This window comes from Vitis riparia, chromosome 9 (genome assembly GCF_004353265.1).
Source record: "Vitis riparia cultivar Riparia Gloire de Montpellier isolate 1030 chromosome 9, EGFV_Vit.rip_1.0, whole genome shotgun sequence".
NCBI lineage: Eukaryota > Viridiplantae > Streptophyta > Magnoliopsida > Vitales > Vitaceae > Vitis > Vitis riparia.
The window spans coordinates 18,033,453-18,105,541 of NC_048439.1; the positions used below are offsets into that span (position 1 = coordinate 18,033,453).

Here is a 72,089-nt window from a genome sequence, read left to right on the forward strand (position 1 = left end):
GTTAAGGGAAATACCCGATGACTAAGGTAAGTACCCTACAATTAAGGAAATTGGTTTCCCCATGCCCAAATTGCTAAGTATAATTCGTTGATACAAGAAAGGCTTCCTCTTTTACCAACAGGTTAACATAGGGCGCTAGTCCCTTCTATGCATTGAAAAATTGAAGAAGTTAAAATTCTTCAAGGAAAATATTGGAGATTTTATTCCTCAATTTTTTTTTTGGATACAGAGATGCATTTTCTACATCTCCTTTTAAAGTCCAAGAGAGAATCCCTTGAGGAGGAAGAAACTTCCCTTTTATAGCCATTTTTCCTTGTGAAAGAGCATGAATGAGTGGCTTTTGCAATAGGTCAATAGGCTTTTTGAGCAGGTTAATAGGTTTTGTTGGCTTTTAAGCACATAAGAACAAGGGTAGTTGGTTTTAGGCACGTGTCTGTTAGTCAGGTCATCCTATAGGTCTAGGAGGTTGTCTTCTTTGATGGTCCTAGTTTTGGGATGAGGTAATTTTGTGTGTTTTCAGGTACCTCATTTTGGAGGTAGTGCATTAAAGATATGATAATTTTTGGTACCTCCAAAAACAATTCAACTGAAGAAGGTTCTAACCCATGGCTTTGGTGTAAGTTTATAAGGTAGTTGGATGTATAGCATGCTAAGATCCTAGATACACTTAGCAATCTCTTGTAGTCTTTTTCTTGGTCATCACCTTGGAAAGTTATAAGTGGTCAAATGGCCACAAATTACAAATGCTTATCTCATAATATTTGTTTCTCGTTCCTTTATTTTATTTTTTTAGATGAATGTTCCTCACAAGCCATTTTCCTCTAGAAAATGTTGGTTTTAAGGGTATGGAAACAAATGACTAGCCCAAAAGACACAAACAAGAACAAAATTAATAAGAAAAAAAACTTATCAACTGAGGCGTGACAAACACTGTCCTCGAAATAGATCTATCCTCTTTGAAGACGAACTCGGTGCACTAGGGTACCAATGGTCTACCTTCAAGATTCAATAGTCAGATCTCGCCTTGGGTACACTCTGTAAGTGAGATGCATACAACTCGGGTTTTGAAAATATTCCTCCAGATATATGTATGAAAATACTCCCTAAAAAACTCTCTAAAAAAATTCTCTGAAAAATTGGTATTCATATATAGAGAATGAGGGGTGACCTACTTTTATAGGCCACTAACACAATCTCAATGGGAATCTACTTGTAATCAGAACATGACTCAAAGTGGAAGGGAAATCTACTTATTATTGGAATGGAACTCCACTAGCACAATCCTAACTACACTACAAACTATACAAAACAGGTTGACACAAAGAGGTCATGCACCTTGCCTGGATATTCATGAGAGCTCTAGAGAACCTGCCTAAGTTCTTAGAGGAAGCTGCCCCATATCCACTCTCATATAGGTGAATCCATCAAGTATGTTTTGCATTTAAACATACCATCCATAAAGAATATGGTATTCATTAAGAGTAAACACTCAACCTTAATCAATGAAGAATACGCTCTATCTACACCATAGGGATAGACTTTCATACAATTAAAGTTGATAGAGCACCTCAAGTTAACAAGTGATTTGTTATTACCCATATGAACCTACTTCATGGAATTTCCATTCTAATAGGTTGGGTTACCACCACTCTTGACTTCTGTAATAGGCGTAAGTCTCATCTCTCTCGATGTTTCTTCCACTAGTTTCTTATTTAGTGGTTTGGTTAAAGGATCGGCCAAATTCAACTCTAATCTCACAAATTCTAGGGATATAACCCTTGTTTCAAGCAGTTTCCGCACAATATTGTGCCTTAGGCGTATATGTTTGTTCTTCCCATTAAATATTTTACTCTTAGCCTTAACAATTGTAGCTTGGCTATCACAACGCATAAACACAGACAGGGTTGGTCTCGTCCATAAAGGGATATCTGCTAAGAAGTTTCTAAGCCACTCAGCCTCAGAACTTGCCTTTTCTAAGGCAATAAACTTAGCCTCCATAGTAGACCGAGTAATGCAAGTTTGCTTGGTAGACTTCCAAGAAACTGCACTTCCACCAAGGATGAAAACATATCCACTAGTGGATTTCATCTCATCTGAATCTGAAATCCAATTTGCATCACTAAATCCTTCAAGGACACTTGGAAATCCACTAAAGCACAAACCATAGTTAATGGTGCCTCTCAAATACTTAAGGACTCTACGAACAACAGTCCAATGGTCCTGATTAGGACTTTGGGTGTATCGACTCAATCTACCTACTGTATAAACAATGTCAGGTCTGGTACAGTTCATTAAGTACATTAGGCCCCCTATGATCTGAGCATACTCTATTTGGGCAACACTATGTTCTCTATTTTTCTTCAACTATGAGCTAGGATCATAAAGAGTTGACATTGGTTTACAATCAAAGTGTTCAAACTTCCTTAGGATCTTTTCAACATAGTGCTCTTGAGAAAGTTTAAGCCCATTAGGTGTTCTAGTTATTTTAATTCTTAAAATCACATATGTCTATCTTAGGTCTTTCATATCAAACTTAGAACCAAGGAATTTCTTGATCTCACACAAAACCTCTAGGCTAGTTCCAAAGATCAGCATGTCATCAACATAAAGGTAGATAACTACACATGTGTTATCCTCATACTTGTTGTAGATACACTTATCAACATCATTATTGGAATATCCATTAGTTACTAACACATGATCAAACTTGTTGTGCCACTATTTGGGAACTTGTTTTAACCCATATAGTGATTTAACCAATTTACACACATTTTTCTTCTTCCCTGGAACTACACAACCCTCAAGTTGTTCCATATAAATTTCCTCTTCCAGATCCCCATTCAAGAATGCAGTCTTGACATCTATTTGGTGTATCACCAAATTATGAATGGAAGCTAGAACAATCAATACTCTAATTGATGTTATTCTAGTCACAGGGGCAAAGGTGTCAAAATAGTCTACATCCTTCCTTTCTGTGAAACCAAGGTTTAGTTAATCTTGATTTTGATGATAACAAAACAAGGTTTAAAACTAATGATCATATTTCAAGTGTGATTAGGCAAGACGACTTCCAAAGTGGCAATCCAAAGACAAATTAAGCCAAGGAGAAATTATGAAGAAGAAGACCACCTCAAAGAGAAGAGTTTTTCAAGACCAAAGCTTCTTAAGATCTCTTTATAAAGTTGTTGGTGCACTAGGACTTTCATTCATTTCATTCTTTATTTATGTACCAAAATCATCCAAGAGTAATATTGTTTTAAATATCTTAAGAATTGGATGATTTCATGTTTTCAACTAAAACCTTGTGTTAAATGATTTTCAAATTTTTGTTAAAAGGTTTTAGGTTGAAAAAGGTTGAGTGTTGAGCCAAAAAAAATGGGTCAACCGGTCGACCGGTTGTACTTGTCCGGTCGAGGACTGGTTGAGGGAGGCCAAAAAGTTTCTCTCTCTCCCAGTGGCCTTCTCTTCCCAGTCAAGGTTGAACCTCAATCGGTTGAGGTCCGGTTGAGGCCCAACGGTCACTTTCCCTAATGGCTAGTTAACCGGTCGACCCCTAGCTCGACCGGTCGAACCCCCAACGGCTAGTATGACTTTTTTCTTCTATAAAAAGGCTCCAAACTTCATTGTTTCATAAGCTAAACCTTCCCAAATCTTTCTTGATTATATTTGAGCCTTGGAAGAGTATTTTTGAGTGCACCATTATTTCAAAACTTGCATATCTTTAGTGCACCATTCAATCCTAGTTTCTCTTGTATCATTTGAGGTTAAAGTTCTACTGCTAAGATTTTTGAGAGATCATTTTATTTGTAAATCTTTGAGAGGAATTTTCTCAAGTGAGGGGTATCACTTGAAAGGTTGTTCAAGAATGGGATAACTCTTAAGAAGTGTAAAGGGTGCTTGGATCCAAAAGTCTAAGAGGGTAAATTAGAACCATAATCCAATTGTAAAGAGATTGGAAGCTTGGTTGAAGCTTCAAGATAGTGGAACCCTCACTCGATTAGGAGGTTGAGGAGAGTGGACGTAGGCAAAGAAGTGTCGAACCACTATAAACTCTCATGTTTGCACTCTCTCTTCCCTAACTCTTTTAAATTATATGCAATTGTGTTTATTTTGTTTATTATATATTTGCATATAATTGTCTCTTATTTTTGCATAGTATAAATTTGTGAAAAACAGACCATCACCCTATTTACACCTCCCCCCTCTAGGGTGATTACCATAGTTTGGATTAGCCTCAAATTCCTAACAATTGGTATCAGAGCAAAGCTTCTTGTTAAGACTTAACCGTCTAAGAAGTAATGGCTATTCCATCAACCTCATCCCAAGTTGAAAGTTTTTCAACCACCCGACTTCCACTTTTCACGGGAATCGATTATCCCTATTGGAAAACCAAAATGACTTGGTTTATCCAATCTACTAATCTTGATTTATGGGATGTCATTGAAGATGGTCCCCACATTCCTTCAAAATTAGAAAATGGAGTGATGGTTCCAAAACTTAAGCATGAATGGGATGAACTTGATAGAAAGAAAGTTCAATTAAATGCCAAAGCTTTTTTTATCTTACATTATGCTATTGATAGAAATGAATTTAATCATATTTGGCATTATAAGTCAACTAGAGAAATTTGGAAACTATTAGAAGTCACTTATGAGGGAAACGACCAAGTTAAAGAGTCTAAAATCAATATCCTTATGCATGATTATGAATTATTTTCTATAAAGGATTTTGAATCTATTGTTGAGATGTTTTCTAGGTTTCTTGTGATTGTGAATGAACTTGAAGCCTTAGGAAAGACCTACACCGAAGTAGAGAAAGTCATGAAGATCTTAAGGTCTTTACCAAAGAAATGGGAAACAAAAGTGACGGCTATTCAAGAAGCGAAGGATCTCACCAAGCTCTCACTTGAAGAACTCATTGGGTCACTCATGACTTATAAGATAGAGTTGTACAATCATCAAAGAGTTGAAGAAAATGAGAAAAGTATAGCCTTTATGGCTATAACAAATGATGATGAAGAGGAAGAGGGTGAAAGTGAAAGTGATGAGGTAAACTCCAACTCTAACCATTTTGATTTTCAAGATGAGCTTCAAAAATTATATTTTAATCTTGAAAAACTTGGTTCCAAAAATATCCCTCTCAAGAAAAAGATTTCTTGTCTTCTAAATGAGCTCAATGAGGATAATGAAAATTTTGAAAATATTGAGAAGACAAAAATCCCTTTTGAAAAGGAAAATGAGGAGCTAAAAATTCTCAAATGGACAAAAGACTTTTGATATGATTTTGGCAAATCAAAAATTGCAATTTTTAATAAAAGGAGGCTAGCCTATAAGCTTTTAAAAAAAAATTCATTTTTTTTTAAAAGGAAGCCTCTAGTTTTTCACCTTCAACTATTTGCAATTTTTGTGAAAAATGAGGTCACATTAGTAATATTTGTCCCTTAAGAAAATCTCCTAAGGTTCTTCAAAACTCTAAATTATTTTGGATTCCAAAGGGAAGAAAGACTAACCCTCTAGGACCCAAAAGGATATGGGTACCAAAGGTTACTAAATTTGTTTTGTAGGAATCCATGCAAAAAGGAGGATATGCTTACCTTGGAAGAAATGCATTGATAATATTAGTAATGGTATCCCTTCTAAAGCTAAATTTTCAATTGGTATCCCTTTGCTAACACTTGGTATATATTTTGATAATATAATTTTTGGTATCACTTTGATAAAATTGGCATATTTGTTAAACCAAGGTTTTGGATTTAAAAAGAAGATTTTTTATATATACCTATATAAAATTGAATGATCATATGCTTGTATGCCCTAAATATGTTATTCAATGCATGTTATATATCTTTTTAAATGCATATGTTCTCCCATATATATTTTTCCAAATCATGCTTTAAATTGGGAATGCTCTAAAGATGAACAATCTTTTATTTGGAAACTATTCTCAAATGGAAAAGGGGGAGATTCATTTTTCATGAGAAATCATATCATGCTTATTGTTTATTGTTTTAAACTTTTGATAACATGTGATTCTCCTTGTATACTTTATTGAAACTTTTTGTTGATGACAAAAAAGGGGAGAAGTAATGGTAGGTTGCTAACTTGGGAAGATATTTCAAATATTGTTTTAGCAATCCTATTCATATTGATGCTATGTGCTTTTTTGGTTATATTTGTATGCATTATATTTAATAATAATGTCTTGCGAATTGCTAAATTGCTCTTTATGTTATTTATGTTTCATTATATCATTTTAAGCATCCTTAATATACTCCTTGAAAGTTTCTAAACTTGAATATTTTCTAAATTCAAAGGAGCATATATTGAGGGGGAGCTTTTTAGCAACCTTGGTTTTGTCATCATTAAAAAGGGGGAGATTGTGAAACCAAGGTTTAGTTAATCTTGATTTTGATAATAACAAAACAAGGTTTAGAACTAATGATCATATTTCAAGTGTGATTAGGCAAGACGACTTCCAAAGTGGCAATCCAAAGACAAATCAAGCCAAGGAGAAATCATGAAGAAGAAGACCACCTCAAAGAGAAGAGTTTTTTAAAACCAAAGCTTCTTAAGATCTCTTTGTAAGGTTGTTGGTGCACTAGGACTTTCATGCATTTCATTCTTTATTTATGCACTAAAATCATCCAAGAGTAATATTCTTTTAAATATCTTAAGAATTGGATGATTTCATGTTTTCAACTAAAACCTTGTGTTAAATGATTTTCAAACTTTTGTTAAAAGGTTTTAAGTTGAAAAAGGTTGAGTGTTGAGCCAAAAAAATGGCTCAATCGGTCGACCGGTTGTGCTCGTCCGGTCGAGGACCGGTTGAGGGAGGTAAAAAAGTTTCTCTCTCTCCTAGTGGCCTTCTCTTCCCGGTCAAGGTTGAACCTCAACCGGTTGAGGCCCAACGGTCACTTTCCCTAACGGCTAGTCAATCGATCGACCCCTAGCTCGACCGGTTGAACCCCCAACGGCTAGTATGACTTTTTTCTTCTATAAAAAGGCTCCAAACTTCATTGTTTCATAAGCTAAACCTTCCCAAATCTTTCTTGATTATATTTGAGCCTTGGAAGAGTATTTTTGAGTGCACCATTATTCCAAAACTTGCATATCTTTAGTGCACCATTCAATCCTAGTTTCTCTTGTATCATTTGAGCTTAAAGTTCTTGTGCTAGGATTTTTGAGAGATCATTTTATTTGTAAATCTTTGAGAAGAATTTTCTCAAGTGAGGGGTATCACTTGAGAGGTTGTTCAAGAGTGGGACAACTCTTGAGAAGTGTAAAGGGTGCTTGGAGCCAAAAGCCCAAGAGGGTGAATTGGAACCATAATCTAATTGTAAAGAGATTGGAAACTTGGTTGAAGCTTCAAGATAGTGGAACCCTCACTCGGTTAGGAGGTTGAGGAGAGTGGACGTAGGCAAAGAAGTGTCGAACCACTATAAACTCTCGTGTTTGCACTCTCTCTTCCCTAACTCTTTTAAATTATATGCAATTGTGTTTATTTTGCTTATTATATATTTGCATATAATTGTCTCTTATTTTTGCATAATTTAAATTTGTGAAAAAGAGACCATCACCCTATTTACCCCCCCTCTAAGGTGATTACCATAGTTTGGATTAGCCTCAAATTCCTAACACTTTCTTTAAAGCCTTTGGCAACTAAACGAGCTTTATACTTTTCTATGGACCCATCTTGTTTTAACTTTCTTTTAAAGATCCACTTACAACCAATAGTCTTTCCACCAGGAGGTAAATCTACTAACTCTCATGTATGATTATACATGATTGATTCGATTTCACTATTAATGGCCTTCTTCCAGAATGGTGCATCAAGAGAAGTTATAACTTCTTTATAGGATCTAGGGTCCTCATATATTAAGAAGATGTAGAAATCATCTCCAAGGTTTGTTTATTTCCTATCTCTTTTACTCTCTCTAGGTTCAAATTTAGAAGGTTCAATAGACTTGTCTCTACTTGTTTTTTGAACTTGTTGTTCACAATTTAGTTTCACAGGAAAGATTTTTTCAAAGAAATCCGCATTCTTTATTTCTATTATAGTATTGACATCTACATGACTGTTTTCTAGCTTAGTAATAAGAAACCTATATGTCGCACTATTCTCAGCATAGCCAATGAATATTGCATCAAAACTTTTAGGACCTAGTTTTCGTTTTTTAGGTTTAGGAAGAAGAATTTTAGCTAAACACCCCCACATTTTCAGGTATGCTATATTAGGTGCATAACCCTTCCACAACTCATAAGGAGTTTTACCAGTTTTCTTATAAGGTATTCTATTTTGAATATGACATGCAGATAGGATAGCTCTCCTCCACAAGTTCAAGGGTGCTCTTGAACTTACCAACATTGCATTCATCATTTCTTTTAAGGTCCTATTTTTTCTTTCTACTACTTAATTAGACTCAAGGGAATAAGGAGGAGTAGTTTCGTGAATGATCCCATGATCTTCACAAAAAGAATTAAAGGGGATAGACTCATACTATCCCCCCCTATCAATTCTAAGCCTTTTAATTTTCTTAGTGAGTTGATTTTCCACTTCATTTTTGTACTTGATGAAAGCATCTCTTGCTTCATCTTTGTTTCTCAAAAGATATACCCTTGTATACCTTGAGTAGTCATCTATGAAAGTTATGTAGAATTGTTTACCACCTCTAATCATTGTATTTTTTTAGGTCTCCTAAGTCACTGTGTATTAAACTTAGTAGATCTTATTCTCTTTCAACTGATTTGCAAGATTTCTTTGTGGTTTTAGATTCTACACAAAATTCACATTTTCTATGGTTTTCTAAGGATAGTTTAGGGATTAAACTCAATTCAACCATTTTATTCATATATGAAAAGTTCACATGTCCTAGTCTACCATGCCAAATATCACGAGAATCAACTATGTAAGCAGAAGAAAAAGATGCATTATTATTGATAATATTAAAAACATTCAACATAAATAAACCTTGATTACAATAGCCCTTTCCCACAAATGCATCATTCTTGGTTAAAACTATTTTATCAAAGTCAAACAATATCCTCACTCCTGCTTTCCCAAGTAGAGATAATAACACCAAGTTCCAGCGGATATTTGGCACATGAAAAACATCATTAAGAACAAGCACTTTTTCAGAGGTTAGCTTGAGGAGAACTTTCCTTTTGCCAATCACTGGAGTAGATCTAGAATCACCCATGAATATTTGTTCATCTCCTTCCTTTAGAGTGGTATAGGAAGTAAATGCACTTCTGTTTCCACAAATGTGCCTGGTAGCCCCAAAGTCTACCACTCAATCCTTCATATTGGTGACCATGCTCACCTCAAAGGAGATTACTGTTGTGATCACCTCAGCCTCTGCCAAATTTGCCTTTGAATTGGACTACTCAGTTCTCTTCTTGTGGCGACATTGAGCTGCATGGTGTCCAGACTTGCCACAGACAAAGCAATTTCCCCGTTTTTTAATAGTTGAGTTATGGACCTTGTTTGATGCATTGGGTTTCATCTGAGAGTTTTGTTTCTAGGACCTATTGTTTTTGGGTTTAGATTTTTCTTCTACTACATTAGCCTTAGAAGACAATTCCATAGCTTTCTCAATATTGTCCCTATTTAGGTTTTGTTCCTCAATCCTAACATGGATTATGACATCCTCTAGGAACATTTGTTTTCTTTTATGTTTCATGTTATTTTTGTAATCTTTCCAAGACTCTAGAAGAGTCTCTACTAAATAACCAGCCACAAAAGATTCGGGTAATTTAATGTCTTCAATAGCTAAGTCATTAATCAACAAGTGGTGGTCATGGATTTAAGATGATACATCTTTATCCTCGGTCATTTGGAAATTTCTAAAATTCCCTATAGGATATTTTTGAGTTCCTGCATCTTCCAAAATATATTTTTTTATTCATTGCATCCCAAATTTCTTTTGCAACTTTAAATTGACAGTAAATATCAAAAAGTTCATTAGAAAGGGTGCTCAAAATAGCATTCCTAATTTGTTTATTTCCAGTTTCCCAGGTTGGTAACAAATGAGAACCATCTTCTAGTTTTGGGTCAATCAAAATGGGTCCCAAGTTCACTACATCAATTGATGAGAAAACTCTTTCTTGCCATCTTTTAAAGAATATCCTATTGAAGGAATCAATTTTAGAGGTGTCAGGATGGGTGTGAACTAGGGAAGCTTCCATTTGGATATATTTCAAGATTGTTGGTTTTAAGGGTATGGAAACAAATGACTAGCTTAAAAGACACAAACAAGAACAAAATTAATAAGAAGAAAAACTTATCGGTTGAAGCATGACAAACACTGTCCTTGAAATAGATCCACCTTCATCGAAGACGAACTCAGTGCACTAGGATACTAGTGGTTTGCCTCCAAGATTCAACAGCCAGATCTTGCCTTGAGTGTACTTTGTAAGCGAGATGTGTATAGCTCGGGTTTTGAAAATATTCCTCTAGATAGATGTATGAAAATACTCCCTGAAAAACCCTCTAAAAAATTCTCTGAAAAAATTGGTATTCATATATAGAGAATGAGGGGTGATTTGCTTTTATAGGCCACTAACATAGTCCCAATGGGAATTTACTTGTAATCAAAACATGATTCAAAGTGGAAGGAGAATCTACTAGTGGAATGAGACTCCACTAGTACAATCCCAATAGGACTCTTTAAAAAAATAGAAGACTAATAGAATAAAATAAAATAAAATAAAATAGAAATAATTTTCAAAAGGATTATTCCAAAAAATATAAGACTAATAGAATAACATAAAATAAATTAAATTATTTACACTTTTCCCACAGAAAATCAGTTCAATATGCATCCAACGGAGAAATACTATGTAGTTTATGTTGTATGTATATGTTTTACGTAGTTTGGCATTTGTGTTGTAGTCTATGATATAGGTTCCATAATTTTTGTCTTTATTTGGACTTTAATCCGACAAACTCTCTCTAACCTTTTTTCCACTTGAGTAAAGCTTTGAGGGGCGTTGCTCCCGGTAGACGATTGGGCGGGAGCTACTTTTCTATGATATTGGGGATCGATATTAACTGAGAAAATAATTTCAAATTTTATTATCAGAAAAAAAAAGGTTTTTAACCTATGCTGTTTATAGAAATTTTTTTTAAGGGTTTTCTTTTATTCTTTTTTGTTTATAGAAAATGAAGATGACTTCATATTTTTCCAGTCTTATTTATAGAATAATAAAAATAAAATATTAATATCTATCTTTTATAATTTTTACTACATATTATCATCTTTTAACCAAAAAAAAAACATAACTTTTAATTTTACTATTTATGGTACTTGGGGTGAGTTATTCTCAAAATTGGGCTTGCAAATCAATAATGCCAAAAGGCTAATTTGTTTAGTTTAATTGTTTTTAAATTTATAATAATAAAATAATCATTTTCCTAAAAATTAAGAAATTAATTTTATTTTACTGTTTTTAAATTTATATTAAAAATAAAATTATTGATGTGGTAGGATTATATTATTTATGATGGAACATAATTAATAAAAAAATGGATCATAGCATCTAACTAGACTCAATGAAATCAAGCTTAAAATAAGTTTGAATGTGTCACCTTATACTTTAATAATCAAAATAATAATAACAATAACAATGATAATAATAATAAATAAATAATTTTATTAATTATAATTAATAATAAAAAATAAAAAATAATATTATTTTTAGCACCATGAATTTATATTAAAATATTAGTTGATATGATTGCATGAAGTCAAGCTACAATATAACACTAATAATAAAAATAATTATTGGGATAACTTTTATTTCTATAAAAAAAAAATTAAAAAATATATTATTTCAAAATATATTTTTCCTTTTTTTTTTGAAATTTTAATTTATTGCTTTTAAATTTATATTAAAAATAAAATTATTGATGTGAGAGGATTATATTATTTATGGCGCGACACAATTAATAAAAAAGTGGATCATGGCGTCTAACTAGATTCAATGAAATTAATCAAAATAACAATAACAATAACAATAATAATAATAAATAATCCTATTAACTATAATTAATAATAAAAATGATTTTTATTTTTTTTTATTTTTAACAAAATGAATTTATATTAAAATATTAGTTGACATGATAGAATCAAGTCAAGTTACAACATGACACAAATAATTAAAATAATTGTTGGGATAACTTTTATTTCTGTAAAAAAAATATATTATTTCAAAATATATTTTTCCTTTTTTTCTTTAAAAAAAAAATAGAAAATTAAATTAGACCCATTTGCTTCTAGGAGTTGTGAGAGCGTTTCTGAGTCCACATCGCCAAGCTCCACAGTATCACCAGGCCCTACAAAAATCCAAACCCAGGATGGCCTCCTCTCCGCTTCTCCGTAAGTCCTCACAATTCCTTACTTTTTTTTTTTTTTTTTGTCTTAATTCGCCATACCCACTTCCAATTTTCCCTTTTTCTCTGAGAATCTTTTGTGAAAGTTTCAATTTTATAATGCTTTTCATCTCACCCTTATTGCAGAATTAGGGTCTTTTAAGACTGTATTAAGTGTCCCATATTCGGAAACCTGAAATTTTCAATTGGGGTGGTTTTTTATGGGTCCAAATCGATAAGGAGTTTTGCCCAGAAATGTGTTTTAGCAGAAGAGAGTGGTAGTTACTTCAAATTTGTAACTTTTGGTTTGCGCTTTGTTTGTTTTGTTTTGCATCTTTTGGTTGGCGATTGTGAAGTGTCAAATTTGTCATTGTTTCCTGCAATTTAGATTTGGACCAAGAATAAGTTGAAGCCTGTTAACCTTATTGTTGTTAATCGTGTTGGTATGCCTTGTTGGTCAATTACCCTGTTGCTAAAACTTTTGAGTTAAATTTGTAGTTTAAATCCATGTGTTGAATCCTTGGCTTTTAAGAGGTCTGGTTTGAATCTCACCACTTATTTATTCCCTTTGTATTGAATCGATGTGGGAGAGAAACAGGGAATCCATGGAGGCTAGTGTTAAGGCAATTATCACAACTATTAAGCTACTTCATTTAATATACATTGTTGATCCATTATCTAATAGCATAAGCTCTAGGATTAAGTGGTTATTAACATTTACTAAGGTTGGAATTCCTATCTTATCTTGGTAAGGTAGATGACTTCTTCTCTCAATTTATGGGGCTAGGGGAAGCACCCAACAACTAAGGTAAATGGTTTCTCAACTCCCAAAATTGCTAAGTTAATTTATTAATGCAAGAAACGCTTCCCCTTCTACCAACAGGTTAAGAGGGTATTTCCTTCACTTACTCTGCTTCTTGTTTCCATGTTTGGGCTATAAGGTAAATGTGGGGTGCTAATCCCTTCCAATTTTGTTTCCATGTATTAATATTGTTGGAGTATATAGTTGCAAACTAGAAGAATATAGTTGGAGGAATGGGACATGCTTTTGTAGATGGTGTCTCAAACTCAATTCCCATGCTTAAACTTTTTGAGTTTAATTTGTAGTTTAAAATAGTGTTGAATCCTTGGCTTTTGAGGAGTCTTAGGTTTGAACCTCACCACTTATTTATTCTCTTTGTATTCAATACATATGTGAGAGGATGTCTTAAGGCAATTATCATAAGTATTAATCGGCCTAACGTACATTGTTAATCTACTAATTAATAGCATAAGCTGTTGGACTGTAACCAACATTTCCTGAAGTTAGAATTCCTATCTTATTTTGGTAAGATAGATGACTTCTTCTCTCAATTTACAAGGCCTTGATGCACTCTACAACTAAGGCAAAGGGCTTCCTGAGTTCCAAATTGCTAAGTTAATTCACTGATGCAAGAATTCCTATCTTATTTTAGTATAATAGATACACCTGGCAATTTCTTGTATCCTTTTTCTTGGTCATCACCTTGCTAATTTATTTAGAAGTGGTCAAATGGCCACAAACTAAAATTACCTCTCTCTCTCTCTCTCTCTCTCATGCACATAAATACACATCATTTTTTGCTCAGTCTTTGTGAACTATAGTTCCCTTGTTATTAGAATTCTGTTAATTCCTCATATTAGTTTGAAATTTTATTTTTTTGATTTATTTATTTATTTATTTTTATCTTTGTATTGGAAGATGTAAGTTATGTTGGATATTTATATTTTTGTAACTTCAATAGTTCTTTTTTTTTTTTTTTTTTCTGTAGCAAGAAGAAAGCTTAAGCTTAAGGTTCATGTTGTATATATATGCTTTACATAGTTTGATTGTACACCAAGTGTTTGTTTGCTTCGGTTTGTAGTCTATGATATAGGTTTCATACTTAGTCGCCTACCATTTATTTATTTTTATTGCAATTGTCATAATTACCATATATTCTTTTTGTTTTCTGCTTTGTAAATTGATTTTTGAGATTGACATGTCATTTTAAAATGTACTTTTATAATATGCTGTGTTTATTACATATTCAGACTGTGGTCAATGGTGCGTTCCTTTTTTCTGCAATGTGCTCTCTTTAAAGTTAGTGAATTTGTTGCAGTCTGAACATAATTTAACCCATAGGACATGTATTGCAGAAAACACCTACATTCCACAGTTTATTGAAACAATAGCAACACATTACCTGTGCGGAGCACTTCAAGAGGTCACTGTAGCTACAATTTTGAGCTGATAACATCAAACGTGCAGCCCTTAAATGCAGCTTCTTTGTTGCCTGGTGAATTTTTTGCTCATATATACTGCTTTGCGTTTATCTTCTATGTGTGCCATGGTTACTATCACAATATCCAATAGCAACATGCCATGTTCTCACTTTTCAACCTTCCTTCATGGTTTTGATCTACTACTGCACTATGATTAAGTTTACCACAAATCTGACAAGTTATGTTACCTGAAGAATTTGAATTGCTACTGCTCTTATGATTTTAATCAGCTTGCTTCTCAAAATTAATTCTATGAATCTTGATTATAACACAGGTAGTTGCCATTTCGCTAATTTGAAGCTACCCATTGATCATTTTGACTAGGATTATTGTTGAGAAATAAAGGTTGTTGGATATTGGCTCAAAACAATGATCAATTAGTCAACCGATGATGAAGTCAATTGCAATGTTGATGTATATAACTTGACATGTAAAAGAGAAAATAAAAAATAAAAAAATTGTACAATTACAGTTCAATGGCAAGAAATGATATGGTCCTTCAATGGATGTGGGGGACTTTTCAGATCACATTAATTGTTTATCCCTTGTGTGTTTGTTGTGGTGTTTCTATTAGTCTCAATCCTTCTTAAGATTGGTGCTAGTATTTTTTGAGTTGTTACTGCTCTATTCATTCTAAGGCTAAAATATTCTCTCTGAACTTCAAATTTTTCTTCGCAGATTTGATGAATTGCTTTCCAAATCAAGATTATTGTAAGCTTACACAAAGTACAACATGAAATTACATACAATATTTAATTCATTGTAAGTTCACACAAAGCATACATACAATCATTGTAGCTGCATGCCTTAAGTTTTAGCTACGATTTACTCTCCTCTTCAGCCACACCAATTTGCCCACAATTTTGTTTACAAAACCAAAATAGACTTCATAGCAAGATTTGCTAAATGTACAAATGAAAAAGGGAACTAAAACACCAACTGCAAACCCCAACCCAACACTCAAGTAAAACCACTGATCAATGAAGTTATTGTCGGTTTCATCTTCAACATCACTTTGCCCTTTATCTAAACCTTCATCTTGGCATTTAGTAACAAGTGGAGCTCCACAAAGATTTGGATTTCCAGCGAAGGCCGTCCCTGTAAAGGTTGTCATTTGCCCCATGAAGGGGATCTTACCAGAGAAATTATTATTTGATAAATTCAAATAACTCAAAAATGTTAATGAGGACATGCTTGGAGGGATAGTGCCAGAGAGCTTGTTACTTGACAGATCAAAAGATAACAATTGATGCAACCTCCAAATGCTTCCTGGAATCTGCCCGCTAATGTGGTTTTTCGACAAGTTCAAAACCACTAAACCAAACAAGTTTGTTATTTCCTTCGGAAAGTCTCCACTTAAATTATTGTGGGGGAGGTCTATGCTGACAACCAGAGAAAGAGTCTTGGTGTATTCTAGAACTTGCCCTTTTGCATTTACAAACAAGCTTTCTTCATAGTAGTGGACTGAAGACATCCCATACAATAGATACTGATTTTTGTTTTGCTCTTCAGCCATGGCTTTAAGATCACCCAAAATAGCGGGAATGGTTCCAGTCAAATGATTTTCCGCAAGGTCCAGCACATGCAGTGAATCTAAATTGGAGACGTCAGACGGAAGTTCCCCGGAAAAGGCATTGGACCTCAAGTTAAGAATTCTAAGATGGCTGAAAGCAGCTCCCATCCATGATGGAATGCTACCTGATAATTTGTTGTAACTGAGATCCAGGGTTTCCAGATTTGATAAATGTTGGAAAGATGGAGGAAGCTCTCCAGAAAGCTTATTCTTGTTTAGGTGCAGAGACCGAAGCTGCTTTAATTTACCCAGTGATACTGGAATCATTCCAGACAAACCATTGTTCCCAAGGTCAAGAATCCTTAGGTTAGAGCAATTATTTATGGTCGAAGGGATGCTTCCTACCAATCCATTCCTTGAAAGATCAATGACCTCAACATTCCACATATGTCCCACAGAAGCAGGGATGGTTCCTTTTATTTCATTATCTGAAAGAGAAAGGAACCACAGTTCTGGCATGAATTCACCTATGCGCTGTGGGATAGGACCAGAAAATTTATTGTCAGATAGATCTAGTAAGTAAGCCCCACGGTTTGGAAGAGGAATGGGTCCTTGAAAGAGGTTGGAACTGAAATCAATAGTCGCAAAGGGGCCAAGATTCAGTGGATTTGGTAACTGACCTTGTAAATGATTGAGAGACAGATTTACCCACCCTATGTTAGAAGAAATATTCCAAAACCAGTTTGGTATGGAACTTGAAATGCTGGCATTTGAGAGAACAAGATACTCAACTTCCTTTTGTGACTTGAGCCAAAGTGGAAATGAAGGACCTAAATGACATGAACCCATCTCAAGAAAGTGGATTTGGAATGGAGGAACCCAATGGGAACTGACATTCAAAGTAAAAGAATTGGAGGACAATAATAAATATTTCAGCTTACTTAGCTTGGAAAAATTTTCTTCAGAGAGAATTCCAATCAAATTGTTGAAGGAAACATCCAGGTAAACCAATTCAGAAAGCTGTCCGAAACTGTCTGGAAGAGTCCCTTTCAGTCTGTTGGTTCCAAGCCACATATTGGTCAAGTGTTGCAATGTCCCTAAAGAAGCAGGGATGCGACCTTGAAGATTGTTATCATCCATTCTGAGTTCCACAAGCTCTTCAAGCTCACCCAACCATTCCGGCAGTTTTCCAGTTAACTGATTGCTTGACAAACTTAAATGGGTGAGATTGGGCAAAGGACTTTCAGAACTGCAATTTTCAGGCACCTCAAGGAATGTTGGTAGACTTCCTGTCAAGTTATTAAACCCCAAGTTCAAATACTTTAAGTTGCAAAGAATTCCGATTGAGCTTGGAATTGTACCTGTATAAGTAAAAGAACACATCAAGCAATAGCTTAATTAGCTAATAGTAACAATAATGATGCTAAATAATAAGAAACTAAATTCATAGACAACTGAATTAAAGAGAAGATACAATTTTGTACTTCTTGTAAAGTATTAATCAAATTACACATACACGCGAGTAGAAAATAAAGAAAAAAGACAAGATTTTGAACGTGATTCGATGATCAATGTGATCTTTATGTCCATGGAGTGCTTCAACACTCAAGAATTCACTAATCAAAAGGAATGTGAAGGGTCATAATGGTAAAATTCTTGAAAAAACCCGCTTAATTGCAACCGCATTCTCTGAAAACAAAACCCTAAAATATCAATAGGTTAAATATATAATAAAGATAAACTCGTTATTCACCACATAAAAAAAAAAAAAAAAAAAAAAATCTCTAGAGACACTACCCCCTTCAACCCCTACAAATTCAACGGAGAGTTCAACCTCCAATATCCTGAGCGAAATGCAACAAAATTGACCTAGGCAACACAGTCCAATATAAAGCACTAATGAAACAAAAGGGAAGAAAAAGTAACTGATTTTTCCTTTGTTTGGATATGCAGTAAAGTTGTTTCAATAGACAGTTAATTTATCTATATAAACAAGTTCCTTTTTATGGTAACCTCAACATTATTCATCTAATATCAAAATGATGAGTTAAGGTAAATTTTTGTAGGCAAGAGGGGGAATTTACCATGTAAGTTATTTGAAGCCAAAATGAGCACCTCTATCCTTCTCCAGCTTCCCTTCAACAACTGGGCGCAACTGCCTTTCAGATTTTTATTACCAGAGAGATCCAAGTACTGCAAATTAGGTAGCTCACTGAGATCCAGCGGAACCCTCCCCATAACTCACTGTTGCTTATGTCTATGGATACAAGGCTGCTGACATTCACAAGCCATTCAGGAAACTTTGAATTGAAGGCGTTCTGACTGATAGATAGAATAGCAAGTGAACTAAAATTGGAAGAACCTAGGGATGAAATTGAACCAGAGAGGGTACACCCAAGAAGATGCAGATCAGTTAAAATTGGAAGCTTACTTAACACCCCAGCCCAATGAGGCCCCACCATTGAAAGGTTGGCATGGTTCATGTTAAGATTCTTCAAGGAAACAAGACCAGCCATCCAGTCAAGATTATCAGACCATAAATAAGAAATTTCGGAAGAAAGATCAAGAGACTGCAAGTTAGAGAGGTTTCCCAAATTTGGAGGAATTGCACCACTAAACCCAGAATTTGATAGGTTTAGATATTGTAAATTTTTTAACGATCCAAAGAATTGAGGAATTGAGATGTCATCAAATGAGTTGCCACTCAAATCTAAATACCTCAAGAACTTGAGTTTCTTCAACGAGGGTCTAATCTCTCCACTCAATTTCGTAGAACTCCAATTCTGATAATCACTAAAACTATCATATGAGTTACGAAGATCTATTGAAACCACAACTCCTGTGCTATTTTTACAATTAATTCCTTCCCAGTGACAACAGTTGCTACCTTTCCATGATGAAAACCGATTCTTGGAGTATTTGAGACCATTTTTGAAGTCAACAAGAGCTTCTCGATCGGACTCTAAGCAATTTCCCGAATGGACATCGCCATTACAAGCAAATTCTGTGGTTATTAGACAAAGGGTGGCGAAAATGAAACCAAGAACCAAAATTCTCTCCATTTGACATTCAATTCTGCAGCTGCAAACAGATTAAAAAAAAATTAAAAATAGAAGCAATGCAGAGAATTAAACAGAAGTATAATCCAGAAGTACAACTTGCCCGGTTAAAGAAGCGATGCAAAGAAGATAACTGAAAGATCCAACCATGTGAGCATTAATAAAAGGGGCTTTCTTAGTCTTTTGTTTCATATTATTTGTCAAAACTCCTTAATGAAATGACTCGAGATGCTTTTCTTGACTTAACATCAAATTTCAGGTGGACTAAAACATTGAGGGGTATAGAAAAAATTTCTAGTGACTGAATAACATTTTCCATGATCACACCACCCTTTAAATTTTTCCCTGCCCCATACGTTATTTCCACGAGGACTTGTGTTATTCTAGAACATTATTTCAAGTTCTATTTTTAATTTCATTATATATCTTCATAGTATACTTTTATGTTATGTTTGGTCCCAAAAAAATTGAGAGAAAAAAAGAAAGAAAAAAAATTTAAATTTAAAGTCTATAAATAATTTTTATGGATATGTTTGATTCCTAAAAAGTTTGAGAGAAAATGTGATAGAAAAAATAGAACGAATAAAAAAATAAAGGAAAATAAAAAATAGATTTTAAGTTAATAAATTATTTTTATATCTTACTTCAAACTTATTTTACTTATTAAACTCTTCTTTATAGAGATTAAATGATTTAATTATATATATATATATATATATATATATATATATATATATATATAAGTTTCTTATTAATTTTAATTATATTTTTTTTTATTTTCGATAGTAAAACCAAATATGAGAAAATTATTTTTCTTAATATTTTATTTTCTTTCCTTGATATTTTTTGAAAACCAAACACAACCTATATATTTCTTCAAATTCATTTATCTTATTTTTCTTCGATTATATAAAAATTAAATAATTTTAAAATGCATAAGTTTTTAAATAATTTTAATTATATTTGATTTTTTTTTTATATTTTCCATAGTGATACCGAATATGAGAAAATCATTTTATTTAACATTTTTTTTTTCTTTTTTCTTAGTACTTTTTAAGAACAAAACATAGACTTAAGGAATGTTTCAAAATAATTTAATTAGTGAATTCCTTTGCAATTGAAAGTCTACGTATTCATTTTATTTAACATTTTTTTTCTCTTTCCTTAGTAATTTTTAAGAACCAAATATAGACTTAATATAATTGAAATTACCCGATTAAAGAGGATAACTGAAAGATCCAACCATTTGAGCATTAATAGAAGGGGCTCCAGCTATTCCCTAATTTTCTTAGTCTTTGTTTCCTATTATTTGTCAAAACTCCTTAACTCTTACTCCACCGAAAATGACTCGATATTTGTCAAAACATCAATTTCGGGTGGACTAAAACATTGAGGGGTATAGAAAAAATTTCTAGTGACTGAATAACATTTGCCCAACGAAAAGAAGGTAAAGAAATTTGTGTTGAGCTTTTTTTTCAAATACATGTGATATATTTTAAGATTATGTTTGATTTTTCAAAAAGTATTAAGAAAAAAAAATGTAAGGAAAAATGGTTTTTATTTTTTATTTTTTTATTTGGTTTCATTGTGAAAAATGTTACAGAAAATCAAATATAATTGAAATTAGTTAAAAATTTTATAAATATTTAAATTATTCAATCTTTATATAATTAAGGAAAATAAGTGAAATAAGATATAAAAAAATTATTGATTTCAAATATATATATATTTTTATTTTCCTTTATTTTTTGTTCCTTCTAATTTTCTTTTCTATTTTTTCTCTGTCATATTTTCCCTCATATTTTTTGAGAACCAAACATAGACTAAGCATTTTTCTGAGAGAAATATATATATTTTCAAATATATAAAATACTCATTTTAAACTTTGAAATATCTTACCTGAGAGAAATAATAGATGTAAATCAAGGTATTATGAATAAGTTAAAAGCTTAGATTATTCAACATAAAAATAACATTATTTAATCTATGGGATTGCTTGGTGGTGTAATTTGGAAATTTATAGTATTATTTGGTATTCTTATTTTGGAAAACAATTTTTAAAAATGAAATTAAATAGAAAACAGATCCATAGAACAAATAGAAATTGATTTAGCTTGTTTTCAAAGACAAAAAGAAAAATATAAAGAAATAAAAATAATAGTTTAAAAAATTTTAAAAAGCAAATGAAGTAAACACAATCTCTTTCCTCTTTCATTTCTCTTTGCCATCCAATACCAAAATCATCAAATATGATTTTTCTTAATTACATGTATTCTTTTAATTTTCTTTAACCTCTCTAAATTTTTTCATTAGTGAAATAGATTCCAAATCAAGTAATATTTAATATATAGGATTTATTCATTTTTACAAATAATTTAAAACTCAAAAATCAATCCAATTAATACTAAGCAGCCATCAAACTCAAAGTCGATCCAATTAATATTAAAAAACGAAGAACCTTACAACTATATTGAAAGGTGATATCTTTTGAAGCATTCAAGACCTTACAACCATACTAAAGGTGACATCTTTGAAAAATTCAAGTCCACACAAGATAATGGCCTTACAACCATATTGAAGGATGATATCTTTTAAAATATTCAAGACCTTACAACCATATTGAAACATTCAAGACCTTACAACATTCAAGTCCATGAAAAATATTCTCCACACAAGATGATATTAGATAAGTTTAATATTCTCAAATTATTATGAATCATGTAGGACTAACTTGGCCAATATTATTACAAAATTAAAGATTTATTATCCAATACCAAAATCATCAAATATGATTTTTCTTAATTACATGTATTCTTTTAATTTTCTTTAACCTCTCTAAATTTTTTCATTAGTCAAATAGATTCCAAATCAAGTAATATTTAATATATAGGATTTATTCATTTTTACAAATAATTTAAAACTAAAAAATCAATCCAATTAATACTAAGCAGTCATCAAACTCAAAGTCAATCCAATTAATATTAAAAAACGAAGAACCTTACAACTATATTGAAAGGTGACATCTTTTGAAACATTCAAGACCTTACAACCATATTGAAAGGTGACATCTTTGAAAAATTCAAGTCCACACAAGATAATAGCCTTACAACCATATTGAAGGATGATATCTTTTAAAATATTCAAGACCTTACAACCATATTGAAACATTCAAGACCTTACAACATTCAAGTCCATGAAAAATATTCTCCACACAAGATGATATTAGATAAGTTTAATATTCTCAAATTATTATGAATCATGTAGGACTAACTTGGCCAATATTATTACAAAATTAAAGATTTATTATCCATAATGATAAATTATGAAAAGTTGTTTTAAATCCAAATATGTCAAAGTAGCTAGGTGTACCATTAATATAATTAAGACCAAATTATTTTACTATATACACTTAATAGATTAAACACTATATCTATCTTGCAACTTAAATAATTACTTTTAATTTCAAAGGAAAATGGTATTAGAAAATAATATGATCTGATACACAAACTTAATTCCTTCAATCCTAACTAATGAGAAACATACACATGATATCACCTGATGATAATAGATTAGTTTCTTTCAATTATTTGTTATTATACAAATATCTAATAACTTAATTTGCCTGTATTCCATTTCCAATGTGGGATTGAGATTGCATTTTTAAAGCTAAAAAAAAAAACACAATATGCAAGTGAAGGGCTTCGAACACCTTGAGTAAGAGATCTCTTTGTAAGGTTGTTGGTGCACTAGGACTTTCATTCATTTCATTATTTATTTATACACCAAAATCATCCAAGAGTAATATTGTTTTAAATATCTTAAGAATTGGATGATTTCATGTTTTCAACTAAAACCTTGTGTTAAATGATTTTTAAACTTTTGTTAAAAGGTTTTAAGTTGAAAAAGGTTGAGTGTTGAGCAAAAAAAAAAAATGGCTCAATCGGTCGACCGGTTGTGCTCGTCCGGTCAAGGACCGGTTGAGGGAGGCCAAAAATTTTCTCTCTCTCCTAATGGCCTTCTCTTCCCGGTCAAGGTTGAACCTCAACTGGTTGAGGCTCAACGGTCACTTTCCCTAACGGCTAGTCAACCAGTCGACCCCTAGCTCGACCGATCAAACCCCCAACGGCTAGTATGACTTTTTTCTTTTATAAAAAGGCTCCAAACTTCATTATTTCATAAGCTAAACCTTCCTAAATCTTTCTTGATTATATTTGAGCCTTGGAAGAGTATTTTTGAGTGCACCATTATTTCAAAACTTGCATATCTTTAGTGCACCATTCAATCCTAGTTTCTCTTGTATCATTTGAGCTTAAAGTTCTTGTGCTAGGATTTTTGAGAGATCATTTTATTTGTAAATCTTGGAGAGGAATTTTCTCAAGTGAGGGGTATCACTTAAGAGGTTGTTCAAGAGTGGGATAACTCTTGAGAAGTGTAAAGGGTGCTTGGAGCCAAAATTCCAAGAGGGTGAATTGGAACCATAATCCAATTGTAAAGAGATTGGAAGCTTGGTTAAAGTTTCAAGATAGTGGAACCCTCACTCGATTAGGAGGTTGAGGAGAGTGGACGTGGGCAAAGAAGTGTCAAACCACTATAAACTCTCATGTTTGCACTCTCTCTTCCCTAACTCTTTTAAATTATATGCAATTGTGTTTATTTTGTTTATTATATATTTGCATATAATTGTCTCTTATTTTTGCATAGTTTAAATTTGTGAAAAAGATACCATCAGCCTATTTACCCCTCCTCCTCCTCCTCCCCCCCCCCCCCCCCTCCCTCTAGGGTGATTACCGTAGTTTGGATTAGCCTCAAATTCCTAACAATTGGTATCAGAGCAAAGCTTCTTGTTAAGACTTAACCGTCTAAGAAGTAATGGTTATTCCATCAACCTCATCCCAAGTTGAAAGTTTTTCAACCACCCGACCTCCACTTTTCATGGGAACCGATTATCCCTATTGGAAAACCAAAATGACTTGGTTTATCCAATCTACTAATCTTGATTTATGGGATGTCATTGAAGATGGTCCCCACATTCCTTCAAAATTAAAAAATGGAGTGATGGTTCCAAAACTTAAGCATGAATGGGATGAACTTGATAGAAAGAAAGTTCAATTAAATGCCAAAGCCGTTTTTATCTTACATTGTGCTATTGATAGAAATGAATTTAATCGTATTTGGCATTGTAAGTCAGCTAAAGAAATTTGGAAACTATTAGAAGTCACTTGTGAGGGAAACGACCAAGTTAAACAGTCTAAAATCAATATCCTTATGCATGATTATGAATTATTTTCTATAAAGGATTTTGAATCTATTGTTGAGATGTTTTCTAGGTTTCTTGTGATTGTGAATGAATTTGAAGCCTTAGGAAAGACCTACACCGAAGTAGAGAAAGTCATGAAGATCTTAAGGTCTCTACCAAAGAAATGAGAAACAAAAGTGACGACTATTCAAGAATCGAAGGATCTCACCAAGCTCTCACTTGAAGAACTCATTGGGTCACTCATGACTTATGAGATAGAGTTGTACAATCATCAAAGAGTTGAAGAAAATGAGAAAAGTATAGCCTTTATGGCTATAACAAATGATGATGAAGAGGAAGAGGGTGAAAGTGAAAGTGATGAGGTAAAATCCAATTCTAACCGTTTTGATTTTCAAGATGAGCTTCAAAAATTATATTTTAATCTTGAAAAACTTGGTTCCAAAAATATCCCTCTCAAGAAAAAGATTTCTTGTCTTCTAAATGAGCTCAATGAGGATAATGAAAATTTTGAAAATATTGGAAAGACAAAAATCCCTTTTAAAAAGGAAAATGAGGAGCTAAAAATTCTCAAATGACCAAAAGACTTTTGATATGATTTTGGCAAATCAAAAATTACAATTTTTAATAAAAGGAGGCTAGCCTATAAGCTTTTAAAAAAAAAAATCATTTTTTTTAAAAGGAAGCCTCTAGTTTTTCACCTTCAACTATTTGCAATTTTTGTGAAAAATGAGGTCACATTAGTAATATTTGTCCCTTAAGAAAATCTCCTCATGTTCTTCAAAACTCTAAATTATTTTGGATTCCAAAGGGAAGAAAGACTAACCCTCTAGGACCTAAAAGGATATGGGTACCAAAGGTTACTAAATTTGTTTTGTAGGAATCCATGCAAAAAGGAGGATATGCTTACATTGGAAGAAATGCATTGATAATATTGGTAATGGTATCCCTTCTAAAGCTAAATTTGCAATTGGTATCCCTTTGCTAACACTTGGTATATCTTTTGATAATATAATTTTTGGTATCACTTTGATAAAATTGGCATATTTGTTAAACCAAGGTTTTGGATTTAAAAAGAAGATTTTTTATATATACCTATATAAAATTGAATGATCATATGCTTGTATGCCCTAAATATGTTATTCAATGCATGTTATATATCTTTTTAAATGCATATGTTCTCCCATATATATTTTTCCCAATCATGCTTTAAATTGGGAATGCTCTAAAGATGAGCAATCTTTTATTTGGAAACTATTCTCAAATGGAAAATGGGGAGATTCATTTTTCATGAGAAATCATATCATGCTTATTGTTTATTGTTTTAAACTTTTGATAACATGTGATTCTCCTTGTATACTTTATTGAAACGTTTTGTTGATGACAGAAAGGGGGAGAAGTAATGGTAGGTTGCTAACTTGGGAAGATATTTCAAATATTGTTTTAGCAATCCTATTCATATTGATGCTATGTGCTTTTTTGGTTATATTTGTATGCATTATATTTAATAATAATGTCTTGCCGAATTGCTAAATTGCTCTTTATGTTATTTATGTTTAATTATATCATTTTAAGCATCCTTAATATACTCGAAAGTTTCTAAACTTGAATATTTTCTAAATTCAAAGGAACATATATTGAGGGGGAGCTTTTTAGCAACCTTGGTTTTGTCATCATTAAAAAGGGGGAGATTGTGAAACCAAGGTTTAGTTAATCTTGATGTTGATGATAACAAAACAAGGTTTAGAACTAATGATCATATTTCAAGTGTGATTAGGCAAGACGACTTCCAAAGTGGCAATCCAAAGACAAATCAGGCCAAAGAGAAATCATGAAGAAGAAGACCACCTCAAATAGAAGAGTTTTTCAAGACCAAAACTTCTTAAGATCTCTTTTTAAGGTTGTTGGTGCACTAGGACTTTCATGCATTTCATTCTTTATTTATGCACCAAAATCATCCAAGAGTAATATTGTTTTAAATATCTTAAGAATTGGATGATTTCATGTTTTCAACTAAAACCTTGTGTTAAATTATTTTTAAACTTTTGTTAAAAGGTTTTAAGTTGAAAAAGGTTGAGTGTTGAGCCAAAAAAATGGCTCCACCGGTCGACCGATTGTGCTCGTCCGGTCGAGGACCGGTTGAGGGAGGCCAAAAAGTTTTTTTCTCCTAGTGGCCTTCTCTTCCCAGTCAAGGTTGAACCTCAATCGGTTGAGGTCTGGTTGAGGCCTAATAGTCACTTTCCCTAACGGCTAGTCAATCGGTCGAACCCCCAATGGCTAGTATGACCTTTTTCTTCTATAAAAAGGCTCAAAACTTCATTGTTTCATAAGCTAAACCTTCCCAAATCTTTCTTGATTATATTTGATCCTTGGAAGAGTATTTTTTAGTGCACCATTATTCCAAAACTTGCATATCTTTAGTGCACCATTCAATTCTAGTTTCTCTTGTATCATTTGAGCTTAAAGTTCTTGTACTAGGATTTTTGAGAGATCATTTTATTTGTAAATCTTTGAGAGAAATTTTCTCAAGTGAGGGGTATCACTTGAGAGGTTGTTCAAGAGTGGGATAACTCTTGAGAAGTGTAAAGGGTGCTTGGAGCCAAAAGTCCAAGAGGGTGAATTGGAACCATAATTCAATTGTAAAGAGATTGGAAGCTTGGTTGAAGGTTCAAGATAGTGGAACCCTCACTCGGTTAGGAGATTGAGGAGAGTGGACGTAGGTAAAGAAGTGTCAAACCACTATAAACTCTCGTGTTTGCACTCTCTCTTCCCTAACTCTTTTAAATTATATGCAATTGGGTTTATTTTGTTTATTATATATTTGCATATAATTGTCTCTTATTTTTACATAGTTTAAATTTGTGAAAAAGAGATCATCACCCTATTTACACCCCCCTCCCCCCCTCTAGGGTGATTACCATAGTTTGGATTAGCCTCAAATTCCTAACACTTTCTTTAAAGCCTTTGGCAACTAAATGAGCTTTATACTTTTCTATGGACCCATCTTGTTTTAACTTTATTTTAAAGATCCACTTACAACCAATAGTCTTTCCACCAGGAGGTAAATATACTAACTCCCATGTATGATTATACATGATTGATTCGATTTCACTATTAATGGCCTTCTTCCAGAATGGTGCATCAGGAGAAGTTATAACTTCTTTGTAGGATCTAGGGTTCTCATTTATTAGGAAGATGTAGAAATGATCTCCAAGGTTTTTTTCTTTCCTATCTTTTTTCCCCTCTCTAGGTTCAAATTTAGAAGGTTCAATAGACTTGTCTCTACTTGTTTTTTGAACTTGTTGTTCACGATTTAGTTTCACAGGAAAGATTTTTTCAAAGAAATCTGCATTCTTTATTTCTATTATAGTATTGACATCTACATGACTGTTTTCTAGCTTAGTAATAAGAAACCTATATGTCGCACTATTTTCAGCATAGCCAATGAACATTGCATCAAAACTTTTAGGACCTAGTTTTCGTTTTTTTAGGTTCAGGGATAAGAATTTTAGCTAAACACCCCTACATTTTCAGGTATGCTATATTAGGTGCATAACCCTTCCACAACTCATAAGGAGTTTTACCAGTTTTCTTGTAAGGTATTCTATTTTGAATATGACATGCAGATAGGATAGCTCCCCCCCACAAGTTCAAGGGTGCTCCTGAACTTACCAACATTGCATTCATCATTTCTTTTAAGGTCCTATTTTTTCTTTCTACTACTTAATTAGACTCAAGGGAATAAGGAGGAGTAGTTTCGTGAATGATCCCATGATCTTCACAAAAAGAATTAAAGGGGATAGACTCATACTATCCTCCCCTATCAATTCTAAGCCTTTTAATTTTCTTAGTTAGTTGATTTTCCACTTCATTTTTGTACTTGATGAAAGCATCTCTTGCTTCATCTTGGTTTCTCAAAAGATATACCCTTGTATACCTTGAGTAGTCATCTATGAAAGTTATGTAGAATTGTTTACCACCTCTAATCATTGTATTTTTTAGGTCTCCTAAGTCACTGTGTATTAAACTTAGTAGATCTTATTCTCTTTCAACTGATTTGCAAGATTTCTTTGTGGTTTTAGATTCTACACAAAATTTACATTTTCTATGGTTTTCTAAGGATAGTTTAGGGATTAAACTCAATTCAACCATTTTATTCATATATGAAAAGTTCACATGTCCTAGTCTACCATGCCAAATATCACAAGAATCAACTATGTAAGCAGAAGAAAAAGATGCATTATTATTGATAATATTAAAAACATTCAACATAAATAAACCTTGATTACAATAGTCCTTTCCCACAAATGCATCATTCTTGGTTAAAACTATTTTATCAAAGTCAAACAATATCCTCACTCCTGCTTTCCCAAGTAGAGATAATAACACCAAGTTCCAGCGGATATTTGGCACATGAAAAACATCATTAAGGACAAGCACTTTTTCAGAGGTTAGCTTGAGGAGAACTTTCCCTTTGCCAATCACTAGAGTAGATCTAGAATCACCCATGAATACTTGTTCCTCTCCTTCCTTTAGAGTGGTATAGGAAGTAAATGCACTTCTGTTTCCACAAATGTGCCTGGTAGCCCCAAAGTCTACCACCCAATCCTTCATATTGGTGACCATGCTCACCTTAAAGGATATTACTGTTGTGATCACCTCAGCGTCTGCCAAATTTGTCTTTGAATTGGATTGCTCAGTTCTCTTCTTGTGGCGACATTGAGCTGCATGGTGTCCAAACTTGCCACAGACAAAGCAATTTCCCCGTTTTTTAATAGTTGAGTTATGGACCTTGTTTGATGCATTAGGTTTCATCTGAGAGTTTTGTTTCTAGGACCTATTGTTTTTGGGTTTAGATTTTTCTTCTACTACATTAGCCTTAGAAGACAATTCCTTAGCTTTCTCAATATTGTCCCTATTTAGGTTTTGTTCCTCAATCCTAACATGGATTATGACATCCTCTAGGAACATTTGTTTCCTTTTATGTTTCATGTTATTTTTGTAATCTTTCCAAGACTCTAGAAGAGTCTCTACTAAATAACCAGCCACAAAAGATTCGGGTAATTTAATGTCTTCAATAGCTAAGTCATTAATCAACAAGTGGTGGTCATGGATTTAAGATGATACATCTTTATCCTCAGTCATTTGGAAATTTCTAAAATTCCCTATAGGATATTTTTGAGTTCCTGCATCTTCCAAAATATATTTTTTTATTCATTGCATCCCAAATTTCTTTTGCAACTTTAAATTGACAGTAAATATCAAAAAGTTCATTAGAAAGGGTGCTCAAAATAGCATTCCTAATTTGTTTATTTCCAGTTTCCCAGGTTGGTAACAAATGAGAACCATCTTCTAGTTTTGGGTCAATCAAAATGGGTCCCAAGTTCACTACATCAATTGCTGAGAAAACTCTTTCTTACCATCTTTTAAAGAATATCCTATTGAAGGAATCAATTTTAGAGGTGTCAGGATGGGTGTGAACTAGGGAAGCTTCCATTTGGATATATTTCAAGATTGTTGGTTTTAAGGGTATGGAAACAAATGACTAGCTTAAAAGACACAAACAAGAACAAAATTAATAAGAAGAAAAACTTATCGGTTGAAGCATGACAAACACTGTCCTTGAAATAGATCCACCTTCATTGAAGACGAACTCAGTGCACTAGGATACCAGTGGTTTGCCTCCAAGATTCAACAGCCAGATCTTGCCTTGAGTGTACTTTGTAAGCGAGATGTGTATAGCTCGGGTTTTGAAAATATTCCTCCAGATAGATGTATGAAAATACTCCTTGAAAAACCCTCTAAAAAATTCTCTGAAAAAATTGGTATTCATATATAGAGAATGAGGGGTGATTTGCTTTTATAGGCCACTAACATAGTCCTAATGGGAATCTACTTGTAATCAGAACATGATTCAAAGTGGAAGGAGAATCTACTTATAAGTGGAATGAGACTCCACTAGTACAATCTCAATAGGACTCTTTAAAAAAATAGAAGACTAATAGAATAAAATAAAATAAAATAAAATAAAATAGAAATAATTTTCAAAAGGATTATTCCCAAAAATATAAGACTAATAGAATAACATAAAATAAATTAAATTATTTACACTTTTCCCACAGAAAATCAGTTCAATATGCATCCAACGGAGAAATACTTTGTAGTTTTGTTGTATGTATATGTTTTACGTAGTTTGGCATTTGTGTTGTAGTCTATGATATAGGTTCCATAATTTTTGTCTTTATTTGGACTTTAATCCGACAAACTCTCTCTAACCTTTTTTCCACTTGAGCAAAGCTTTGAGTGGCGCTGATCTCGGTAGACGATTGGGCGGGAGCTACTTTTCTATGATATTGGGGATCGATATTAACTGAGAAAATAATCATTTTTTTTTAAGAAAATGATTTCAAATTTTATTATCAGAAAAAAAAAAAAAAAAAAAGGTTTTTAACCTATGCTGTTTATAGAAAAAAATTTTAAGGGTTTTTTTTTATTCTTTTTTGTTTATAGAAAATGAAGATGACTTCATATTTTTCCAGTCTTATTTATAGAATAATAAAAATAAAATATTAATATCTATCTTTTATAATTTTTACTACATATTATCATCTTTTAACCAAAAAAAAAAAGAAAAAACTTTTAATTTTACTATTTATGGTACTTGGGGTGAGTTATTCTCAAAATTGGGCTTACAAATCTATAATGCCAAAAGGCTAATTTGTTTAGTTTAATTGTTTTTAAATTTATAATAATAAAATAATTATTTTCCTAAAAATTAAGAAATTAAATTTATTTTACTGTTTTTAAATTTATATTAAAAATAAAATTATTGATGTGATAGGATTATATTATTTATGATGGAACACAATTAATAAAAAAATGGATCATAGCATCTAACTAGGCTCAATGAAATCAAGCTTAAAATAAGTTTGAAAGTGTCACGTTATACTTTAATAATCAAAATAATAATAACAATAACAATGATAATAATAATAATAAATAAATAATTTTATTAATTATAATTAATAATAAAAAATAAAAAATAATATTATTTTTAGCACCATGAATTTATATTAAAATATTAGTTGATATGATTGCATGAAGTCAAGCTACAATATAACACTAATAATAAAAATAATTATTGGGATAACTTTTATTTCTATAAAAAAAAATAAAAAATATATTATTTCAAAATATATTTTTCCTTTTTTTTTTTTAAATTTTAATTTATTGCTTTTAAATTTATATTAAAAATAAAATTATTGATGTGAGAGGATTATATTATTTATGGCGGGACACAATTAATAAGAAAGTGGATCATAACATCTAACTAGATTCAATGAAATTAATCAAAATAATAATAACAATAATAATAATAATAATAATAATAAATAATTCTATTAACTATAATTAATAATAAAAATGATTTTTTTTTTTATTTTTAACAAAATGAATTTATATTAAAATATTAGTTGACATGATAGCATCAAGTCAAGTTACAACATGACACAAATAATTAAAATAATTGTTGGGATAACTTTTATTTCTGTAAAAAAAATATATTATTTCAAAATATATTTTTCCTTTTTTTCTTTTTTTAAAAAAAAAGAAAATTAAATTAGACCCATTTGCTTCTAGGAGTTGTGAGGGCGTTTCTGCGTCCACATCGCCAAGCTCCACAGTATCACCAGGCCCTACAAAAATCCAAACCCAGGATGGCCTCCTCTCCACGTCTCCGTAAGTCCTCACAATTCCTTACTTTTTTTTTTTTTTTGTCTTAATTCGCCATACCCACTTCCAATTTTCCCTTTTTCTCTGAGAATCTTTTGTGAAAGTTTCAATTTTATAATGCTTTTCATCTCACCCTTATTGCAGAATTAGGGTCTTTTAAGACTGTATTAAGAGTCCCATATTCGGAAACCTGAAATTTTCAATTGGGGTGGTTTTTTATGGGTCCAAATCGATAAGGAGTTTTGCCCAGAAATGTGTTTTAGCAGAAGAGAGTGGTAGTTACTTCAAATTTGTAACTTTTGGTTTGCGCTTTGTTTGTTTTGTTTTGCATCTTTTGGTTGGCGATTGTGAAGTGTCAAATTTGTCATTGTTTCCTGCAATTTAGGTTTGGACCAAGAATAAGTTGAAGCCTGTTAACCTTATTGTTGTTAATCATGTTGGTATGCCTTGTTGGTCAATTACCCTGTTGCTAAAACTTTTGAGTTAAATTTGTAGTTTAAATCCATGTGTTGAATCCTTGGCTTTTAAGAGGTCTAGTTTGAATCTCACCACTTATTTATTCCCTTTGTATTGAATCGATGTGGGAGAGAAACAGGGAATCCATGGAGGCTAGTGTTAAGGCAATTATCACAACTATTAAGCTACTTCATTTAATATACATTGTTGATCCATTATCTAATAGCATAAGCTCTAGGATTAAGTGGTTATTAACATTTACTAAGGTTGGAATTCCTATCTTATCTTGGTAAGGTAGATGACTTCTTCTCTCAATTTATGGGGCTAGGGGAAGCACCCAACAACTAAGGTAAATGGTTTCTCAACTCCCAAAATTGCTAAGTTAATTTATTAATGCAAGAAACGCTTCCCCTTCTACCAACAGGTTAAGAGGGTATTTCCTTCACTTACTCTGCTTCTTGTTTCCATGTTTGGGCTATAAGGTAAATGTGGGGTGCTAATCCCTTCCAATTTTGTTTCCATGTATTAATATTGTTGGAGTATATAGTTGCAAACTAGAAGAATATAGTTGGAGGAATGGGACATGCTTTTGTAGATGGTGTCTCAAACTCAATTCCCATGCTTAAACTTTTTGAGTTTAATTTGTAGTTTAAAATAGTGTTGAATCCTTGGCTTTTGAGGAGTCTTAGGTTTGAACCTCACCACTTATTTATTCTCTTTGTATTCAATACATATGTGAGAGGATGTCTTAAGGCAATTATCATAAGTATTAATCGGCCTAACGTACATTGTTAATCTACTAATTAATAGCATAAGCTGTTGGACTGTAACCAACATTTCCCAAAGTTAGAATTCCTATCTTATTTTGGTAAGATAGATGACTTCTTCTCTCAATTTACAAGGCCTTGATGCACTCTACAACTAAGGCAAAGGGCTTCCTGAGTTCCAAATTGCTAAGTTAATTCACTGATGCAAGAATTCCTATCTTATTTTAGTATAATAGATACACCTGGCAATTTCTTGTATCCTTTTTCTTGGTCATCATCTTGCTAATTTATTTAGAAGTGGTCAAATGGCCACAAACTAAAATTACCTCTCTCTCTCTCTCTCTCTCTCTCATGCACATAAATACACATCATTTTTTGCTCAGTCTTTGTGAACTATAGTTCCCTTATTATTAGAATTCTGTTAATTCCTCATATTAGTTTGAAATTTTATTTTTTTGATTTATTTATTTATTTATTTTTATCTTTGTATTGGAAGATGTAAGTTATGTTGGATATTTATAGTTTTGTAACTTCAATAGTTCTTTTTTTTTTTTTTTTTCTGTAGCAAGAAGAAAGCTTAAGCTCAAGGTTCATGTTGTATATATATGCTTTACATAGTTTGATTGTACACCAAGTGTTTGTTTGCTTCGGTTTGTAGTCTATGATATAGGTTTCATACTTAGTCGCCTACCATTTATTTATTTTTATTGCAATTGTCATAATTACCATATATTCTTTTTGTTTTCTGCTTTGTATATTGATTTTTGAGATTGACATGTCATTTTAAAATGTACTTTTATAATATGCTGTGTTTATTACATATTCAGACTGAGGTCAATGGTGCGTTCCTTTTTTCTGCAATGTGCTCTCTTTAAAGTTAGTGAATTTGTTGCAGTCTGAACATAATTTAATCCATAGGACATGTATTGCAGAAAACACCTACATTCCACAGTTTATTGAAACAATAGCAACACATTACCTGTGCGGAGCACTTCAAGAGGTCACTGTAGCTACAATTTTGAGCTGATAACATCAAACGTGCAGCCCTTAAATGCAGCTTCTTTGTTGCCTGGTGAATTTTTTGCTCATATATACTGCTTTGCGTTTATCTTCTATGTGTGCCATGGTTACTATCACAATATCCAATAGCAACATGCCATGTTCTCACTTTTCAACCTTCCTTCATGGTTTTGATCTACTACTGCACTATGATTAAGTTTACCACAAATCTGACAAGTTATGTTACCTGAAGAATTTGAATTGCTACTGCTCTTATGATTTTAATCAGCTTGCTTCTCAAAATTAATTCTATGAATCTTGATTATAACACAGGTAGTTGCCATTTCGCTAATTTGAAGCTACCCATTGATCATTTTGACTAGTATTATTGTTGAGAAATAAAGGTTGTTGGATATTGGCTCAAAACAATGATCAATTAGTCAACCGATGATGAAGTCAATTGCAATGTTGATGTATATAACTTGACATGTAAAAGAGAAAATAAAAAATAAAAAAATTGTACAATTACAGTTCAATGGCAAGAAATGATATGGTCCTTCAATGGATGTGGGGGACTTTTCAGATCACATTAATTGTTTATCCCTTGTGTGTTTGTTGTGGTGTTTCTATTAGTCTCAATCCTTCTTAAGATTGGTGCTAGTATTTTTTGAGTTGTTACTGCTCTATTCATTCTAAGGCTAAAATATTCTCTCTAAACTTCAAATTTTTCTTCACAGATTTGATGAATTGCTTTCCAAATCAAGATTATTGTAAGCTTACACAAAGTACAACATGAAATTACATACAATATTTAATTCATTGTAAGTTCACACAAAGCATACATACAATCATTGTAGCTGCATGCCTTAAGTTTTAGCTACGATTTACTCTCCTCTTCAGCCACACCAATTTGCCCACAATTTTGTTTACAAAACCAAAATAGACTTCATAGCAAGATTTGCTAAATGCACAAATGAAAAAGGGAACTAAAACACCAACTGCAAACCCCAACCCAACACTCAAGTAAAACCACTGATCAATGAAGTTATTGTCGGTTTCATCCTCAACATCACTTTGCCCTTTATCTAAACCTTCATCTTGGCATTTAGTAACAAGTGGAGCTCCACAAAGATTTGGATTTCCAGCGAAGGCCGTCCCTGTAAAGGTTGTCATTTGCCCCATGAAGGGGATCTTACCAGAGAAATTATTATTTGATAAATTCAAATAACTCAAAAATGTTAATGAGGACATGCTTGGAGGGATAGTGCCAGAGAGCTTATTACTTGACAGATCAAAAGATAACAATTGATGCAACCTCCAAATGCTTCCTGGAATCTGCCCGCTAATATGGTTTTTCGACAAGTTCAAAACCACTAAACCAAACAAGTTTGTTATTTCCTTCGGAAAGTCTCCACTTAAATTATTGTGGGAGAGGTCTATGCTGACAACCAGAGAAAGAGTCTTGGTGTATTCTAGAACTTGCCCTTTTGCATTTACAAACAAGCTTTCTTCATAGTAGTGGACTGAAGACATCCCATACAATAGATACTGATTTTTGTTTTGCTCTTCAGCCATGGCTTTAAGATCACCCAAAATAGCGGGAATGGTCCCAGTCAAATGATTTTCCGCAAGGTCCAGCACATGCAGTGAATCTAAATTGGAGACGTCAGACGGAAGTTCCCCGGAAAAGGCATTGGACCTCAAGTTAAGAATTCTAAGATGGCTGAAAGCAGCTCCCATCCATGATGGAATGCTACCTGATAATTTGTTGTAACTGAGATCCAGGGTTTCCAGATTTGATAAATGTTGGAAAGATGGAGGAAGCTCTCCAGAAAGCTTATTCTTGTTTAGGTGCAGAGACCGAAGCTGCTTTAATTTACCCAGTGATACTGGAATCATTCCAGACAAACCATTGTTCCCAAGGTCAAGAATCCTTAGGTTAGAGCAATTATTTATGGTCGAAGGGATGCTTCCTACCAATCCATTCCTTGAAAGATCAATGACCTCAACATTCCACATATGTCCCACAGAAGCAGGGATGGTTCCTTTTATTTCATTATCTGAAAGAGAAAGGAACCACAGTTCTGGCATGAATTCACCTATGCGCTGTGGGATAGGACCAGAAAATTTATTGTCAGATAGATCTAGTAAGTAAGCCCCACGGTTTGGAAGAGGAATGGGTCCTTGAAAGAGGTTGGAACTGAAATCAATAGTCGCAAAGGGGCCAAGATTCAGTGGATTTGGTAACTGACCTTGTAAATGATTGAGAGACAGATTTACCCACCCTATGTTAGAAGAAATATTCCAAAACCAGTTTGGTATGGAACTTGAAATGCTGGCATTTGAGAGAACAAGATACTCAACTTCCTTTTGTGACTTGAGCCAAAGTGGAAATGAAGGACCTAAATGACATGAACCCATCTCAAGAAAGTGGATTTGGAATGGAGGAACCCAATGGGAACTGACATTCAAAGTAAAAGAATTGGAGGACAATAATAAATATTTCAGCTTACTTAGCTTGGAAAAATTTTCTTCAGAGAGAATTCCAATCAAATTGTTGAAGGAAACATCCAGGTAAACCAATTCAGAAAGCTGTCCGAAACTGTCTGGAAGAGTCCCTTTCAGTCTGTTGGTTCCAAGCCACATATTGGTCAAGTGTTGCAATGTCCCTAAAGAAGCAGGGATGCGACCTTGAAGATTGTTATCATCCATTCTGAGTTCCACAAGCTCTTCAAGCTCACCCAACCATTCCGGCAGTTTTCCAGTTAACTGATTGCTTGACAAACTTAAATGGGTGAGATTGGGCAAAGGACTTTCAGAACTGCAATTTTCAGGCACCTCAAGGAATGTTGGTAGACTTCCTGTCAAGTTATTAAACCCCAAGTTCAAATATTTTAAGTTGCAAAGAATTCCGATTGAGCTTGGAATTGTACCTGTATAAGTAAAAGAACACATCAAGCAATAGCTTAATTAGCTAATAGTAACAATAATGATGCTAAATAATAAGAAACTAAATTCATAGACAACTGAATTAAAGAGAAGATACAATTTTGTACTTCTTGTAAAGTATTAATCAAATTACACATACACGTGAGTAGAAAATAAAGAAAAAAGACAAGATTTTGAACGTGATTCGATGATCAATGTGATTTTTACGTCCATGGAGTGCTTCAACACTCAAGATTTCACTAATCAAAAGGAATGTGAAGGGTCATAATGGTAAAATTCTTGAAAAAACCCGCTTAATTGCAACCGCATTCTCTGAAAACAAAACCCTAAAATATCAATAGGTTAAATATATAATAAAGATAAACTCGTTATTCACCACATAAAAAAAAAAAAAAAAAATCTCTAGAGACACTACCCCCTTCAATCCCTACAAATTCAACGGAGAGTTCAACCTCCAATATCCTGAGCGAAATGCAACAAAATTGACCCAGGCAACACAGTCCAATATAAAGCACTAATGAAACAAAAGGGAAAAAAAGTAACTGATTTTTCCTTTGTTTGGATATGCAGTAAAGTCGTTTCAATAGACAGTTAATTTATCTATATAAACAAGTTCCTTTTTGTGGTAACCTCAACATTATTCATCTAATATCAAAATGATGAGTTAAGGTAAATTTTTGTAGGCAAGAGGGGGAATTTACCATGTAAGTTATTTGAAGCCAAAATGAGCACCTCTATCCTTCTCCAGCTTCCCTTCAACAACTGGGCGCAACTGCCTTTCAGATTTTTATTACCAGAGAGATCCAAGTACTGCAAATTAGGTAGCTCACTGAGATCCAGCGGAACCCTCCCCCATAACTCACTGTTGCTTATGTCTATGGATACAAGGCTGCTGACATTCACAAGCCATTCAGGAAACTTTGAATTGAAGGCGTTCTGACTGATAGATAGAATAGCAAGTGAACTAAAATTGGAAGAACCTAGGGATGAAATTGAACCAGAGAGGGTACACCCAAGAAGATGCAGATCAGTTAAAATTGGAAGCTTACTTAACACCCCAGCCCAATGAGGCCCCACCATTGAAAGGTTGGCATGGTTCATGTTAAGATTCTTCAAGGAAACAAGACCAGCCATCCAGTCAAGATTATCAGACCATAAATAAGAAATTTCGGAAGAAAGATCAAGAGACTGCAAGTTAGAGAGGTTTCCCAAATTTGGAGGAATTGCACCACTAAACCCAGAATTTGATAGGTTTAGATATTGTAAATTTTTTAACGATCCAAAGAATTGAGGAATTGAGATGTCATCAAATGAGTTGCCACTCAAATCTAAATACCTCAAGAACTTGAGTTTCTTCAACGAGGGTCTAATCTCTCCACTCAATTTCGTAGAACTCCAATTCTGATAATCACTAAAACTATCATATGAGTTACGAAGATCTATTGAAACCACAACTCCTGTGCTATTTTTACAATTAATTCCTTCCCAGTGACAACAGTTGCTACCTTTCCATGATGAAAACCGATTCTTGGAGTATTTGAGACCATTTTTGAAGTCAACAAGAGCTTCTCGATCGGACTCTAAGCAATTTCCCGAATGGACATCGCCATTACAAGCAAATTCTGTGGTTATTAGACAAAGGGTGGCGAAAATGAAACCAAGAACCAAAATTCTCTCCATTTGACATTCAATTCTGCAGCTGCAAACAGATTAAAAAAAAAATTAAAAATAGAAGCAATGCAGAGAATTAAACAGAAGTATAATCCAGAAGTACAACTTGCCCGGTTAAAGAAGCGATGCAAAGAAGATAACTGAAAGATCCAACCATGTGAGCATTAATAAAAGGGGCTTTCTTAGTCTTTGTTTCATATTATTTGTCAAAACTCCTTAATGAAATGACTCGAGATGCTTTTCTTGACTTAAACATCAATTTCAGGTGGACTAAAACATTGAGGGGTATAGAAAAAATTTCTAGTGACTGAATAACATTTTCCATGATCACACCACCCTTTAAATTTTTCCCTGCCCCATACGTTATTTCCACGAGGACTTGTGTTATTCTAGAACATTATTTCAAGTTCTATTTTTAATTTCATTATATATCTTCATAGTATACTTTTATGTTATGTTTGGTCCCCAAAAAAATTGAGAGAAAATGTGAAGGAAATAAAATAGAAATGAAATTAAAACGGAAGGAGAGAAAAAAAGAAAGAAAAAAAATTTAAATTTAAAGTCTATAAATAATTTATATGGATATGTTTCATTCCTAAAAAGTTTGAGAGAAAATGTGATAGAAAAAATAGAACGAATAAAAAAATAAAAGAAAATAAAAAATAGATTTCAAGTTAATAAATTATTTTTATATCTTATTTCAAACTTATTTTACTTATTAAACTCTTCTTTATAAAGATTAAATGATTTAATTATATATATATATACATAAGTTTCTTATTAATTTTAATTATATATATATATATTTTTTCGATAGTAAAACCAAATATGAGAAAATTATTTTTCTTAATATTTTATTTTCTTTCCTTGATATTTTTTGAAAACCAAACACAACCTATATATTTCTTCAAATTCATTTATCTTATTTTTCTTCGATTATATAAAAATTAAATAATTTTAAAATGCATAAGTTTTTAAATAATTTTAATTATATTTTATTTTTTTTATATTTTCCATAGTGATACCGAATATGAGAAAATCATTTTATTTAACATTTTTTTTCTTTTTCCTTAGTACTTTTTAAGAACAAAACATAGACTTAAGGAATGTTTTAAAATAATTTAATTAGTGAATTCCTTTGCAATTGAAAGTCTATGTATTCATTTTATTTAACATTTTTTTTCTCTTTCCTTAGTAATTTTTAAGAACCAAACATAGACTTAATATAATTGAAATTACCCGATTAAAGAGGATAACTGAAAGATCCAACCATTTGAGCATTAATAGAAGGGGCTCCAGCTATTCCCTAATTTTCTTAGTCTTTGTTTCCTATTATTTGTCAAAACTCCTTAACTCTTACTCCACGGAAAATGGCTCGATATTTGTCAAAACATCAATTTCAGGTGGACTAAAACCTTGAGAGGTATAGAAAAAATTTCTAGTGACTGAATAACATTTGCCCAACGAAAGGAAGGTAAAGAAATTTGTGTTGAGCTTTTTTTTCAAATACATGTGATATATTTTAAGATTATGTTTGATTTTTCAAAAAGTATTAAGAAAAGAAAAAAAATGTAAGGAAAAATGGTTTTTTTTTTTTATATTTGGTTTCATTGTAAAAAATATTACAGAAAATCAAATATAATTGAAATTAGTTAAAAATTTTATAAATATTTAAATTATTCAATCTTTATATAATTAAGGAAAATAAGTTAAATAAGATATAAAAAAATTATTGATTTCAAATATATATATATATTTTTATTTTCCTTTATTTTTTGTTCCTTCTAATTTTATTTTCTATTTTTTCTCTGTCATATTTTCCCTCATATTTTTTGAGAACCAAACATAGACTAAGCATTTTTTTGAGAGAAATATATATATTTTCAAATATATAAAATACTCATTTTAAACTTTGAAATATCTTAACTGAGAGAAATAATAGATGTAAATCAAGGTATTATGAATAAGTTAAAAGCTTAGATTATTCAACATAAAAATAGCATTATTTAATCTATGGGATTGTTTGGTGGTGTAATTTGGAAATTTATAGTATTATTTGGTATTCTTATTTTGGAAAACAATTTTTAAAAATGAAATTAAATAGAAAACAGATCCATAGAACAAATAGAAATTGATTTAGCTTGTTTTCAAAGACAAAAAGAAAAATATAAAGAAATAAAAATAATAGTTTAAAAAATTTTAAAAAGCAAATGAAGTAAACACAATCTCTTTCCTCTTTCATTTCTCTTTGCCATCCAATACCAAAATCATCAAATATGATTTTTCTTAATTACATGTATTCTTTTAATTTTCTTTAACCTCTCTAAATTTTTTCATTAGTGAAATAGATTCCAAATCAAGTAATATTTAATATATAGGATTTATTCATTTTTACAAATAATTTAAAACTCAAAAATCAATCCAATTAATACTAAGCAGCCATCAAACTCAAAGTCGATCCAATTAATATTAAAAAACGAAGAACCTTACAACTATATTGAAAGGTGATATCTTTTGAAGCATTCAAGACCTTACAACCATACTGAAAGGTGACATCTTTGAAAAATTCAAGTCCACACAAGATAATGGCCTTACAACCATATTGAAGGATGATATCTTTTAAAATATTCAAGACCTTACAACCATATTGAAACATTCAAGACCTTACAACATTCAAGTCCATGAAAAATATTCTCCACACAAGATGATATTAGATAAGTTTAATAAATTATTTTTATATCTTACTTCAAACTTATTTTACTTATTAAACTCTTCTTTATAAAGATTAAATGATTTAATTATATATATATATATATATATATATATATATATATATATATATATATATATATATATATATATATATATATATATATAAGTTTCTTATTAATTTTAATTATATTTTTTTTCTTATTTTCGATAGTAAAACCAAATTTGAGAAAATTATTTTTCTTAATATTTTATTTTCTTTCCTTAATATTTTTTGAAAACCAAACACAACCTATATATTTCTTCAAATTCATTTATCTTATTTTTCTTCGATTATATAAAAATTAAATAATTTTAAAATGCATAAGTTTTTAAATAATTTTAATTATATTTTATTTTTTTTATATTTTCTATAGTGATACCGAATATGAGAAAATCATTTTATTTAACTTTTTTTTTCTTTTTTCTTAGTACTTTTTAAGAACAAAACATAGACTTAAGGAATGTTTCAAAATAATTTAATTAGTGAATTCCTTTGCAATTGAAAGTCTATGTATTCATTTTATTTAACATTTTTTTTCTCTTTTCTTAGTAATTTTTAAGAACCAAACATAGACTTAATATAATTGAAATTACCCGATTAAAGAGGATAACCGAAAGATCCAACCATTTGAGCATTAATAGAAGGGGCTCCAGCTATTCCCTAATTTTCTTAGTCTTTGTTTCCTATTATTTGTCAAAACTCCTTAACTCTTACTCCACGGAAAATGACTCGATATTTGTCAAAACATCAATTTCAGGTGGACTAAAACCTTGAGAGGTATAGAAAAAATTTCTAGTGACTGAATAACATTTGCCCAACGAAAAGAAGGTAAAGAAATTTGTGTTGAGCTTTTTTTTCAAATACATGTGATATATTTTAAGATTATGTTTGATTTTTCAAAAAGTATTAAGAAAAAAAAATGTAAGGAAAAATGGTTTTTATTTTTATTTTTTATTTGGTTTCATTGTGAAAAATATTACAGAAAATCAAATATAATTGAAATTAGTTAAAAATTTTATAAATATTTAAATTATTCAATCTTTATATAATTAAGGAAAATAAGTGAAATAAGATATAAAAAAAATTATTGATTTCAAATATATATATTTTTTTATTTTCCTTTATTTTTTCGTTCCTTCTAATTTTCTTTTCTATTTTTTTTCTCTCGTATTTTCTCTCATATTTTTTTAGAACCAAAGATAGACTAAGCATTTTTTTGTTAGGAAAGAAGACATTTCAATTAAAAACTCTTCTATAGGAATAAATAATGAATCAAAGTTGCATCAAACTTCAAGTTAGAAGAGTATTTAGAGTTGATTTGATAGTGATTTTAAAAAGCGCTTCTATTTTTCTTTCAAACATTAGAAAAACTAAAAACACTTTATAAAATCATTATCAAACACACTCTTAATCAGCCATATAACTTTTAAACTTGTTACATCGATATTACATTTTAAGTATTAGTACTAAACATACCTCTCCACGAGCTCCACTTGAATAATTATATTTTAGCACTAAAATAGTTCGATAAGTAATTCGTCTGAGGACTAGATCTAGTAGAATGTTAGCAGTAAATTAAGTGCAGTAATACGTCTTAGTTGTTGGAAGAGGATTTTAGTTGCTATTGACTGAGGACTAGATCCAGCAGAGTTTTCCTACGTGCCCCATACGGGAATTTATTTTCGTAGTTTAGACCATAATGAACTGTCAGCAAAAAATTAAAAAAAGAATGAAGTATTAGTGGAAAAGTATGGAATGGTGATAAAACGCTCATTCCTAATTCTAACATAAAAACCCTAAGTCGAATTTATTTCATTTATTTTTACTTGTCTAGAGAATCGACAATCTTTTTGGTACATCCTTGCGTTATTCTTAAGAGCATTATTTCAAGTTCTATTTTTAATTTTACTGTATATCTTCATAGTATGTTTTTAGGTTATGTTTGGTTCTTAAAAAAATTAAGAAAAAATGTGAAAGAAAAAAAATAGCAAGAAAATTAAATTGAAAGGAAAGAAAAAAATGAAGGAAAATAAAAATAAAAATTTAAATTTTATAAATTATTTTTATGACTATGTTTGGTTCCCAAAAAGTTTGAAGAAAAATATGATGGAAAAGAAATAAAGAGAAAAAATAAAAGGAAAGAAAAAATGAAAGAAAACAAAAAAATAGATTTCACGTTAATAAATTATTTTTATATTTTACCTCAAACTCATTTTATTTATTTAACTCTTCTTTATAAAAATTAAATGATTTAAATATATATAAGTTTCTTATTAATTTTAATTTTAATTATATTTGACTTTTTTCCCCTATTTTCAATAATAAAATCAAATATGAGAAAATCATTTTCTTAATATTTTATTTTATTTTCTTAATATTTTTGAGACAAACACAACCTATATGTTTCTTCAAATTTATGTTTATTATTTATCTTTGATTATATAAAATTAAATAATTTTAAAATGCATAGATTTTTAATCAATTTTAATTATATTTGATTTTTTTTATATTTTTTATAGTAAACCAAATATGAGAAAGTCATTTTCTTTGACATTTTTTTCTCTTTCTTGAGTACTTTCTAGGAATAAAATATAGCCTTAAGGAATGTTTAAAAAAAAAAAATTGTTAGCTAATTCCTTTGCAATTGAAAATCTATGTATATATTTTAAAAGATAATCTAACATAATTTGCTAATGTTGACATTGATACTTGGTTTCATTAAAATAGTATTAATAATTATTATTAAACGCTAGAAATATGTCCTCTAAAGATTAAAAAAAATTAAAACAAAAGTGGGCATAGATTAAAATAGTATTTTGTTTCATATTATTTATGTTTTCTTGACCAAGCATTCATTGGCTCCAAAGGTAAAAATATTAAAGTAGCTAATTTGGTTTTAACTTTAATTTTAGCTCATTTAAATTCTTTTATACCCTTGTAAATGACATAAAGAGAGAGAGAGAAAAAAAAGAGATAAATTTTTTTTGAACATAAGAATTTTGGAATCCCAACATGTAAGTTGATATATAAAGCAATTAACATAGGTAAACAACCATCTCACTTTTCACAAACAGAAATCTTATAATTACATCGAGCAAGTGAAAAAATGTTATCCACCTAAAAGATAATGTCGACTAAAATTTCATTTGTCATCATTTTGTGTATTCTGTTCTTTTTTGTTCTTCCAGAGATCAAACTCGGGTTTTGATACCAGTTTATTATACTAACAAAAGTTTTAATGCAAACAATGTTATTTCAATAATACAAAGATAAAAATAATCCATATAAAGGTACAAAAAATTTTAATATGGGTTGACCAATCATACCTACATTTATAAACGAGAAAAATCATTCCACTATACCATGGAGAAAATTACAAACAATAGAAATAAGATACAATTATCGAGTTCACGAAACATCTTATGCATGTTTTCTCATTCTTTGTATCTATATTTTGAACCACGAGTCCTCTCACCCACTAGGTATCTCTATCACTGTATCTCACTATATTCCTATCCTTGTACAGTCTTTACAAGTCTATCTTCATCTAATAACATTTTCTCCTCTTGACTTAGAATATTTATAAAGATATTCCTAATAATTTTTTTTTATTTTATAATACAATTTAATATTGCAATAACATATCAACTTAGGAAATATTCTATATAATATTTTTTACAAAAAGGAATTTATACTAATTAAGAATTTGGAACATTTTTCAACACCAACAACGATTTGAGCCAATCGATCTTGCGTAAGTACTTCATATGTATAACTCAAAATGTTGATTAGGAAGCGCTTGGAGGTAATTCATTAATTTTATATCACTTTATGTGATAAGCATTTTGTTGCCAACAATAATTTTTATTAATTTAGCGATTGGACAGTACTTAGGTTTATTTTGAAGTACAATAATGGATTTTACACGGTGTAGTTTCATTAAACATTTTTTAAAAATAAAATATTTACAGACTCTTTGTTATTGCTAAACAAAGCTTTTTCATAACAGAAAACCGATCAAAAAAAACAAAAAAAGCCTTGGCTTCTAGTATTTAAACTCTACAGCCTCGAAATAAAACATACCATTACAAATACATTTTATTGTCACCCTCTTTGGTTTCGACCATTGGTTGCTCCTCTTCTTGCTAACCCTAGTTTGTTCACAATTTTATCCACAAAACTAAAGTAAGCTTCACACCAAGATCTCTTGAAGGCCAAAATAAAAAAGGGAAATAAAATACCCACTGCAAATCCCAACCCAACACTCAAGTAAAACCACTCATCAATGAAGCCATTGTCATTTTCTTCTTCTTGATCAATAGTACTTTGGCCTTGATCCTGATTCTCTCCTTCACATTTTGTAACAAGTGGAGCTCCACAAAGACCTGGGTTTCCATAAAAAGCACAGGCATCGAAGGTTGTTATTTGCCCTATAAAAGGGATTACACCTGAGAAATTATTGTTAGATAGGTTTAAATAACCCAGATATGATAGTGAAGACATGCTCCGAGGAATAACACCTGAAAGCTTATTACTTGACAGATCAAGAGATGCTAATTGACGCATCCCCGAAATATTTTCTGGAATTGAGCCATTGATGCAGTTGCTTGACAAGTTCAGAATCACCAAACCCCGCAGGTTTGTTAGTTTCTTGGGAAACTCTCCACTCAACTTATTGTTGGATAGATCCATGCTAACAATCAGAGAAAGAGTCTTGGTATACTCTAGAATTTGGCCTTTTGTACTCACAACCAACCTTTCTTCGTAGTAGTGCCCTGCTAACCTCCCATATAACAAATACTTATTTATGGTTTCCTCTTGATCCATGGCTTTAAGATCACCAAAAGTAGGTGGGATGGTTCCTGACAAATGGTTTCCCGCAAGGTCCAGAACATGTAGTGAGCTTAAGTTTGAAAGCTCAAAGGGAAGTCCTCCAGTAAATGCATTGAACCTAAGATTAAGAATTCTAAGATTCATGAATGCAGCTCCAACCCATGCTGGAATGTTGCCTGACAATCTGTTGTAGCTGAGATCAAGGGTTTCCAAATTTGATAAATTGCAGAAAGAAAAGGGGAGCTCTCCTGAAAGCTTGTTATTTCTGAGGTGAAGCGACTGGAGCAATCTTAATGAACCAAACGATTGAGGAATGGTCCCAGATAAATTGTTGTTCCCAAGGTCTAGAACAATTAGGTGAGAGCAATTACTCAAAGTCCATGGAATGCTTCCTGCCAAACTATTCCTTGAAAGATCAATGACCGCAGCAATCCTCATATGTCCTATGGAGGGTGGGACGGGTCCAATTATTTGATTACCCGAAAGAGAAAGGAAAGACAAGTATGGCATGAATTCACCTATGCTCAATGGGATAGGACCAGAAAAGAAGTTGTTTGATAGATCCAGTAGCTGTATGTATTGGTTTGAAAGAGGAATGGGTCCTTCAAAGAGATTGGAACTCAAATCAATATATGCAGTAGGCCCAACATTTAATGGATTTGGTAACTGACCTTGTAACTGGTTGTGAGAAAGATTCAATCTCACTATATTAGAAGAAATGTCCCAAAACCAGTTTGGTATGCAACTTGAAATGCTAGCATTTGAGAGATCAAGATCCCAAACCTTCTTTTGAGACTGAAGCCAAGTCGGGAATGAAGGACCTAAGTTACATGAATTCATTCCAAGCTCAAAGAGCTGGAAAGGAGGGATCCAATTGGAACTGACATTCAAAATGAAAGAGTTGGAGCCCAAGTGCAATTCATTCAGACGAATAAGCTTCGAAAAATGTTCTTCAGAGAGACTTCCGGCCAATCGATTGCAAGACACATCGAAGTAGGACAATTCAGAAAGTTGTCCAAAGCTATCTGGGAGACTCCCATTAAGTTCATTACGGGCAAGAGATATACTTGTCAAATGTTGGAGTGTCCCCAAAGAAGCAGGGATGGGACCTTGGAGCTTGTTGTGAGACATAGAAAGTTCCACAAGATTTTCAAGTCGGCTCAACCACTCTGGCAATTCTCCATCGAATTGATTGTTGGACAAGCATAATGTAGTCAAATTAGGCAAAGTCTTAGGACCGCAGTTTTGGATCCCTTCGAGGGATTTGGGTAGACTTCCTTTCAAGTTATTACTATCCATGGAAAGAAACTGTAAGTGGCAAAGTCTACCAATATAGTTTGGAAACCAACCTGTAATATTACAAAGAATAAATTAATTAATTAATTAAACAATCTAATCTTTGAAGAGAAAAAATAATCTATTTAGGATTAATTAACTTCAAAACCTAAAAATTCCTTATTTTTAATTGCAAAGCCATCCAGATGTTTTTAGAAGTACTAGGATTAATTCAAATTTGATATTGCACCCCTTCTATATAGAAAATAAACTACTTTGAAAAATGTTGATGTTTGAAGATGGAGGATGAAAATATATAGCTAATATAACAATAGCAATAAATTTACTATTTCTTTTTATTCAAATTTCTAAAATGAAAAACCAATTCAAAGCTAATGACATATTTACATGTTTTAAAAATCGGATTGGAGTAACTAGTTCAATCAGTCAAATCATTGATCAAACTAGATCGGTCGATTCAACTAGTCAGACCGTCGACCGAACTTTGATCCGATTTGATTCACCTAATTGGGATAAAATAGAGTTGAACTGACATCAAACCGGTCAGCCCCAACTGGGCTAGAATAGAGTTGAACTGACATTGAACTGGTCAGCCCAATGGGGTTCAATTGCTAGATCAGTGAGTTGGGTTGGTTGGTTCAACTCAAAAAAAAAAAAAAAAACCGCTTTTGAATGCCTATGTTCACAAGCCCAATGTTCAACTAACTTTTAACTTTTTTCTTAAAGCCCACCAAATTAATAGCCCAAATTGATGCCCTCTCACAAATCTTTGAATTGAGTTGATTGCTGCACTCCAGAGTGGCTTTTTATATGGTAGTTTGGGACCTTTGGGTAACTCATTTTCTGAGAGATTCACAAAGGACCTTTTGTTTTTTTTTTATTAAAAAAAAGGCTAAAAGCTATTTAAAGGGTATGGAAGGATGGGGATTTATTTAACCTGAGTCTTTAGTGGGAAAATACCAAGGGTGCAACACTACGATGTCTCAACATGCAATATGTTACTTATATTATATATATAGCTAATTGTTCAACATTAGTAATCAATTTGTCTTTCCTTGATTAGGTAGGAATATCATATTGAAATTGAATATAAATAATATAAAGAAAGTTATGCATAAGTAATAAGAATAGAAGTACAATTAAAAAAACAAAAACAAAAACAAAAAGTAATTCAACATGGTCAAGGATGTTTGATCAGAATAAACAACTTATTTCAACATACTCAATAGTGGAAAATAATAAATAAAACTTATTTTTATTTATTATTGCATGTTGAAAAAAGTAATATTCCACAATATGTGACTTTACCATAGAAAAATTCAGATTGGTACCTTGAAGGAAGTTATGGGACAAGTGGAGATCCACGAGATTTTGAAGTTGACCTATCCATTCAGGCAATTTCCCACTTAATTTATTATAAGACAAGTCCAAATATGTCAAGTTAGGCAAAGGACTTTCAGAATCACAGCCCCTAGTTTTATTGGGAAATTCGGGTAGCTTTCCTGACAAGCCAGTCTCCTTCATATTCAAGTATTTTAAGTTGCAAAAGTCTCTGATGGAGCTTGGAATGGCACCTATATCACAAAAAGGAAATAATAATTAATTTGATTAAAAAATAATAAAGATAATAAAAAAAAAATTATAATTATTTACCATTCTATTCACATAAAATCTTAAAAACTTTCTATTCTAGTTAGAAGCTTACCATATAAGTTACTTCTACGCAAATTGAGAACTTCTATCTTTCTCCAACTCTTGCTAAATAGTTGAGAGAGGCTGCCTCTTAGATTTCTATTCCAAGATAAATCCAAGTATTGCAAAATGGGTAGCTCCATGAGACCAAGTGGAATCATTCCGTATATGTAATTGAAACTTACATCAATGAATACAAGGCTACTAATGTTTAGAAGCCATTGAGGGAACTTAGAATCAAAATTGTTGTAACTAATGCTAATAACAGCAAGTGAAGTAAAATTAATAAAGCTCGGAGATGAAATTGAGCCAAAAAGATTACAGCCTGATAGATGCAATTCAGTTAGATAAGGAAGTTTATTTAATACCTCCACCCAATCAGATCCTACCATTGACATGTCAACACCATTCATATGAAGATACTTTAAAGACACAAGGCCAACCATCCATTCAAGATTGTTGGCAAATAAATAAGGAAGTCGGGAAGAAAGATCAAGATACTGCAAGTTAGAAAGATTTCCCAAATTTGAAGGAATTGCACCACTAAATCCGGCATACGATAGGTTTAGATATTGTAAATTCTTCAAAGACCCAAAGAATTGAGGAATCGGGATGTCATCAAATGAGTTGAAACTCAAGTCTAGATATTGTAAGGACCTAAGTTTTATCAATGAAGGTCTAATCTCCCCAGACAAGCTCATCAAGCTCCAATTGTTATATGCATTCCAACGAGAATATGGATTACGGAGATCAATTGAAACAATAGCTCTAGTGTCATTTTCACAGTCGATTCCGTGCCATTGACAATAATTACTTCCTTTCCATGATGAAAGCCGATTATTGGGATCTTTGATGCCATTTTTAATGTCAATAAGAACATCCCAATCAGATTCTAGGTTAGTGTTGAAATGTATATCACTGTTACAAGAAACTTCTTTTCTTATTATGCACAAACTAACTAAAATAAAACCAATAATTGAAATTATCCTCATATGATTTTCCATCCAGCTAGGAACACCTGTAAGAAAATAGAGTCAATATGTGGTTAATTGTTTTTATTAAATTAAACTAAAAGTTTATATGAAAAACATAACCCAAATTTTAAAAACAAGTGCATAGAGTCAAATAACTTATTTAAGCAACATATTTAAACAAGGGAAATCGATCTAATAACATTTAAAAAAGCCTAACTAGTACAAGAACTTAAATATATACCAAAAAAATATAATTGTAATCATCTCATAAATCAATCATGGGCTTTTGAAGAGATACACAAAGAAACACATAAGAGATAACTTACTATTGTGGAGTAAAACCTCACCTAATACCTTTGTTTTTGCTTGTTTATTTGATTGAAGCCAAATATATAGAAGAATGGTTATATAGAAGAATGGGTTGGACATTGAAGAGTCTTCTTCTTAATACCAAAGAAAGTAGGTAACTTAATTGAAAGTAAGTGGGCCCATTATCGTAAGCAATTAATTTCAGCAAATAATGCAGGAGAACAACATGAAATCAGATGCATACTAAAGAAAAAAAAAGTCATTGACGAGAAATCTTGTAAATATAAATTTTTATTAAATTTATTTCTATTCAATAATAATGATTCCCACAACTTTTTTTAGAACTAATTTTCATCTTACTTAAAATAATTTGAGAGTCAATTTTGATATTGCAAATTAAAAATTTTATTAGTATGCTCAACTTTCAAATAAAAAAGAAAACAAATGTTTGTAATTATTTTATATCTTCCAAAGTCTTTCATGGGCGCATATTAGGTCAAAATGATATTAAACATTGCACATGGTGAAGGAGTTGATCAATCCCTATCAAAGAGACTTTTTCTAGATAAAAGATGACAAGTTACCAATAATGTCATAGAATTTTCATAAACCTATGACCTTGTCCCGTGTAAGGAGGTAGAAATTTCATTAGTATGAGAAAAATTTCCACATCCATACCATCATTCACGGAAGAAATAATCGTGCCTAGCTCAACCCAAAAGGTTAGAAAATTGTAAATATAAGAAAATTTGCTAATCAAGTTCTCACCTAATGGGGTAAGTAACCATGTTATCACCTAGAAAAGAGATCATTTTCTTAACTTACATCAAGTGTTATACAATATCTGCTGAACTCTTATAAATCATGCACTACATGGAAATTCTTCTTTAGAAAATTTCTATTAAACCACTCACAGTGTATTTTCCAACAATATAATCTAACAAAAGAAGTAAAAGTTTAATAAATATAATACATATAGGTTATGTTTAAAGAAAAAGATCTATATGATTGCATATTTTTCTCAAAATAATAGTGATGATGATAAGAGAATATCATTGACGCATCTTGAAAATCCATTAATAGTTAAAGCAATTAATTATAAGAATGAGAGGTTATTATGAATAATCTAATGGTATAATTTAATATTCTACATACATCCCATCAATTAAAATTACTATATAAATGATTTATATGGAAATCATGCATCAAGAAGTTAAAAGGTTTAGATGGTGGAGCACAGAAAAGGTGTTTCTGTCTTCTCATTTCTTGTTATTTGGGTTAAGAAGAATTGAAATTCTTAGAGATAAGGAAACAGACTTTGTAAATCAAGGCATTGATACAAGCATTTTCTATGCCCGTAATTAAAGGATTTGGTAAGCCACAATCAAAGAAATAATGCTTAAATCTAGAAGGCGTGTAATTAAGAGAGTTGACAATTCCTATTTGGTTCATTGTGTTTAGGAATATGTTTCAATCATTTCCATAAAATGTATCTCACATTCATAATATATCTGTTAGCACATTAAGTTGTTGAGTTTAAATTGACAATTTTATTCCGTTCATCATGCCTTAAGACTTTTCTAGTTTTTTGTGTCTTATTCTCTATTGAAGACTCAAAGTTGTTATATAATCAACAAAGGATGACATGGATAAATATAGATATTAAGGTATTTTAATTAAGTATAAAGTTTTAAGTTTCTTAAATAATAAACTTGAGCACTCAAACTTGGCACTTGCAATAATGGCTCAAGCATTGGAAGTGTGCAAACACTCCTAATAAGTACTCAAGCACACAAGACAAATTTTAGTTTAGCTTTTTCTATTTTTTAGAAAATCCTTTTTTAATTGAAAATTTTAGATTTCTATCCACTAGGGTTTTGTCTCTATAAATACTTTGCCTAAAAAAGCTTTTTCTTTTTTATGTGAATATTTTGAAAAAGACATATCATCAACTTTTCTCATATTAAGAAACTCTCAACTAGTTTATTTTTTCATGCACTTGGGTTTGTGAGAGAGATCCACATCCCCTTAGGTGTTGAGGTATTCATGAGTAGGTACATGTATTGTGTTATGGACATGACAATTGACATAGATATTGGGGAGTCAGACTTAGAGATAACATCTACCAAGTAAATTTGTTAATTTCTTACAATAGTTGATCAGTACTTTGTACTATTTGGACCCTATGATTTTTATATCTTTAAGGTCTTTGGAAGACTTTATGGTGGTTTTTCATATAAATCATTGTCTATTTGTGTAGTTGTTGTCACCTTTTTTCTCATATTCTAAAAGAGAAATCTTAAAAGAATAAGATTTAGGTTCATAACAAGACCTATTAACTTTCAATTGATATCATAGTAGGAAAAATTTGTAAAAATCAAAAGTTTTCAATCTTGCTAGATCCAAGTTATGGGACCATAGAGGATTGGGTATTCAATTAACAATCCAACCTATTTTGATGGCAATAAGGCAATACCTATCTACATTAGAAGGCCTATATGATTTTTTCTTAGAAACGCAAGAAAAAAGGCTCTAGAATTCAGTAGAATTTGAATGGGGACCATTATTAAAATTGGATGGTCTAGAAGATCTATTGGTAAACTCAAGCTTAAATAGGATTGTGATAAACTTGATAATGAAGGCAATGAGGTGAATGTTTGAATTCTTGAAAAATCCATTCCAAGCCCTAGATTGTTAAGGTGTAAGTTGCTACAATCCTCGGGGTCTCTAAATCTATGCAATGGAAAAATTCAAAATAATGAATCTTAGATCTAAATGCATAAAGATTCACTAACAGCCCTTTAAATAAAAAAGACAACAGATGTTTATAATTCTACATTCTCCAATGTAGTCTTACCAAGGCATATTATGTCAAAATCATATGGAACTTTGCACATGGTGAAGGACATGACCAGTTGCTATCAAAGAGACATTTTTCTCAAAAAAAAAAAAAAAAAAGGACAAGTGGCCAATAATGTCACAGAAGTCTCATAAACCTATAAACTTATCCAGACCAAGGAGGTAGAAAGTTCATAAGTATGAGAAAATTTTCTACATTCATACCATCATTCACGGAAGAAATAATTGTGCCTAGCTCCACCCAAAATGTTACAAAATTGTAAATATAAGAAATTTTTCTAATTAAGTTCTCACCTAACAGAGTAACCAGGTTGTCACTAAGAAAAGAGATAATTTTCATACAATCCAGTTTATTAAACCACTTGTGGCGTATTTACTAACTATACAATCTAACAAGAGAAGTAAAAGTTTACCAAATATGATACATATTGTAATATTTTTCCTATATCTATGGACTTGCATTTTCATTTGCATCCCCACTTGTTGACAAAACTCGCTTTCTAAGATCAAAAATTGTATTTTATAAAAAATTGAAGTCACTACTTATTTTTATATATATATTTTTAAGGGAAAATAAAATAAGAAACTAAAACCCTAAGAAAAAATGACTCCTGAAACTTTTGGAAAATTGTGTCTTTGAAAAACCCAAGTCTAGGTCCGAAAACGAGGTTATCTATCAAGAAAGTACCTTAAAAAGATAACACCTCTTTTAAAAAAAAATAGGTTTTTACTTATTAGGTTAAAGGAAGCATGACAATTAATCAATAAATCAGGAATACCAAATAAAGCAAAGGTAATCAAGTCTAAAGGCAAACAATATATATGCTATTATATCCTAATAAATATACCAAAGAAATTAATCACAAGAGAAAGGAAGATAGGAGGGTACCTAAGCTACAACCCAAAGTTCTTTCATGAAAACATCAAAGTTAGTTTGACAATATAATCCAACATACAACATGCATTCTATCCATTCAAACAATCAAGCAATCAAAACAATACCATGCATTAGAAAGCACATAAAAAGGGTCTACATATTTATAAAATTAAAGAAGTGGAAAGTGCAAGGGATATATTTGAATAGCATACACAACCCGCAATGCGCTTCCATACAACTAGAAGAGGGTTAGCTTACAAATAGTAATAATAAATAGAAGAATAACAAATAACTATGACAATAAACCGTAATATACATGGTATATATACAACTGAAATGAAATGGTAGAAATATAAGGAAACAACTATCATGTAGGACATGCAATACAAGTCATTATTAAAGCTAAACTAATTTTCATGAGTGTCAAAGATACAAAATTAGTGATTAAGACAAAACATGCAGCAAAAGGGCAAAACAGTCAAATTCACTTGCAAAATCCTAAACAAATATTTAGAGACATTATTTCAATATGAGAAAAACCACACAACATCTCATTATGTCTATATTACAATACCAAATCCAAGATTAAGTAAAGATATATCAATTAATTCCACATTGAAAGATAAGTTACATATTAAATAGAAACTCCAGCATGCAATCAAAATAGGAGTTTTTACAAAACAAATCCTAAAAAAAAATCTAAAAGTGGAATTTAATTACAAAAATTTTCATGAAACATCTCGTACATGTCTAGAACGACATACAAAATCCCAAACATTCATTCAAGATACAAATTTAAGCAAAAACACCCAAAAGTTATAAAAGATCTAGAAGTGGGTAGAAAATGGTGATACACATAAAGTGAATTTGTAAAAATATTCGAAGGTCTCCTAAAATCATACGAAAAATCCTACATGTACTTTAAGGTGCCTAGTTTACAGAAGAAATAGGGAGTACTTGAAAGTATTTTTAAAACGCTCAAACTTATCAGTTGTCCAAAATCAATCATGAGCAGTAGGTGAGAATTTGTCAAGAAAATGTATTTTTTAATATTTTGTGTCAAAATTCAATTTTAAGAATCAAGAATCTGGAAAAAAAATATTCATTTAAATCAAAAAGATAAAAAAAAATTTAATTTTGCAAAGGTCTCTCGGGTGTACATAAGTAGGCCTAAACAAAACATGCTGAAAAAGATGATCATAACTTAGCTTTGAGGAAAGCGTTTTAACTTGAGTAACATTCCAAAATCAAGTCCAAAGAGTGAAGAACATCATTCAATTTTTTTGAAAATTTTTAAAACACTCCAAAATAATCAAAACAATTTTTTTTTCGTGAAAGGTCCCTAGCTGAGTTGAAGCTGATGTCAAAGATGAGTTTTTTTTTTTTTTTTTTCTTTCTTTCTTTCTTTTTCTTTCATATAGGGGTTCTATCAAGCCCTCATTCAATATTCATAAGTTTAACCTATGTATTCCCATTAGCTTAGGGGCATAAGTTCAAAACTATGTTAAGAAAACAAAGTTTTGGAAAATAAGAAAAATGAATGCAACTTGGATAAAACTGAGTTGTATATTTTTAAAAGAAAGTGAGATCTTTACCCTAAAAATCTAGAATGAATTTTTTTATTTTTTATTTTTTAAAAAAAGTTTTTAAATGATTTAAATTCATTTGAAAATGATTTTAGGAAAGCAAAAGGAGCCACATGAATTAATAAATCCAAAACATTGGATACAAAATAGATATTTTTTATTTCTAACTTAAAAGGATTTGAAAACATGAAACATTAAATTGGATTCCCCTTTTTGGCTACATTTCATTTGGAATCAAGGAGTCACATCTATGATGGAGAAAATTCATTTTGATGAAAGAAAAAAGGTTTGTTTTATCAACCAAAATGGCAATTAGATAATTTTAAAAGGATCAAAACTCAAACAATTATTCTATTCGAAATATTTAATTTTTTTTTAAAAATAAAAAAAAATTCTATTAAAACAATTATTTTATTCGAACTATTCTGATTTCTAAAAGAGATAAATAACATTCAATCAAAACAATTACTTTATTCAATCTAACTAATTTTCTAAATCAAATAAATAGGATTCAATTGAAACAAATTTGAAATAAGAGGTCTTTAACACATGGGATTAATTATATTGACAAACTAAAAAATTATAAAAACTCTTAAGACTAAAGATGAATTAAAAACTAAACAAACAAATATCCATAAACACTCAAACCTAAAGACAAAAGAAAAATTAACCAAACGGAAATATATATATATATATATATATATATATATATAAACACTCAAACCTAAAGATGAATGACAAACTAAACAAACTAAATTAAAATAAAGATTTTTAACACATGATTTATATCAACAAACTAAAATATTAAAACCTAAAGGTGAATTAAAAACTAACTAAATAGATATTTATAAACACTCAATCCTAAAGTTAAAGATAAACTAACTAAACAAAATTAAAACAAAGATTTTTAACACAGATGATCATTTATATTAACAAACTAAAATATTAAAACCTAAAGGTGAATTAAAAACTAACCAAATAATTTTTTATAATTATTCAAAACTTTATATGAATGATAAACTAATCAAATAAAATTAAAACAAAGATCTTTAACACATGGGATCACTTATATCGGCAAACTAAAATATTAAAACCTAAAGATGACTTAAAAACTAACCAAATAAATTTTTATAAACACTCAAACCTCAAGATGAATGATAAACTAATCAAATAAAATTAGAACAAAGATTTTTAACACATGGGATTATTAAAATCAACAACCACTACAATAAGAATCACTTATAGTAGGGGCCAACGAACCCAGTAAAAAATAAAATTGGTGTGACTACAATATATGGTTGCATGCCAAATTGACGGCAACACAGTGTAGCCATAGGTGGTGCAACTATAACTTATAGTTGTCATTGTAAGGATGGTCGTGAGAATTAAAACATAAGTGGTGGGTGGAAGCGAGGTACAGGAAATGCATTCTTATAGTTGCATTTGAAAAGGACCCCACTAGAAGTTTGATTTAGTTGCATTTATAAATGACCCCAACTAAAAGTTTGATTTAATTGCATTTACAAGTAACCCCCACTAAAAGATGTAATTTTTTATTTAGTTGCAATTAAGATTTGGCTGCAACTATAGATTCTCAATTTTTTTTTTTTTTTTTGGAATTTATCAAATGCAACCTTTTGTACCATTGCTAGCCAGCTAAAAATCTGAAGGGGGACAGAGCACAAGTAGTGGTGGAGCCTTTTCCTGACAACATTTGGAGAATGCAACCCAAAACTATATAATATATATTCAACTACTATTCTTCATATGGTCCATTTTTAGTGGTATAAATAGATATTAGGTAGTATATAATGCCTAAAGAGGTTTTGTGTAGCCAAAACCCATAGAATCAATGGGATTATTAAAACTTATATACACAATTCAAGTGAAATTCCAAAATATCATTCAAAAATCATAGCAAAAGTCCCTATAAAGTAGTAGAACATTCAAAGCAGTCAATAACACTCCTATGAATCCTCTGAGCATCTTGTATTTCCTGCAAAAGAAAATAGCAATGACAAATATGAGTCCATGTATTAACTAAATTGCTTCCCATCAGAAAACTCCCGAGGATATCAACATTCTGTGATACTGTATGTTTCCATGTTTAGCATCTTCCCAAAGAAAGCAGAGCATTTTGTAGCAAAAAAAAGTTTTGAATAATAAGATTTCCACAGAAGTTACCTTCAAGAAATGACAATTCTCCACTACACCAAGAGTATTACAATAAACTTTCTTATTTTCTGTATCAATTTTGATACCTTCAGCTTCCCTGAAATGAATTTCTACATTTTTCTACAAGAGAAGCAAAAAGGTGAAGCATTGTGTCAGTAGCCTACCGGATCATATTAAAATGGAAGCAGCTACTAGTACTCCATATGAAAAGGCCAAACTTGATTTTGCAGCAACCAATTAACAGTCTATATTTTCCAAAACCTAGGGGTTGAGTCAAGCTCCGTGCCTGAGCTTACAACATCTCCCATAACTGACCAATTCCTTAAATAGTTTAAATTGGGATCTACATGGTCCTTACTTTCAACCCTAGCTATCAGAATAGAAAAGATGGATATATCCAACTATGTTCTCAAACACCCATTTTATTAAGAAACATCTATCCAAATTAAGCTTCAAAAAGCAAACTAGGGAAGGAACCCACTCAACCTGAATTTTCAAGATCACACCTGCCAACTATGATGTAGGATCCCCTAACGACATCACAAGCATAGTAATTGATCCAGTTAGGAAACGGATCCCAACCAACACCTTATCATTTTTAGCAATTTCTATGTTCCCACATAGTTTGGATGCTTCAAAATGCCAACAACAAAACATTCCATCAGTGTGTATAAAATAATTAGATTGCATGGTGGATGTTTTGGTATATTGTTGATTTTTATTTTTTAACTAATTGGGAAATTTAAGTCCATGGTATTAGGTCTAGAAAATGGCAATTGCTGAAGTGAGAGAAGGTTCCGAAATGGAATATATATATATATATATATATATATTTGAAATCAACAAATGGGTTTAGATGTGGAACCATACATTCTAAAGAAGTTATAAATTTCAAAAGAGCTATTGGTTTAAATCAATCTCACCAATACTTATAATAGCATCAAGAAGAGAGCCAAGCAAAGGTAGAAAAACCACACCAGTAATTCTAGCACTAGCAACTTCCACCAGAATTTCACTCCCATCATACAAAAGCATGGCTGCAAACAACATCAGGGACACATACATAAGGATACGGAATATGTTTCCAGTGCTCAAAAACAATAAAATCTGGTTGTTGAATCTCTTCCAACTCCATCAAAAACAATAAAAACTACAATTTAATTCATTTGGAAATTTAATTCAATGTCTGACAATGTCTCTTATACTACAATTTCTACTATCTGATGGTAATGTATTATCTCTCTTCATTGATTTGGGTTTATAAAGAACACATGTCAGCTTGAAGCTAATAGATTATCAATTTTTTTTTTATAGTAAAAATTGCAAGTGCACGAAAATGAACCATGAAGTACATGAATAATATTTCTTTTTATTATTTTTAGATTCTAATGAGCTCCTAATATTATTTTACTTAACATTTAAAAAAAAAATTATATTTATAACAAATATACTTTTATAATTGAAATGATGAGGTAAAGTTAAAATTGAGATGAGTCAATTTTAACTACTATCAACTCCTCTTAATTAATCAAATTAATTTAGTAAGATACAATTAAATTGGGACCTTAATGAGTCAATTAAAAAAATTGACTCATTATTTTATGAGTAGTATCTTACCATTATTTTCCTACATCAAGCACATCTTGATGACAGTTCACCAGTTAAGCATCCTGTGATTGGAATATGAGTATTTATAAATGTTATATCCATTACAAGAACACTATAAGAGCTACCAAAAAACCTATCACAGTGTAGCCTTGTTACCCTATCTCTTCTGTGACAGGATTTAAGAGTATCAAGTAAATGCTATGCTGTCTTAATTTGTCTGTTTGCTTTGTCAGCACAGTTTCTATAAGGCAACATAAAAAACCATAAGGCTGAATCTGCTGCTCAGGCCAGCGTAAGGGCCAGATGGTTGATACTAGTATGAAAACCCTATTTGATCCATAAATCAGGAGTTGAGAAGTATTCATGCTCCAAACTGTATTTATGCTCTCCCCCTTAAGCCACAATTTTGTCTGAGCTACAGCATAATAAAGTTTGCATGCTTGTATAAAAAATTTGTACATTCATATGATGCTTATGATGCAGGTTTTATCAATTAAACTAGATGAATGGACAGATGAACAGGTTGATACATTGACGGGTATGGGTGAAAATAATGAGGCAAACATGAAGGATGAAGCCTCCATTCCGGACTACATCAGAAAACCAAGACCAGATTCCTCTATAGAGGAACACTCTGATTTCATTAAGTATTACACTATTAATACACTTGGCATAAATTTCTAAAGGGAACTTGTACCATGCTGAATCAGAAACCCACTTCTTGAATACTCAGGAGAAAATATGAGATGCAACTATTTTTCAACTCTGATGTATAGATGTTCTGCCCCTTTCCACCTCAAGGTTTGTGTTCACCATCCTCCTAAGGTGGTCCTCTTGGGTAAGAACTCCATTAATTGGTACACTCTCTCTCCCAACATATCTATCCATCTATGTGTACCCAGAATATCAAACAAGAAAAAAAAAAAAAAGATCGTAACATAGGGTACAATAAAGTACAGTGGAAAAATTCAGGGACCCAGACAATATCCATCTATTTTGTCAAGAGTATCAAACAGAAAACAGGCTCAAAATGTGCCACAATAAAGTACAATGGGATTATTTGATTGTCCAGATATCCAATATATTTGCTGGAAATCCTCTTCATCCTTCTCTGATGAAGTTGGGAAAATAGATTTGAGTTTGAATTTTCCATTTCTAACATGCCAGTTTGAATTCAATTTTTGGTATGTTCGTTGGATCATCTTGTTGTGTAGGTTCAAAGTGATCACCATGAGGTTGTTGCAGACCTGGTGCAAACAAGTTTTCTTTTTTCTATTCCCATGGATGGGCCTATGTCCTTTTGTACTCCCCATGTCTCTGTGCAGTGAGCTCTTCAATTTGAGTTCTTTACTACGAAAAAGAATGTGGACTTGACAAGGTGTGACTAAGTATCTTCACATAAGCTGTTTGTTTCTTTATTATCTGGTGAATTAATTTGCTATAAGGGTTCTCATGGTTCTTACTGTACACTTGACTATCATAAGATTGTATGCTAGTGGCTAGGATGGAATTAGAAATAGGATTTATGGGGGCGGGGGGGTGGGTGGGAGGATTTGAGGGGCAAAAGTACAGAGATTAGTTTTCGGGGGGCAGATATGAACCAGAAAGCGTATTTGACTCACCGGTTGGTTTGTTTCTCTTTCAAAATGATAGGATCAATACCTTATTTTGCATGCTAAGTTTTTTATTTTTGAGGGGGCATGTGCCCCCTCTGAGCCCACCTGAATCCACCAGTGCTAATGGTATGAAATGTAATGACTCGCTCACAACCATGTAAATATTGTCCGCTTTGACCCAAAGGGGCCCTCATGGCCTTAAAATGCATCTACAGGGTTACGAGGAGTCCATACTTATATAGTGCTAGAACATTCCCCCCTATCCGATGTGGGATGTCACAAACACCCCCGATGCAAACACAACGTCCTTGTTGTGTTCCACGGGATTGTGGGCCAAACAAACCCACACCGAGGTCAGGGATCGCTCTGGTACCATTTGTAACGACCGCTCACAACCGTGTAGATATGTCCGTTTTGGACCCAAAGGGGCCCTCATGGCTTTAAAACACATCTACAAGGTTACGAGGAGTCCATACTTATATGATGCCATCGGATATGGGATGTCACATGAAAAGATACTAGTTTGGTTTTTTTTTTCTTCACAAAAATAGTTATTAAAAGTAGTATTGAAGAAAAAGTGGTTTGATTGATCTAAAATATTGGCCCTCCTCTGCAAATGAAAAGGGGAGGGTTATTTTGGTTCACTATTGTTTTCTTCATTAAGCTTTAAATAAGTTTGCTCACAGTAGAAGTGATGCAAATTTAGGGTATGTTCTATCAGAACACATTATTTCTTATTGTTTTTTACCCTTCAAGAAGCTATGATCTATCTAATTTGTATGAAAAAAAATATGATATTTTTCTTTCAAGAATTATAAATTTTAGCCATTTTTCTTCAACTTTAATTGGGTTTTTGAACTTGGGAAAAAAATTTTTAAAAATGGAAAAACGAAAAGATAAGGTTATTTGACATTGGACTAATAAAATGTTTTCACATAATATATACTAATTACATGATAGTGTAATATTGTAATATTGAAATGAAGGACCCAAGTGGCACGAACCCATCTAAAGAGCTTTCACCTAGAAATGGGGAACCAAATTGGGACTAACATTCAAACGGAAAGAATTGGAGTCCATGTATAGATACTCCAACTTAGCTTCCATAAATGTTGCTCAGAAAGAGTTCCACTCAAATCATTAAAAGAAACATCCAAGACTTGCAATTTAGAAAGTTGTTCAATCCTATTTGAGAGACTTCCACTCAAATGATTGAGAGAAACATCCAATTGTTGCAGTTGAGAAAGTTGTCCAATACTATTTGGAAGACTTCCACTCAAATGATTGAAAGAAACATCCAATTCTTGTAGTTGAGAAAGCTGTCCAATACTATTTGGGAGACTTCCACTCAAATCATTGGAAGAAACACCCAATTGTTGAAGTTGAGAAAGTTGTTCGACACCATCTAGGAGACTTCCACTCAAATGATTGAAAGAAACTTGCAATTGTTGTAGTTGAGAAAGCTGTTCAATACTATCTGGGAGACGTCCACTCAAATGATTGGAAAAAACATCCAATAGTTGCAATTGAGAAAGTTGTCCAATACTATCTGGGAGATTTCCACTTAAATGATTGAATGAAACCAACAATTCTTTTAGTTGAGAAAGTTGTCCAATACAATCTGGGAGACTTCCATTCAGCTCATTCTCTACAAGATTCATATACTCCAAGCATTGCAATGCCCCTAAAAAAGTAGGGATGGGACCTTTGAATTTGTTGTAAGATGAAGTCCCCTAAGTTCTTTAAGCTCACCCAACCAGCTTGGGAATTTTCCCATCAATTGACTCTTGTCCAAGTATACCTCCCTCAAATTAGGCAAAGGACTTTTAGAATTGCAGGTTTCAATTCCTTTGATAATCTCAAGTAAACTCCCATTCAAGTTATTAAGACTCAAATCTAGATATTTTAAATTGCAAAAGTTTCCAATGGAGCGTGGAATTGAACCTGTCATGACCAAGAGTAAAAAATATGTGTGAATTAAAATTATGTAACGAACTAATAATAAAAATAGTAAATAAAAAAACAAGTTAATTCATGGACAATTAGTTTAAAGAAAAAGTTCATGCATTGGTGAATAAAAATACTGGGAATGGTACTTTTTTCTTTTCCTAATAACCATAAAATAAAGTAATTTCTTTAGATGTTGTAACAATAGTAAGATTAATAATTGATATTAATTATTTCTTAACAATAAACTAAAATGATTTGAACAAAGTGATAGTTCAAGGAGAGAAGATAGAAAATAAAAATATAAACTAAAAGAATATTGTAAAGGAAATTATTAAAAAGATTTTTTTAACGATTATATGTTTTTCTGAACAATTCTTTTAGTTCAAGTGGGTCTTCTATTTATTTACAAACTCCTATAAAACATGAATAAAAAAAATATAGTTGTTAATTGTATGATATTTCGAAACAATAACTCTAAAAGAAACCAGGAAAAAAAAGAAGAAAAAAGAGAAGTTTCTAATAAATTAAAATCAATAAAATGACAAAGCAACATAATTTACAGTCTAAATCAAATGTACAGGGAATATACCATAAAATCAAGTACCTTATATGAATTAATGAGTGAGGATGTTCTTAAATGAATTATCACTCAAATCTAAATATTTGAAGACACTAATTTATCAACAAAGTCTAATCTAATCAGTCAAGTTTATAAGAACAATCTATTAAAGTAAAAATTCTAATGACAATAAGTGTTCCCTCTTTAGGATAAAAGTTATCATTCTTATTTTTAAGACTATTGAAATTATAGTAGCAATTCCTAAATAGAAAAAAAACCCTTTTATATTTTTGGGTGGTGAATTTTTTATTTGTGAATTATTATTATTTAGTATATATATCTGTATAAGATAAACTAATTGAATAGTGCAATAGTAAGTTGAAAAAAGAAAAAAAAAGTTTTGAGTTATGATATGCCAAACAAATAAAGCAAAAGAAATGCATGCAAATTATTCCTATTTCCATCACATTAGGTGAATAATTTATTTTGAATTTCGACCCATTGAAGACTTCTTGTGGGGAAAGTGGTATTGACTTATTGGAAGTCATCAAGATAATAATAATATAGGGCTCTTGTGAGGAAATATTACAGACCTCTACCGTCTTTTCAAGCAACTTGGTTCATGACCTACAACTCATCCAGATGAAGAAATTTGTTCCATGGCCACATAATTCATCTGTTTCCATTAAAACTTGATGTTTAAATGAAGATAGTGGCTAAAGTCTTTTTCTGTTTGGTTAAAAATTCAACATGATTTTGACTTGACATGGTGACAACCATAGACCAAAAATTTAAGAAGGTAGAAGAGAGAAATATTTACAAGCCTGTTGATGTTATTGGAAGTCCGATTTTGTATATATTTTAAAATAATTTCAAAAATCGTTGATAAGGTTGTGGTGAGGCTTTTGATATGAGTTATTATTGTGGACTTTTACATTTCTAGGATATTATAGGGTTTTTTCATGCAAATTATAAAAAAATATCTTAGGTATCCCTAATAATTAGATAATTAATTCCTTATATTAAATATTCCAATACAATCAAGAAAATATGATAAGGCATTTTAGCAAATAAGAAAGAATAATTTTTCTAGGTATAATTAATTTGTGAATGTAGGCTTTAGGGAAAACTACATAAATCGTGTTTTATGTGTTTTTTGTTTTTGTTTTCTTATTTTTCTTATTATTTTTTATTGTGCTTTTAATTTACAACTTATTTTATTTCTTTTCAAAATTTTCTCAAATTAGGAAACAAAATCAACTTTCTAGCAAATCGAAAAGGAAAAATGAAGGCTTGAATGACTATATGCTTCCAACTTGTTTACTATAAGTTATATACTTAATTTTATAAAATTAAAATAAAGAAATTATGAAGCTATTAACAGTTACTTACCCAAATTACCTTATATCTAAATGTAAAATTCAATTGGTTGGAAATTAAGTAATCTAAAGCAATTGATTATTGAAGCACAACTAAATCATATATACTTCGTAAAAGCACCAAATGGATTAGGCAATTTTAAAATTTTTCTTACAATTCTATGTGAGGAAATGAATTTCTAGTGTAAAATTCTTTTTACCAAAAAAAATATATTTTCAATAAAAATAAAAATATATAAAATATCTATTATTTACAAATACTCATCAAAGTCTTGCAAAATTTAAAATGCAATTGACACTTTCAAATATTTCTTTAAATAAAGGGAAAAAAAGCTTAAAACTATTATTACAAAAATACAATTTTTAAGAAATTTCATATATTATAGAGTGGTTTGCTAAAATTTGTTGACATGAACTAAAATTTTAGTTTCTATGTCCTTATTTTTGTATTTTTTGAGGCATAGGCAATTACAGGGCCCCCAATCTAGATGACCCAAACATAAAGTCAAAGTCAAGCTAATGCAAAATTTTCTTGATGAGGTAGCAAGACATGGCAAAAACTTGAGGAAAAAATGGCCACCTTGGTAGACAAGCATAAACCTTAAATAAATAAATGAGGAAAATAATATCCTTAAATTTCCCTTGACATGACATGACATGACAAAAATGGCTTTAAAAAGTGGCCACAATCTTTGGAATATTTTGGGGTGGTATGCTAAAATTGTGGATACGCTATTGATTATTTTTTTCCTTAATTGTCTGTAAGATTGTGAAATATTACTTGTATACTTATTGATAGGGCAACATGAAGACTGTGATATTTTGAGGAAGGTTTTTCCACAACTCAATTCATAAGGTAATGACTTTATCATCTATATGTGCATATTATTTCTTGTGTGGGACATATAGTAGCAAAGTCATGCTTAAAGGGACAATGCGACATAATGCAAAGTTAAAGTTTGAATCAACATAATAGGCTAAGTCTCTCTCATTAAAAAAAAAAATAAAAGATTATAGATTAAGATGGTGTTTTTCTCTCATTTTTTTTTCTACTTAAATTCAAATAGAACTTAATTTGAATTTTGTATCACTTAGCTATAATTATTCAATTATAAATTCAGATAGAAAATTTTGTTAACTAATACATAACTAATTTGAAGGTAATTAATTAATGGAAAGAATATCACTAATTGATGATAAAGTTCAAATAAAGGTAATTGTTAAAGCTCAAGCTTTATTTAAGTAGTTGATACGATTAAAAATGGTTACTTTAATGAATGAGAAGATGGTTCTTGACTTCATAATTAGACTAGTCAATTCATATTTTATTATTTTATATACATCCTTGGATTGAAGTGAGGAGTACGTTTTGTTTTCTACAAGAGGACAAAAGGAGACAACTTCAAAAATAATGTTTTAAGTGAAGACAACAACATGTTTTTGGACCTTGAATTTTTAATTTATATATCTCTATTTTTTTTTTTTAGCCACATACAATTGAAAAGGCTTGAATGTTGATGATCTAAACATAAAGTTGAAGTCAATCCAATGAAAATTTTCGTTAATAAGGTACCAAGATACAACAAAAATATATTAAAATGATTGAAGAAAAAGTTTCATCGGATAGAAATTAACAGCATAAAATTACATGACATACACCAGTTGCACAATTTTTGGACACTTACAACTATCAAAAGTTGACATGATTGGATTAGGTGATTATAACTATTTTCCTTTCAGTCATATAGACTTAATAATAACTCATATTAGAAAATTTTAAACTTCTAATATCATTATCAAACATGCTCTAAGTAATTACAGTAATGATTTTAGCTTATAAACTAGAAATCAAATTTCATATTCTCTAAAGAATTCCTATAATTTAAAATATTTCAAAATCAATTATAAAAGCAACTAAGGAAAGATTGCTATATGAATATTCTAAGAAAATTTTTAATTTCTTAATTAATTTCATAAAACTAAACTATAGAGAAATATTTACAAACTTGTTGAAGTTATTGGAAGTCCAATTTTATATATATTTTAAAATAATTTCAAAAATCATTGTTAGGGATGTAGTAAGGCTTTTAATATGATTTATTATTGTGGATTTTTTTCAAGAGTGATATAGATGATTTAAAGGGTATTATATAGTTAGTGTGTTATTGATGAATAAGTATGAGACTAGTCATTTGATTTGATGAGATATTTATTACATTTAAAATTATATTATATATTATTTATCACCAAGTATCATTCTTCTAACCACTTAAATAAATCATTATACAAGAGAGTGACAACATGTTTCTCTTTTAAATTAGAAGAAAATGTTCTATCACTAGAGAATTTTTCCTCAAAGCATAATGTTATGTAGTATAAAATATAACATCTCATAAATATTTTTTTTTCTTAAGAAACTTTCATAGATTTTGTTAGATTGCTTAGTTAGTAAATACACTCATCTAAAAAGTTACAAGTTCTATAATTGCTTTAACAAATTTTTTTTTTTCCCTGAAGCATTGAGGTTTTGAAACTTTTTTTTTTTTAGTTTAACATTTATAAGTGTGCAAAGGATAATATAGAAGTCTTGGTACACATTATTGTGAAAATTGTCTCTTTTCCAAATGATAGCGAAAAGAGAATACTAGGCAAGAACTAAGAATATTTTCTTATATTTATAATATTACAACTTCTCGAATGAAGGCATAAATTTCCACGGATGATGGTATGGATGTGGAATTCAATGAAAGGAAATGTGGAAAATTCTTCATTGTAATAAAATTTCTACTTTCCTGTATAAGCAAGTTATACTTGGTCCATGAAAATTCAATAAAATGATATCTAGTCCTTGTCGGGGGACTTGGTCTATTGGATTTAGAAGAAAAAAATTCTTTTAATATATATATAGACTCAATTTATTTTGGTTATATTTATTTTGAGGAAATTTAATATTTTTAGAGTTTGTATTTGGGTAAATGACCCTTTTAAGTTTGATCAGGATTAGAACTTTATAAATATATGGTTTTATATATGATTTTAAGATAGAAGGAAAAAATGAGCAAAGAATGAATAGAGATAGTCAAAAGGTGTATGAGTTTTGGGTAAAGAAAGGTATGTTGAGAGAGTTTGAAGTGTGTAAAGTTTATTAATAAATTAATATGATCTTTCTTTCTCATAGATGTAGGCGATTATCTCAAACTAGGTAAATATTTTATCTTTTTTCTTATTTCACTTTCTTTTTTCTTATTGTATTTAGGTGTTTCAATTTTCCCAACAAATACTTGTTCTGTCATCATATCTCTATCTACCAAATATAGTCCTCACCGCCTTATATAAAATATTTCATAAATACATATAATGTGATTATAATTAGATTCTTTATATAGAATAAAAAAAACTAGTAGTAATATCTCTACAAATATTATGTGACTCACATAATTAGATAATTAGTTCCTTATATTAAATATCCCAATCAAGAAAATATGAGAAGTCATTTTATTAAATAAGAAAGAATCATATTTCTTGGTATAATTAATTTAGACTTTAGGATTTAAGAGTTATAGGACTATAATCTTCTTAAACAATACTGGAAGTTCTCTTTTATCTTCATTTGTGAATGTAAGCTTTATGGCAAACTGCATAAATCGCATTTGATGTGTTTTTTGTTTTTATTTATTTATTATTTATTTTTATTTTTCATTGTGGTTTTAAGTTTTAACTTTTTTATTGTCTTCATTGTGGTCTTACTCCAACAAGTGTCTCTCACTCTTCATCATATCTCTATCTACCACGTATAGTCCTTACCACCTTATATAAAATATTTCATAAATATATATAATATGATTATAATTAGATTCTTTATATGGAATAAGGAAAACTGGTAGTAATATCTCCACACAAATATTTTGTGTCTCAAATAATTAGATAATTAGTTCCTTATATTAAATATTCCAATCAAGAAAATATGAGAAGTCATTTTATCAAATAAGAAAGAATCATTTTTCTTGGTATAATTAATTTAGACTTTAGAATTTAAGAGTTATAGGATTATAATATTCTTAAACAATAGTGGAAGTTCTTTTTTATCTTTGATTTGTGAATGTAAGCTTTATGGAAAACTGCATAAATCATGTTTGATACGATTTTATGTTTTTTTTTTTAAATCAGAATTGTTGATGTGTTATTGATTATTTTATTATTTTCCTTATTATTTTCCTTATTATTAAGTTAAAAGACAAACATCACCTAAATATTTTTTTTTTGGAAATTTTTTTTTTAAAAAAGATAGTTCAAATTCATCTTTTTACTTATTTTCCTTATTATTATTATTATTATTATTATTATTATTATTATTATTAATTATTATTATTATTATTAAGTATTATTATTATTATTAATAAGTTAAAAGACAAACATCACCTAAATATTTTTTCTTGGAATTTTTTTTTAAAAAGAGATAGTTGCAAATTCATCTTTTTACTTCATATACACAATTTGATCATATTCAAATAGTAGTAACCGGTAAGCCCAAAATAGTTTGAAAAGGTCACTTGAATTGGAAAGTGAATTGGTAAGCAATTGAATTGATTCAAGTGGTTGGTCCAGTCCATTTTTCAAAATATTGCTAAAAAGAAAGGACAGGAGCCTATCACTATCATCCACATGGTTTCTAGTTGAATTATCTTCCATATATGTCTCTACATCCAAAGGAATGACTAAATCAGAATAAGAAAAAAAAAAAGGAAGATAATTGGTAAGATCCTATTCCACTAACAATGCCAAGTTTTTTTTATAGTGTTTCTCTCTATCTAATGCTTCAAGTTTTTTTGTAGAAGATTTCTATAGTTGGAATGTTTTGATCATTAGCAATCATCAAAGCATAATTGATATTTGTTGAGATGATTTCAATTATATTTTCTTTAACATGTATTCAAGTATGTTGTTTACTTGGCAATTTTTAATCTTTTGAAACAAATGAGTGGTTAAGTTAAAGGTGTTATTAATTGTCTGATGTCTTGATTCCATTACTAATTGAATTTTGTCACTATTTTTATTGTTGTGTTGGAACTTAATTTTACTTGTTTTTGCATGTGTTCCTAGATGGAGAAAATTTTAATTCTCGATTTCCTTTTATCATTCTATGTTCAATAATAAGAGAACTTGCTTGTAAAGGTGAGACTAATTTGGGAAATTGCTTAAAAATTGATAAAGATGCTCTTACTCACTTCAAAAATGGTCTCAAAAGTACTAACAATTGGCTTTCATCATGGAGAGGGCTTGATTGTTGTCAATGGGAAGGAATTGATTATGAAAATAAAACAAGAGCTATTATTTCAATTGATCTTCTTAAGCCACATTCTCCCAAGGAAGCATATGAGAATGGGACCTCTATGAACTTGTGTGGAGAGATTGGATCTTCATTGATAGAACCCAAATCCTTGAGATATTCATATTTGAGTGACAACACATTTTAACGTATTTCAATTCTTGAATTTTTTGTATCTTTAAGAATTTACAATATCAAAACCTATCAAATTGTGGGTTCAGTGGTGCAATTCCTCCTAGTCTAGGAAACCTCTCTAATTTGAAATTTCTTGATCTTTCCAGCCATCAATATTTTGATTTATTTTTTAATTCTGAATCCTATGATTTATATGTCAATGATCTCAAATGGATCACTAGTCTTGTTTTACTTTACCAACAATGCCAAGTTGTCTCTAGTGTTTTCCTCTACCTAATGCTTCTAAGCTTCTCTTGTGGGTGATTTCTATTGTTTTGATACGCAAAAATCATCAAACCATATTTGATATGGATATGTGTTCAAGTATGCCATCCACTTGACATGTTTTAATCTTATTAAACTTATGATTGATTAATAAGTGTGTTATTTAATATCCAATAACTCGATGTTTTGATTACTTGTCAAATTTCATCACTATTTTGATTCTTTTGCTGAAACTTAATATTAATTACTTGTTTTTATAGGTGTTCTCAGATGGCGAAAATTTCGATTCCTGGTTTCCTTTTGGTCATTCTATGTTTAATAACAAGAAATCTTGCTTATAAGGGTGAAACCCTTGAGGGAAATTGCTTAAGAACTGATCGAGAAGCTCTTCTTGACTTCAAAAATGGTCTCAAAGATTCTTCTAACAATCGACTTTCATCATGGATATGAGGCAATTGTTGTCAATGGGAAGGAATTGGTTGTGAAAACAACACAGGAGTTGTTATTTCAATCAATCTTCATAACCCATTGTCATGTGTAGCAATTTTAATTTATTTATTTCAAATATTTTGGTTTATTGAGTTAGTTCAAATAACTAGTAGTAGTGGGCTAGAGAGTTGGTAATGTGAGCTATTTTTTAGTAATTGTTTCTGTTTAATCTCTAAGTTGTTGAGTCTATTAAATTATAAATTTCCTCATTCTTGAGCAATAAAATGATCAGATGAAAAACTTCCAAAAACTTGTCTTTGTTTTCTGCTTTCCAAATTCTTTCAATTCTGCTCATATTTTGCCTTAGCAACATAGCTCGAGGGAGAGGTAGGGGGCCAGGGAGGGGACGGGATCGTGCC

The 72,089-nt window shown here is 31.0% G+C and overlaps 3 protein-coding genes and 2 long non-coding RNA genes across 8 annotated transcripts; 2 read left to right on the plus strand and 3 right to left on the minus strand.

Moving 5' to 3' along the window:
* The first annotated feature begins 12,417 nt into the window (after window positions 1-12,417).
* Window positions 12,418-15,180, plus strand: LOC117922751. Of its 2 annotated transcripts, XR_004652535.1 has the most exons (3): window positions 12,418-13,310; window positions 14,160-14,666; window positions 14,927-15,180. It is a non-coding gene; the product is annotated as an uncharacterized LOC117922751 (long non-coding RNA). The 2 variants fall into 2 exon arrangements; XR_004652534.1 differs by lacking the exon at window positions 14,927-15,180 and having other exon boundaries at window positions 14,160-14,905.
* Window positions 15,181-15,430: 250 nt separating this feature from the next.
* On the minus strand, window positions 15,431-18,403 carry LOC117921881 (receptor-like protein EIX2). Its single transcript, XM_034839828.1, has 2 exons — window positions 18,250-18,403; window positions 15,431-17,526 (listed from the first exon to the last, which is right to left on the minus strand). The coding sequence occupies exons 1-2, from the start codon at window positions 18,401-18,403 to the stop codon at window positions 15,467-15,469; spliced, it is 2,214 nt and encodes a 737-aa protein (XP_034695719.1). The 3' UTR covers window positions 15,431-15,466.
* A 13,739-nt stretch (window positions 18,404-32,142) lies between these two features.
* Window positions 32,143-35,018, plus strand: LOC117922752. 3 transcript variants are annotated; one of them, XR_004652537.1, is made up of 3 exons: window positions 32,143-32,215; window positions 34,365-34,504; window positions 34,765-35,018. It is a non-coding gene; the product is annotated as an uncharacterized LOC117922752 (long non-coding RNA). The 3 variants fall into 3 exon arrangements; XR_004652536.1 differs by lacking the exon at window positions 32,143-32,215 and adding an exon at window positions 32,255-33,014; XR_004652538.1 differs by lacking the exon at window positions 32,143-32,215 and adding an exon at window positions 32,255-32,484.
* A 250-nt stretch (window positions 35,019-35,268) lies between these two features.
* LOC117922750 (receptor-like protein EIX2) lies at window positions 35,269-39,052 on the minus strand. The gene is made up of 2 exons (XM_034840958.1): window positions 38,082-39,052; window positions 35,269-37,364 (listed from the first exon to the last, which is right to left on the minus strand). The coding sequence occupies exons 1-2, from the start codon at window positions 38,512-38,514 to the stop codon at window positions 35,305-35,307; spliced, it is 2,493 nt and encodes an 830-aa protein (XP_034696849.1). The 5' UTR covers window positions 38,515-39,052; the 3' UTR covers window positions 35,269-35,304.
* Window positions 39,053-45,874: 6,822 nt separating this feature from the next.
* On the minus strand, window positions 45,875-59,439 carry LOC117921882 (receptor-like protein EIX2). Its single transcript, XM_034839829.1, has 4 exons — window positions 59,328-59,439; window positions 49,638-50,516; window positions 49,264-49,506; window positions 45,875-47,985 (listed from the first exon to the last, which is right to left on the minus strand). Exons 1-4 carry the CDS (start codon window positions 59,437-59,439, stop codon window positions 45,908-45,910), a joined length of 3,312 nt encoding a protein of 1,103 aa, XP_034695720.1. The 3' UTR covers window positions 45,875-45,907.
* Window positions 59,440-72,089: the final 12,650 nt, after the last annotated feature.

Excerpts from the sequence above, each read along its gene's own strand:
- LOC117921881 (XM_034839828.1), bottom strand. The coding sequence starts at position 18,403 with ATGGGGAGGGTTCCGCTGGATCTCAGTGAGCTACCTAATTTGCAGTAC. Across the intron at positions 17,527-18,249 it reads GGCTTCAAATAACTTACATG|GTACAATTCCAAGCTCAATC; the intron begins GTAAATTCCCCC and ends TTACTTATACAG.
- LOC117922750 (XM_034840958.1), bottom strand. The coding sequence starts at position 38,514 with ATGGCTGGTCTTGTTTCCTTGAAGAATCTTAACATGAACCATGCCAAC. Across the intron at positions 37,365-38,081 it reads GGCTTCAAATAACTTACATG|GTACAATTCCAAGCTCAATC; the intron begins GTAAATTCCCCC and ends TTACTTATACAG.
- LOC117921882 (XM_034839829.1), bottom strand. The coding sequence starts at position 59,439 with ATGCTTTTGTATGATGGGAGTGAAATTCTGGTGGAAGTTGCTAGTGCT. Across the intron at positions 50,517-59,327 it reads TGATGCTATTATAAGTATTG|AATCTGATTGGGATGTTCTT; the intron begins GTGAGATTGATT and ends ACACTAACCTAG. Across the intron at positions 49,507-49,637 it reads GCGTAGAAGTAACTTATATG|GTGCCATTCCAAGCTCCATC; the intron begins GTAAGCTTCTAA and ends TTTGTGATATAG.